Source organism: Amphiura filiformis, chromosome 10, assembly GCF_039555335.1.
Source record: "Amphiura filiformis chromosome 10, Afil_fr2py, whole genome shotgun sequence".
NCBI classification, from domain to species: Eukaryota; Metazoa; Echinodermata; class Ophiuroidea; order Amphilepidida; family Amphiuridae; genus Amphiura; species Amphiura filiformis.
The window spans coordinates 8,943,939-9,016,027 of record NC_092637.1 but is presented as its reverse complement, the minus strand read 5'-3'; the positions used below and the strand labels follow the sequence as shown (position 1 = coordinate 9,016,027).

The 72,089-nt window shown below is 37.6% G+C and overlaps 4 protein-coding genes and 1 pseudogene across 4 annotated transcripts; 1 reads left to right on the top strand and 4 right to left on the bottom strand.

Annotated features, from left to right (window-relative positions):
• Positions 1-6,218: 6,218 nt before the first annotated feature.
• Positions 6,219-12,793, bottom strand: LOC140162469 (histamine N-methyltransferase A-like). Its single transcript, XM_072185708.1, has 3 exons — positions 12,493-12,793; positions 8,618-8,932; positions 6,219-7,393 (listed from the first exon to the last, which is right to left on the bottom strand). Exons 1-3 carry the CDS (start codon positions 12,719-12,721, stop codon positions 7,005-7,007), a joined length of 933 nt encoding a protein of 310 aa, XP_072041809.1. The 5' UTR covers positions 12,722-12,793; the 3' UTR covers positions 6,219-7,004.
• Positions 12,794-20,091: 7,298 nt separating this feature from the next.
• LOC140162468 (histamine N-methyltransferase A-like) lies at positions 20,092-26,918 on the bottom strand. The gene is made up of 3 exons (XM_072185707.1): positions 26,551-26,918; positions 22,956-23,279; positions 20,092-21,603 (listed from the first exon to the last, which is right to left on the bottom strand). Exons 1-3 carry the CDS (start codon positions 26,777-26,779, stop codon positions 21,221-21,223), a joined length of 936 nt encoding a protein of 311 aa, XP_072041808.1. The 5' UTR covers positions 26,780-26,918; the 3' UTR covers positions 20,092-21,220.
• Positions 26,919-28,069: 1,151 nt separating this feature from the next.
• LOC140163345 (small nucleolar RNA U3) lies at positions 28,070-28,167 on the top strand (annotated as a pseudogene).
• Positions 28,168-30,932: 2,765 nt separating this feature from the next.
• Positions 30,933-36,705, bottom strand: LOC140162103 (histamine N-methyltransferase A-like). The gene is made up of 3 exons (XM_072185384.1): positions 36,477-36,705; positions 32,772-33,080; positions 30,933-31,733 (listed from the first exon to the last, which is right to left on the bottom strand). The coding sequence occupies exons 1-3, from the start codon at positions 36,700-36,702 to the stop codon at positions 31,345-31,347; spliced, it is 924 nt and encodes a 307-aa protein (XP_072041485.1). The 5' UTR covers positions 36,703-36,705; the 3' UTR covers positions 30,933-31,344.
• A 3,417-nt stretch (positions 36,706-40,122) lies between these two features.
• Positions 40,123-42,026, bottom strand: LOC140161634 (histamine N-methyltransferase-like). The gene is made up of 2 exons (XM_072184934.1): positions 41,804-42,026; positions 40,123-40,496 (listed from the first exon to the last, which is right to left on the bottom strand). The coding sequence occupies exons 1-2, from the start codon at positions 42,024-42,026 to the stop codon at positions 40,123-40,125; spliced, it is 597 nt and encodes a 198-aa protein (XP_072041035.1).
• Positions 42,027-72,089: the final 30,063 nt, after the last annotated feature.

Here is a 72,089-nt window from a genome sequence, read left to right as displayed (position 1 = left end):
TGGGTCTATATGTTATAGTTTTGTCAGAATTTCCGTTTTTGTTTTACCCTATTTCCATTGATGCTCCGAAAATGTCAAACTAAGTAAAAGTAGGCAATGGTGAGTACTTTTATCTCGAGAGCAACCAGCAGAAATAGTCGATATTTCCTTTGTTGTTATCCAGGTCAATTTTTCATTGAAAGCAAATTGCCCGACCAGCGATTAAATCCCCAATTGGGTGTTCTGGTTAAACATGATCAGTAGGAGCGCTATAGGTCTGGGAATTTCTTTGCTATATTGAAGTTCTGGCAACACTATAGCCATGCCGGTATTCCTATTAAACCCAGGGATATCGATCCACAATGCTAGTACTAGCCTTTAGATTTCACGTGTTGATTTAGAAATTTTTTCAGCCGACAGTGAAAGATGGTGAAATCAAAACGGAAATTCTGACAAAACTATGATATATAGCTCACGGTGATGTGCTTTAGAAAGTTGGGGAAAATCCTTCATTAGCGAACTATATTACTTTGAAAAGCTAAAAGGTTGATCCAAGAAAAAGCTCGCGGGCCGAGCTGAAGCCTATAAAAATCGAATATCTTACACTAAATGACTGAATTTCAGGCCTAAGTTTAACACCAGGATTTAAAAAAATCAGTATCAAGCATTATAGTTTTTCCAGCCATTTACTGAAAAAATGAAAATTATTGCTTTTCATTTGGCAGAAAAAAAAAATTTTACACTGAAAAGGTGTAACTCAAAATTTTGCTCATTTCAACACCAATTTCGATCGTTTGTATTGCCTCATTAAATGACTGAGTGAGCCTTGCAGAACAAAAAAGAATCGGTTGTGCAGGTAGCTGACTGCTTGTGTGAAAAAACGAAGTAATTAGCACTTGCCGTTCTGTTTTTATGACACATTTTACAGCGATACCCAATTTTAATGCTTGTCCACGAGATATCTAAACTTTGAATGTCAGCGCACTATACTATTATACTATTAGGAACAACTGCCATTTTCTTAACCTCATTGGGCACTGAAGTAAAATGGAGCACCCAAAGTTTTATTGTCCCTGGTCTTGTATAAGTAGAGGAAACATTGCTTTTATTTGTTGTTATTTTCCTATTTACCCTTACATTAAAAATGTTCATTCTCTATAAAAGAAACATAAAAATATATGGGCGGGTTTTTCAAATGTCGAAAGGAATGTGTGCAAATTGAAGTGGTGTGAAAAATTGGAGTTGGAGTTAGGTGAGGTATGAAGGACTTAAGCAATATTAAAAAGTTAGTTTGAACCGAAAAAGGGAATTGAAAGAACACAAAAAACAACCTTGTTTTAAGTTAAGCCAGTTTAAGATCTGGTGTCCTTATTTCGCAATGTGTGCTCTCATTCAAATTATGGTGCCTCGTGGACAAAGAGTTAAAATGGGTATCGCCGTAAAATGACTCATAAAAGTTCAAGGGTTCTCTTGCTTTTTATTACAAGTGGTGTATACTGAGTGTGGCATTTTCAATAATGGGAAAGTTCAACATGAATGGAATATTGATTCGTTGACCCTTTTTACTCACCCTGTATATACGTTTAATACCAAAATGATTTGATGTGTTCATCATTAAGTGTCTAGTTTAGCGTTGAAAGTGTTCAATTTAGTATTTACATCTATACGTTTACCTTGTAAGCACATAGAAGAGTTTAAACCGGCTGATATCACATGCATTTGAAAAACAATCAATTTTTAAATAATTATCATATGGTTAAGCAGTGCTTTTTCACTGATCTGGACTCCTCTCTACTAATATATCGCAAACAGGCCCATAACCAGGATTTATTTGGGGGGGGGGGGGAGCTGGACTGATTTTGAAAAGTGGACCTTTTTTCAAAATGTGCACCTTTTGGACTAGGACGGATTTTGAAAAAGTGGACTTTTTCCCAAAATTTGGACCTTTTTGACCAAGAAGGCTTAAAGATTTTCGCTCGCTACGCTCGCAAACGGGAATTTTTAGGTTAAAAACGAGGATTTTGGGGAAGTTTTGGGATGGGGCGCCGCCCCACCCCACCCCGCCCCTGCGTTACGGGCCTGATTGCAAATAAATAAATTATATGGTCTTTAAAGGTTTCCTTGGCCATAAGTATTGTAAATTTTGATTAGAAAAACTCCCGATATTGAGTTAGAGGGATTGATCAAGCTACCCCCGATACGAGGTCTGCTTGCCGTATAGGCTGCGCACTTGCTTTTTTTTTATTGGTGTCCCCGGTGGCATATCAGCGGTGAGCGGCGATGAAAATGTTCCTGATGGTCATAATTTTTGGTCTGTTTTATTGGGACAATTGCGCACGAAGCGCGCAAAACCTTTCCATTTTACACTATTTTAGCACAAACAAAGGTGATATGTTGTGGTAATTTGCAACATTACACTATTTTGCCCCAAATTAAGGTGTTTACCGGTTTAAAAAAGAAGATGCACAGGGCAATTCTGGACAATTTCTGTCCGGTATATGGAGCTACCCCCACGCCTGTTGCGGATTTTCTCGTCCAGTGGCTTTGCACCACGGTGACCAAAAATTGGGAGGAGAGGGCGTTACCAGAGGCGTTGTTCTTGATTTCCCCTGCCAATTGAATCACTGATCGCCACAAACTATACAATATAGGATTTCCCGACTAGATCAGACTTACTTTGTGGAGGAACTTCTTTAATTTCTTAGTAATTTTTCGGGCTGAAACTAGTATAGAACTATTTTAAGCACGGATTTTTTATTCTCACTGCACGGATTTCTATTCTCACTGCACGAACGTGCCAGGAGGCACGTTAAAATAGCCCCTGGGTAAGTAAGATATGTATATTATAGAGGCCAGGACTACAACTACTGTACTGAAAATTCAGCAACTCAAGGCAAGTAGTTATTGATTTATTGATCAAATATTGGTTTTCCTCATTTTGACTGTAACTCCACAACTGTTGTCTGTGCTGAAATAAAATTTCAAGTGCAGTAGTTGTAGTCCTTGCCCCTATAATATACATATGTTACTTGTCACCAATGCGCTATTATTTTTGAGAAAAATGCAAAAATAGGCACAAAATTGGGCAGGGGTGTACCCTTAATAGATTTATTTGTAGGCCTACAAGGACAGATTTGTAGTAGGATTGAAGTAAAAAACGATTAGATTTTTATGATTGACAAATCCAGTTTCTACTCTACTTCTTCTAGACTTTAACCATCTTGGCAGTTCATGCTTTACGAGGGAAAAAGTGGTCAATCGGGATACGGGCTACCGGGGTACCGTACTACACGCTACCCTGATAGGCCTACGATCCACTTAAAAGAACCAAACATCATGGAAGGTTTTGTGATCAGCCTAATTAGAGGGGCCCTACCCTACCCTCCCAGACAGAACAACAAAATAACTAAGCCCTTGTCTTTTTTTCAGACATAAATTATTGTAGGCCTATACGCTAAAACAGCCCTAAGTTTATTTGTATTTGCACCAATTTTGCGATCATTTATAAGAAATTAAAAAAAGCAACTCTTCCTTTTTTGTTTGTTTTTAAAGACCCGGACTAGAGCCGAGGACGAGAGACATGTTTTTGGTGTGTTTTTTAAATATTAGACCTAGTGGGCTATAGCAGGCAGCGTATAGGTGCATAATATAATAATATTATTTAGACTAATACTAATACTAAATACGACACCTTCGAAATATCTTTTAAGCTATTATGCTAAAACAGTTAGCAGCCTGGACAACCGATTCTTTAGAAATGCTTAGTCGCGCTGAAAGTCGATCGATACATGTTAAAATCAGCACAACTTGGTGCTTGGATATACATTTTTTTTACAAATCCTGGTGTTAAAATTAAGCATCAAATTGTGTCTTTTAGTGTGATATTTTTGATTTTTATAGGCCTTCAGTTCGCCCGCGAGCTTTTTACGGAATTCATTTTTTAGCGTCTCAAACTAATATAGTTTGCTAAAGAAAGATATTTCCCACCTCTGTAAAGCACATCGTGTGGGTCTATTATTATAGTTTTGTTAGAATTTCCGTTTTTATTTTACCCTTTTTCCCATCATACTCAGAAAATGTCTAACTCAGTACTTTTATCTCGAGAGCAACCAGCAGAAATAGTCGATATTTCCTTTGTTGTTTATCCAGGTCAATTTTCCATTGAAAGCAAATTGCCCGACCAGCGATTTGGTAGCCCAAATCCCCAATTGAGTGTTCTGGTTAAACATGATCAGTAGGAGCGCTATAGGCCTGGGAATTTCTTTGCTATATTGAAGTTCTAGCAACACTGTAGCCATGCCGGTATTCCTATTAAACCCAGGGATATCGATCCACAATGCTAGTATTAGCCTTAGATTTCACTCGTTGATTTTGAAAAATGGTCAGCCGGCAATTAAAATGGTGAAATGAAAACGCAAATTCTGACAAAACTATGATATATCGCTCACGGTGATGTGCGTTAGAAAGTTGGGAAAAATCCTTCATTAGCGAACTATCTTACTTTGAAAAGCTAAAAGGTTGATCCAAAAAAAGGCTCGCGGACAGAGTTTAAGCCTATCAAAATCGAAAATCTTACACTAAATGACTAAATTTCACGCCTAAGTTTAACACTAGAATTTGAAAAAAATACAGTATCAAGCACTACAATTTTTCCTGACATTTACTGAAAAAATGAAAATGATTGCTTTTCATTTGGCCGAGAAAATTAATTTTACATCGAAAAGGTGTAACTAAAAATTTAGCTCATTTCAACACCAAATTCGATCGTTTGTATTGCCTCATTAAATGACTGAGTGAGCCTTGCCAAACATAAGAATCGGTTGTCCAGGCTGCTAACTGAAAATTCCCAATTAATAATCCGCAAATCTAAGCTAATCTATTGGCAAAACAAACGTAAACAGTCCGCGGTCAATGAATGGCAAAATATATGCAATCAATGCTGCGAACCGTGTGTCAGCGGAAGGATAATAAATAAAATGTGAGTCAGCGCGGTAAACGGTGTATGCGCACTATACGCAAAGTTTGTCGCTCATGTGTCAGCGCGTAATGCCGTCGCGATAGCCGCGTGCGACCACGCTTCGCAATTGTATTTTGATTTACGTCTTCGGAATTAAACTTGCCCAAAGTTAGAATAAGTGCAACTTTCAAGGGGTTATAAAAAAATTTGCCCAAGGTAGATTTTAGCCGATTTTTGTTATACAATACTACAATATACTCTGCATCCATTGATACAAAAATCGTCGATTGAGGAATTAATTCTACCTAAACTGCCTTCACTCCCTGACTATACCCTCTGGAATAGCTTTCCCCTAATCAAATTGAATATATGAATACAAAACCCACCCAAGTCCATACTTTAGCCAAATTGAGTTAAGGGCTGGGGTATGAACGTTTGGACAGTATTTATTTTGGGACATTAGAGCACATCAGACATATCGAATTGCATTCTGAATACGAAGAATGTCATTCTGATATCAAATAATTTTGAATTTTGAAATTCGCAATTTAATACACATTTTATGGCAAATCATTAGAAATTGATATTTTTGATATTTAACAGTACTTGAAGTGAATTTTATAAATCTGATGATTTATACTTAAAGTGTATGTAGGTGGGTTGAAAAGCCGACGATCAATTGAAAATTTTGACCTTTCGTATTGAAGATATGGATTTTTTTCCCAAAACACCCAAAAAAAATTAGGTCTTTTGGGAAAAAAATCCATATCTTCAATATGAAAGGTCAAAATTTTCAATTGATCGTCGGCTTTTCCTCCCTGCTGCATACACTTTAAGAATATATCATTAGATTTATATAATTTACTTCGAGGACTGTTATATATCAAAAATTTGAAAAATATCAAATTTTTATAATTTGTCATAAAATTTGTATTATATTGTAATTTTCAAAAATGAAAATTATTTGATATCAGAAAGACATGCTTCGTATTCAGAATGCAATTCGATAGGTCTGAGGTGCTCTCATGTCCCACAAAAATACTGTCGAAACGCAATAAACGCTCATTTTAGATCCCTTAAGCATGGGAAATTGTTGCTATACATAGGCCTGTCATATGTATGAAAGAACAACTCAAATTCATCCTCTGTGTCTATTGAGCATGTGAGAAATAGCATGTATGAAAGAACCACCCAAGTTCAGGATTTGAGTCTTGTAACACATTGATTGAAATCCAGTATGTATAAAAGTCCACTTGTAACACATTCATTGCTGGAGAGTGACTTTTGAATACAAAATTGGTTTAATCAAGGAAAGTGTGTGGTTTATATATCATGGCAGTATGCTTATCAACATTATACAGACCTGTGTGCTTTATTTTGTATTATCTTACTAGTGGTAATCTCATTCCAACATTGTTCAGCATTTAAAATGAACCCCCACGAAGTCCCTGAAATAATAATTGTCATACCTAATACAGTTTAACACACTCATTTGCACGTAAAACTTACCGTAAATCTAACTGAAGGAATTAAAATGATACACCGGTTTTTCTGCTCAAAATCATTCCCATGGACTTGGGTGGGTTTTGAATTCATGTATTCAATTGCATTGTAATTTCAATCTATCAAATTGCATAGCTTCACTGTGAATAAGAGAGATACAGGTTTGACGATCATGTGACAAATCGAATCTGTGACGTCAATATTGATATTGATATCAATTAGGCTGTTCCAGTTTAAATTGTTTTTTTACTTGGGAGCAAAATTTGGGCGCCTAAATTGATAAAGTGCCGTACAGCACTGATTGGCTGTTCCATTTAATTTACATACTCCCTCTGAAATAATGGCCCCAAAATAGCTGTTCCATTTAATTTACATAACAGTGAAAAAATATTGTAGCAATTTAGTGGTGGGTAATTTGTTTAGATTGACTTGATTAGTATTAGCCCTTTTACCTTTAAAAAAAGATGAAAAAAAAGAGTGCAATCGCTTGCCCTTTTCCCCTGAGATAAGAATACCAATATTTTGGTATTCTTGTCTCAGCTTTTGCCAGAGACAAACGCTTGACTTATTTGGCCCTATCTCTCCTTGTTACAAACAATATGGCAACATCAGAGGTGTGTTTATAAGATATTTTTTCATCACCATCATCAGTCTTTTCAATATGTGAGCCTTGTTGAAAATGGCGCATCACGCGAGCACGCACATCATATGGCGCCGATTTCCTAAAATTAATCGTACTAGTCAAAAAATCCAAGAGTAACTCGCCCTCTTCAGAATCGTCATTGGTCATGAAATCTGTGATATCGGTAGTTTCTTTGTATATAGATTGGGTGTATTCAATCTGCAGCTTCTCCAATGTGGCTTTCACTTGAGAGGAATTTACATAATTATTGGTTGTCTTGTCATCCTTCAGCTCTGACTGATGTAGTGGGATGCTTCCACTTCCTGTGTGATCTAAACACATACAATTCGAGTTGTTAGTGTAAGATCACCTTTTCTGCAATGGCTACCCTATTATAGACATTTGACAATTTCTGCATTCTATATTGTACACTTGGCAGCTGTTGCAGATAGTTGACTTCTTGAGAATTTCATTGTAATTAGTTTGGTCACTCTGTTTCAATTATTAAAATAATTAGAATTTTGAGGGAAAAAAATCACTTTCATGAAAATGTCATTTCTGATCATTTTCTTTTTGGATGTTACGAACTTGGTTGTACAGAATGATAACAGAAACATCTGCCTGGACTTTACTCACCAAGATTGAAAAAGATGAGGTGAATATGCAGCGTAACTCGGTGAATGATTAGGTTTGCAAAAGTGAAATTTGCAGTTGCATCACCACCGTTTGAGTTTTTATCACGAAAAGTTTTGCAACTCTGTAATTTATTATAGATTAGTAAATTGTGATATTACAATTCATATGTATATCAATATCATGAGAAATATTAGGCCTAAAAATTAAATACATAATTTGAGCTTAGAATTTCATCAGAGACTAGCATATAAACCGTGTTTTAACACTTAAAAGTCCACAAACTCATGTATCTGATTTCCCTGTATATTGCAATAGTGTCCTCAGGTAAGACACAATTTTTGCATGCAGTGTATAGTTATTATAGTTTCAGTTGGATGAAATATTACAAAGCAAACGCATAGTAACAATACTGTGTGTGCTTTGTTGTCGAAATGAGAACAATAGTCTGCATATTGTTATGCAGCATTGTTATGGTAAATGTTAGTACAACTCATTGTTGCTAATGTCAAACTTGTCAAAGTGATTGTGATTGTATGATGAGAGCATGATATAGTGTCCGCTTCATTTACCTACTACGTCATCAGCCAAACGGGGGGAGAACACGTACGCTTCAAACGGGGGAAGAGCACGTACGAAGCTGAACTTTACCCACACAAGTTCTCCTTTTCAGGAGAAATACGCATTACAAAATTGCAACAAGTGTCAACTTGTAATGTAATAATTATTCTCTTCGAATAGAGATAAACTTGTTTTTGCAATAGACCTGCCCTTTATTGTCCAATATTTTAAAACTCATAGTTCGACCAATAAATATGGGCTCAATCGATCCAATTTTATATCAAAACGGTGTTGACAAAATTTAGGGGATATGTCCCCACCGCCCCCCCTCCACCGCTTCCGCCGCCTATGTCTTTCCATACCTGTCAGCAATATAACAAGAAGTATGCCACCTGGTTCCAGCAGCTTATACATCTTCTTAATGAATACATCAGGATCACCAAGGAAATAAACAGCATGTACAACAGAAATAAAATGATACTTCTTTTCACTTCCATGACATGCTAGGTACTCGTCAAAGGTCTGCTTGTACCACTCGAAGGTGATGTTGTCAGCCACGGGATTCCTACCAACTGTGTCTTTGTATTTCGTTATGAGTTCGCTGGGCTCTACTACACTCGCAGATATTTTGGGGAATTTTGCCGCCAGTTTCCGAAGTTGATGCATCTCTAATATACCTATAAGAACAGAATCAAAAAATGACTTTTCGTACATTTATTGTACTTATATTGTTTTTATTTAAATCTCAAGACAAGGAAGTAAAGAAATCGTGGTGTGTAGAAATTTGAAATATAAATTTTAAGGAAATAACCCAAAAGTTTGATGAAGTCATAAACGAAAGTCCTTTTGTTAGTGGGAGTGGGTCAAAAAGGCCGATTACGTTAGTAAAAAGTAGTTAAAAGCTATTTAAAAGCCATACTGTACGATCTTTTAAAATGAGTTTTTCCAAAACTGATTTTTATTTGCCATATTTGTAATGTTTAGGCCTACACATGCCAGTCCCAACTTACACTTAATTGGATTCAAGCAAATTCGTTGTGTTTTTAGGACAAAAGCACACCACAGTTAAGCGGATGAGATAATGAGGGAGTTTTCTGTCACTTAAGTTACCTCATTAGTTAGGATTAAAATGACCAGAAAACTTTCCTTGTAATATTGCATAATTTTTTTGGCAAAACTAATCAAATTAAAATTTGACTGAAATCATAGAAATTAACTCTACTAGGCCTACTACTAGGCCTATTATTAAAATGCAAAATCCACGGTAAAAAGAGCCCTGTGCGTACGGAGTGTACGTGGGATGTAGTCGCATTGTTTCCTTATTTCAATGTCAATTTTTTTTTTCGCCAGCCCATCGGGCTGGTACCTATTTCTGGGATGGTAATTGTATGCTCAAGAGATTAATTTTTATTGGTATTGGAATGACTTTTGTTTAAAACTTTTTGTGGTTGAATTTTTTTTTAAATATTTTAATTCGATTTGTAAGGAAAAGTAAGTATGTTTTGCCGTTTCAACGAACGAAAACGAGTGAGTATTACCAAAGTTATGTTTGAACTAATTATGACTTTAAAAGTTCTAGGTATAGGCCTAAATGTAACAATAATAGTTAATATATAGCATCATATGGTCAGCAGAAGAAAATCTGACATCACCTGTCATATCAGTGTCCTTGACCGGGGGTCCTTACTCCTTGACCACTGAACAGCGTGATATCATGTTGATAACAGATCTATAGAATCAAAATCTTCATCATATCCCCGGATCATATCACAGATTCTCAACAGTCTGTGATCATATGGACCATATTGATGTGAAAGTAGTTATCTATCATATCCTGTGTCGTTTTATGGATAAAATGACTCAAAATGTTATTGATGAAATGGTTGCTATCATAAACATCAGTTTTGTCTTTTCAACGGGAAAAATCCGATGCAAAATAAAGTTTTTAGGGCCTAGCTATAATATGGGCATAATTTATGCATGTAGGCCTATAGTATTGAACAATGTACCCCATTTGACATGCACTTATAGATAAATAAATTGTCTTACTTTATTAATTTAATAACTTCTTTATTATAAATAAAATGACACATAACTAGTTGATTCATAAAATTACATTCAACAAAATGATTGAAGAGAAAACCCACAAGGCACTAGGCAGACTACATGTATTATAGAATGGAGTAGGTAAGATGCCGTCCATAGCTTCGCAGGAGTTTCCGACTAGCAATCAACATGATCAGCACATTCAGAAAAACACAGTTTAAGAGTGAAGATTGTAGTGAGTAACCAGTCCTTTATAAATGTGCTGGCCACTATCTATTATAATATAGTAGGCTTAAACTATACATTGCGAATTAATTAAGTTATTTTAAAATAAAATGTACATGTAAGTTAACTCAAACCGGCAGTGTATTTATGAAGTGGTATATCGAAAGCAGTGAAATCGGACATTCCTAAGCGAAGATATTGAGTTCGTAAGTTCTGGTATTACAAAATTGGAAATTGAGATATCGTGGGTAAAAAGCTGAAAAGACAAAAAAAAACAAAGATTCAGTGTGCATGTTCTCATCGTTGATGGTTTGGTGGACTGTCATGTAGATGTAAGCGTGATCCTAAAAATGCCTTTCACATTGACCAAAACTAATTACAAGACCTCTTCTACATTGAGGCTGGCTTTCCTTTTAAAGGGAATTTTTATTTATAACTGGAATTTATTTTTCAAAGGTTTCCATGACTACTTGATTCATGACCAGAGATTCATGACGATACACATGAATAATTTTCATAATGATCAAATGACCCGTGAATTCTGTATAGCTAAGAATAAAGTCCATTACACATGTTACAGGTAGACATACATTTTTGTAGGACTATTGAATATATATAGATGATAAAAATAATGATAACCCATTTTTTTGCAGTCAGTAAAGTTTCAAAATTAATATCCGTACATTTTTGGTCAGGGATTATAGACTTTTGCAGCTTTTTGCAAACATGGAAATATATGAATGAATTTACATAGTTTACAAAATTAATTCAGACAAAATATAGGCAGCAAATTAAATTATTGTAAATGATTTTAATAGTGCACTTTGAAAATAAAAATGTGCAGCCCATGCAGTTTTTCCATTGTTTATTTCTAGCCCGGCGTATTAAAAAGGTGGCCTACCCCTGCTTTAGGGACCGTTCACAAACACTTGTAGGGGGGGCTGATGCAAACAAATTTCATCGCGAAAATTTTTCGGCCCCCCCCCCCTTTACAGACCTCGAAAATTTCAGGGCCCCCTTTTTGACATGAAGAGTCAACGCCATAGAAAAGCATATTTATAAACTCAATTTTCCCAGGAAAATGTGTGGTCATTTTTTCAGCCCCCCCCCCTTAGGGAGGGTCAAAAATATTCAGGCCCCCTTTTTTGCATCAGGCCCCCTAACAAGTGTTTGTGAACGGTCCCTTAGATGGATGAGGATGACACTAAATGACAGATGAATAAATACGTTATAACATCATCCCCAGTCATAGGCCTAGATACCAACAACAAAGATTCAAAATGTTTGTCTCTTGTTTCCTGTGTAAATTACTTTTTAAAATGTATATGAAAATATTAATCTATTTAACAGCGGTCTTAAAATTCATTCATATTAAAGATTAATATATAGAAAAGTGAGTCGCATATTACCATTTGCCAATTTATGGCTAATTAAACCATATAATTTTAGGCTACTTAGTTTTCTTATTTACCTAGAAACAGTGGCGTAGCATCATAGTGTCACGTGCCCCCCCAATCGATCTGAAAATTTTTAAAATCCCATAGGGAAATTGCCGAAAAACGGGTTGTGCCCCCCCCACATCAGCCTGGTGCCCTCCCAATCATGGTCGGTGCCCCCCCAATGTGATGACCCACGCTACGCTACGCCACTGCCTAGAAATACTGGAATTTTTGATATTTCACATTAGAGGGAGGGGAGGGGTTTAGCCTCCTAACGAAAGGACTTTCGTTTATAGGACTTCACCAAACTTTCGGGTTGTTCCCTTAGGGATAAGGCCAATGAAGGATGTTAAAAGGGCCCCGTATTGATCCTTGTCCATGGGCCCCCGAGGAGCTACGTCCCTGGTAACACCCCCCTCCCCCTGTCAAGAAGTCCTGTCAGTAGGGCCTGAAGGCCATGATAGCAAGGGGGGTCCTGTCAGCAAGCCATCAGATCCGCCACTGAGCTGTCATATATAGTAACTTACCGTCCCCGCTTCCAATACCAAGGACACGTATCGGCTGGTCCATATTTCCTGAAAAATTTTTCGACAAGTTGGCCACAACATTTGATTCAAATTCGGCACTCTCGGTCCATTTTTGCCATTCTTGCCATTTGTTCGTCTTGCTACAGTAGGCAGCATAGGTTTTGTGGTAGTGCTTCATATCAGACAGTAAATTGAACAGTTTGTTTTCTGACATATTTGATGCCATCATTTTCTAGACGCGACTATTATATCTATGGTTTGACAAAGCTGGATGGAACAGGAATGGTACTGGTAGTGTTGACCTTTTTGGATTGGACGACATCGACATGAACTTATAGGCACAATGTACGATCTTACGGAAGCTTAAAAGTGCCACCGTAATCTGTAAAAAAGTCGAGATAATTATCCCGGTAAGCCGACTTCCTAGTGATGAAAAGATGAGATAACAAGATCCTGGTTCTGGTCAAGTCGACTTCCTAGTGACCAGAAGATGAGATAACAAGATCCTGGATATGGTCAAGTCGATTTTCTAAGTGACCAGAAGATGATATAACAAGATCCTGGATCTGGTCAACTCGACTTCCTTGTGACCAGAAGATGAGATAACAAGATTCTGCATCTGGTCAAATCGACTTCATAGTGACCAGAAGATGAGATAACAAGATCCTGGATCTTGTCAACTCGACTTCCTAGTGACCAGAAGATGAGATAACAAGATCCTGGATCTGGTCAACTCGACTTCCTAGTGACCAGAAGATGAGATAACAAGATCCTGGATCTGGTCAAATCGACTTCCTAGTGACCAGAAGATGATATAACAAGATCCCGGATCTGGTCAACTCGACTTCCTTGTGACCAGAAGATGAGATAACAAGATTCTGCATCTGGTCAAATCGACTTCATATATAGTGACCAGAAGATGAGATAACAAGATCCTGGATCTGGTCAAGTCGACTTCCTTGTGACCAGAAGATGAGATAACAAGATCCTGGATCTGGTCAAGTCGACTTCCTAAGTGACCAGAAGATGAGATAACAAGATCCTTGATCTGGTCAAGACAGCTTGATGCAGTCGTCTTCCCGGCCTGGGTGGGGTTTGTTTGTTTGTTGGTTTTGTTGTTTAAACGGTCGCGGTCGTGTGGAGACACACTTGGGTCCTGATGGGACCAGCCAGGTTCAAACAAAGTGCTCAAGCCAGGCTAATCGAGCATAATCATGCTGGCCTAGTAGGCCTACCTCGAAAGAAAGGAGAAAAATATTCGCAGATAAAAGAAAAGAAGGCTACTCCCAACAATCAAGTGAACAATTTTACCGTCAGCCGTCAAGAGAAATGGGTTAAAAGCAAGCCTACCTCCTATAGGCCTTTTTTGTAGGCCTGCTCATTTTTATTGTCAAAGTTTGCTCCCCTTAGGGACCGTTCACAAACCCTTGTAAGAGGGGAGGGTGATGCAAAAAAAAAATGGGGCCACCCTTAACAGACCTCAAAATTTCAGCCCCCCTTTTGACATGAAAATTATGAGTCAACCCCATAGAAAAGATATAAACTCAATTTTCCCAGGAAAATTGGTGGTCATTTTTTCAGCCCCCCTTGGGAGGGTCCAAATTTTTCAGCCCTCCCCCCCTTTTTTTGCATCAGGCCCCTCTAACATGTGTTTGTGAACGGTCCCTAAAACATCGCATTCCCCTTGCTCCCTCCTCTGTCCTGGCTACTACGCCACTGTTGTCCTTGCACTTATCACAGATCATGCTATGTATACAGCTTGTGGTAGAAAAAGATCTCGGGATAATTTTATTGTCCCGGGATAATTTTATTATCTCGAGATCTTATCCCGGGATAATTTTATTATCTCGAGATAATTTTATTAGCTCGGGTATCTATTTGCTTAATATGTTCATACAAACAGGGCAAGAAAGTTGTTCTAGATAATATCTCGAGATAATAAAATTATCTCGAGATAATAAAACTATCCCGAGATAATATCTCGAGATAATAAAATTATTCACTTGATTGTTGGGAGTAGCCTTCTTTTCTTTTATCTGCGAATATTTTTTCTCCTTTCTTTCGAGGTAGGCCTACTAGGCCAGCATGATTATGCTCGATTAGCCTGGCTTGAGCACTTTGTTTGAACCTGGCTGGTCCCATCAGGACCCAAGTGTGTCTCCACACGACCGCGAACAAACAAACAAACAAACAAACAAACCCCACCCAGGCCGGGAAGACGACTGCATCAAGCTGTCTTGACCAGATCCAGGATCTTGTTATCTCATCTTCTGGTCACAAGGAAGTCGACTTGACCAGATCCAGGATCTTGTTATCTCATCTTCTGGTCACTATGAAGTCGATTTGACCAGATCCAGAATCTTGTTATCTCATCTTCTGGTCACAAGGAAGTCGAGTTGACCAGATCCAGGATCTTGTTATATCATCTTCTGGTCACAAGTCGATTTGACCAGATCCAGGATCTTGTTATCTCATCTTCTGGTCACTAGGAAGTCGACTTGACCAGAACCAGGATCCTGTTATCTCATCTTTTCGTCACTAGGAAGTCGATTTGACCAGATCCAGGATCTTGTTATCTCATCTGGTCACTAGGAAGTAGACTTGACCAGAACCAGGATCTTGTTATCTCATCTTTTCATCACTAGGAAGTCGGCTTACCGGGATAATTATCTCGACTTTTTTACAGATTACGGTGGCACTTTTAAGCTTCCGTACGATCTTGTAATGGTTTATACGCACGTTGCAGCTATATAAATGGAATCAGCCATAATTCATGAATTTAAGGGGGTACTACACCCCTGCCCAATTTTGTGCCTATTTTTGCATTTTTCTCAAAAATTATAAAGCATTGGTGACAAGTAAGATATGTATATTATAGGGGCAAGGACTACAACTACTGCACTGGAAATTTTATTTCAGCACAGACAGCAGTTGTGGAGTTACAGTCAAAAAATGAGGGAAAACCAACAGTAGATCCCGGGGGATGGGGGGATAAATCCCCCAATATTTTGCCTGAGAGGATGGTCCATACATTCATCCCCCACCAAATGTTGACGCCTGTATCTGGGTTTCTGACCAAATTAACCTCATATTTGGCTATTTTATCCCCATAAGTGCCAATTTTTCGCGCTACGCAAGAAATCATTCCACTTTTGCACCATATTTCATCAGGTTAGCTTCAATATGGCAACATTTTTCGCATTTGTAATATAAACTTATTTTGTCGCCAAAAGGTGCTGGATTCACTATACTTCCAAGAATTTTTGTTTCCAAAAAAAGGACCCCCATGTCAAAAAGAAATCTACGCCATGGGGTCTATACCTTGTTATTTCAGCTCAAAATGGACAGACACCTTTCCCGACAATGATTACAGTTATTACTATTAGTATTCAGCATTTGGAGTAGGCTCTACAGAATAAAAATTAAAAATTTGAAGGAAATCGTGCATTATTTATCATGTTTATGGCATTAATCTTTCACACATGGAGTATAAGCTATAGTATTACCCAAATGAGTGACTCTAATTGAAATCTACACCCCCTGTGTGGAATATTATGGACGTGTTTTCCATAGGGGGTGTATGGGTTTCAACAGGAATGACACATTTTTAAAGACATCCCCAAACAACGCATCAAATAAGGAGAAAAGGAAGTTTGGGAAAAATTGCAAATTTGCATTATAAAAATAACAAAAATGACCGCTTGTGTGGTGTCAAATAGAAAAAGAAAAAGGAGAATATTAAAAGGGGCAAGGGAAAAAGAATCAATCGTCCGAAAATTGCCCAAAGCATCTTTTCACTGTGGCCAAATTCCCCTTGATTTGGTTTATGGGCCAAAAATCCGCCGGAAATTTACACATGCACATTGTCGTATCTCTTTTTTGAAGCATTTGGAAACTTTACAGTCGCTCATACATGTGTTTAGGGTTTCTGTAACACTTTTTAAACACTGCAAGGTGTTTAATTTTTCATTTACACAGTAAAGGTATAGGACACCTAAACACATAAACACCAAAGTAAACACAAAGAGTAAACACATGAGAGTATTCAGATTCTAAACATTCAACATGTTTACTTTCATATTGTTCGGAAAGTAAATGCACATGTGTTTACTTTGTAAACATTTGCAGAGGCGGATATAAGGAAAAGGGCCCTGTCAGCAACAAATCCTGGGGGCCCAAAGAGTTGAAATCAGGAGCGTGCCTGAATTTTTGTCGGGAGGATGGCAAGAACAATATTTGTATAGTGATCATAGTTTGGCCCAATGTTACCAGATACGTGCACGTATAGCGCGCGAACATTCATTCCATTTCATACTATTTAAAAGTAAAAGTTCATGAAGGCCTATAGTCGGTAAATTTCGCGCGAAGCGCGCGAAAATTTGCAATTTCACACTATTTATCAAATTTGTGAGTGTTTAAACTCAGGGCCGGATTTTCCTTTTTGGGGGCCCCGGGCCAGGCCAAAATGTGGAGGCCCCAAACGCACCGTAAGCGCATGTGCACTGAAGTGGCCAAGTTTTAGATTTCACTAGGACATTTGTGCGCGAAGCGCGCGAAAAAATTAAATTTTAGATTATTTTAGCTCAATTTGAAGCTGAAAAATTTTTGTACCATATTTTGGTCCAAAACTTGGGTGATTTTTGGCTAAAATGGAAGATGCACACTGCACTGCACAAGGCACTGGCCCTATGGTAAATCCGGCCCTGTTTAAACGGTACTAAAGAACAAGGAATATTTCCTTTTCTGTTTTTGCTTGATAGTCAAGAAGCAAACAAAATCCCAGATTAAAGGGGCATTTCGTGATCCACAGCCTCATCCCCCACTTTTCTCAAAAAAGTTGAGATTTTTATATCACTGGAATACTCTGGCTACATAATGTTTATGTACAAAATATTTCTTGCAGATTAATTCGTTTAGCAAAGATATCATGAAATTTGAATTTCGTTCTGGTGCACCAGAACGAAATTACAACGTATTGTCTATGGAGCAGTGTAATACACATAATCATGCATAACTCGCAAACGCAAAATCGGAATCAACTGAAATTTTGGGAATATGCTTTTTTCGTGGATATGTACGGAATAATGTCATAAAAAGAGGATGCTAGGATCACGAAATACTCCTTTAAGGTCCAGAATCAGTTTTAATATCATAATCTGACCTCAAGGAATAGGAAGCCAATACGTTGACACGCGTGAATTTTGACATTAGGGGGGGGTTCTTAAATCCAGAACCTTATGGCGACAAAATAAGTTTAAGGAACAAATGCGCGCGAATGTTGCCATTTGAAACTAAACCGTTAAAACATGGCATACTGCAGTTACTGTCCGTTTTCCTATACACAATACACAGTGCTCTTTCCCATTGACGCGTGACCTTTACAAATAGCCCTACGTTAACAGTATGACTAGTTAACGTCGCTGTGGGAAAAATAACCGGCCAATATTAAAAGTACTCTTCTAAAGTTCTAGAAAATATAGTTTTTAACATGTCCTAAATTTTTAGCTAATTTAGATGTTTGGAAATATTCGTACTTTGGTGTTTTAGTTAATGTTATAGGTAATAGTATATACATTGCCTAGTTAACGTCGCTGTGTGAAAAATAACCGGCCAATATTAAAAGTACTCTTCTAACTGAATTCTAGACAATATAGTTTTGTAACATGTCCTAAATTTTTAGCTAATTTAGGTGTTTGAAGAGGGTCGTACTTTTGTGTTTTAGGAAGGACATGTAAACGACAGATAACACCAAAAATATGAAGAAATTATTTCCAAACCGTGTTAAGTCAAAAATCATTATGTTGCTCATTTTCAAGAATGCTGGTTTACAAAAAGCACGCCATTGTCTGATTTCGTGAACAAAGCCACACATAACATTGTTTCCTTTCGTTTCCTTTATAATCGGTTACCCAACTGAAGCTATGAATACCAGCTTTATTGCGATATCGCACATGAAAACAGTCACTTGTGCACAACCAGAGAAGATCCGATTTAATCAGTTGAGCTGTTTCAATGAGTGTTATCTTGGTTTAATAGCTTTTAATGGGGTTAAGTCCTGCAAAGGTCGAGATGAATTCTACTGTAGACATGACTGCATCATGGTGCAAAAGGGGAGATTTATCCCCCATCCCCTATACGCCCCCGGATCTGCGCCTATGCACCTTAGGGCCGGATTTGCCTTTTTGGGGGCCCTGGACCCGGGCAAAATTTGGAGGCCCCAAAATCACTGTGAGGAAGGCATATATGCACTTAAGTGGCTTAGTTTAATTTGATTTACGTATACGATTGCGGCAGAAGCATAACCATTTAGAGAGAGCCGAGCATATTTTGTTTTCGATTTTACTATGACATTTGCGGGTGAAGCACGGAAAAAATGAAGGTGAATTTTGCTATATATGCAATTTTATCCTATTTTGGCCCAGAACATGGTGTTTTAGGTCTAAAAAGGAAGATGCACAGGGACATTTTGGTGGCCCTGTAGCCCATAATATGTGACATTATGAGGCTCAATTTTAGGCCCTGGTTATAACTTACAAAAAGTGCCAAATGGGCCTATAATATTTGACCTCGGGAACTCATGAATAGTTATTGAGAAACGACTGGCCTTTTGTATTGACATTTGGCCCCGGGAACTCTTGGATATCTGGGCCAAAATTGGCAAAATTCATATCTAAGGGGAAAGACCTTTAGGCTTAAGTGCATCACGGTCCACATACGTAGTTTTACTTTTAGAGCCAGCTTTGATGATATACGCTTTATACATATATAACAGTGGGGGCCCTGGACCCATACTAGATGACCTACTTGTATTTTACACTTCCTATGTGTAATGCCCTAGATACCAATTCGTAGTCCTGATTCTATAGAAATTGTATTCCCAAATATTAAATTTCGGCCCCTAGGGCCCTTGACCTTTGACCTCTTGCTGTGGCCAAAACGGGCACAATTGAATGAAACTTATCAAGAATCATAAATGCGGGCATAAATAGAACCCATCGCACCTTCGAACCTTGCAGAAAACAATTAAAGCAAAAAAAAAAAAAGCAGGGGGGCCCTTTGGCCAAAATAACAGGGGGCCTTGTTAGCAACTGCTGACTTGCTGACAGCTTAAATCCGCCACTGCATTTGGTGTGTTTGCTTTGTAAACAATGGTCTATTCGAGAAAATAAGTGCACATCTATAGAGTTTTCAATAAAGGAAATGTCTGGATTTCCAAATTTGCTTTCTGAAAACGGCTGGAATTCCAGTTGCCCATGTAACTGGAAAAATGCAATTAAATGAAAAAAAAACCCACGGAATTGTCCCAAATGAGCTCTCAAATTGAGGATTTCCGATTTTGAACTATTTTTTCGGCTGGATTTTTTCGCCTTTTGACATTTTAAAAGTTTGGATTTCCAACAATCACGACTGGACAAAAAGTCCAGAAATTCGAACTCCTCTATAGGGGGGTGTGCGTCTATTTTCTGGAAAAGTCCAATGTGAACATGTTTCATCTTCCCTCTCCGCTTGTAAAACCGGGACGAAAATTGTATATTGCCCCACTGACCAAGAAAGCTGGCTTTTATACACTCTTAGAAAAAAATGTTCTCTGAGGAAATTGCAAGAACCACAAATAAAAATGGTTCTTTCTTATTTATTTATTCTTTCTTTCTGTCCCCTTTCTTGTCCAAAATGGTTCTTTCTGGCCTTTGAAGAACCCTAAAGTACAGATCCAAATAGTCTGGTACTCACTCAGAAATATTTCAATTCCTAATATCTGGAACCTTGATCACTCTATTGTGGTTTGATGAAACGGCAACACTGTTTGGTTTGGTTGATGTTTCCAAACTTCCCGGTTGCCGTTTATTGATGAATTGATTTAGATCTTGTCTAGTTCGTAAGCCCCCTCGTCTTTGCTCATGGTGCTACGCACACTACTTCTAATCCGGACTGCTCAGTCAATGAGTTGTTTTGTCTGCTTCTTGTCTGTCTTTCCATGTCTAATGGGTCTTTCTGGTCGGCATTGGAAGAACATTTCAACTCATGTAGAACTACATGTATTTAAATTTGATAGTATGCCCAAAAAAGTCTGTCTCAGACACATTTGGTAAAAAACCTAAGTGCTATGTTATAAATGATTTCATTTGAACAAAACCAAAAATATGTTAAATTATAATTATAGTTAACATAAAAAAAAATAGGACATGGTCAATATAGTTCAATGGTGATTGACCTTTTTGACCCTGCTACCTGGGTAACGACACATCCAAGATATGGCAAACTATTCTTAATTTCGAGGTTTTTTCAAGGACGAACAATTTTGAGACCATTTTAAGGAGATCAGAGCATGTTTCAAAGTTGACCCACCTGTAGCCCAAAATATGACCTTCGATCTTATTGCTTATAACTTGAGAACGGTATATCACAGATATGACAAATCCTTACGATTCGAGGAATACTTTGGTAGTTTTAAAAATATTGAAGCAATTTTAAGATTTGACCTCTGTGTAACCTTTTCCGCGAAAAACTACCTTTCTACCAAGTATAATTTAGTATACTTTTGGTATGATGTTAGTGGGCATCTCTAAAATCTCTATAACAGTGAAAAAAACTCTGTAGCAATTTAGTGGTGGGTAATTTGTTTAGATTGACTGGATTAGTATAGCCCTTATACTAAAAAATATGAAAAAAACACCCAAATTACAAATAATGCAATCGCTTGCCCTTTTGCCAGAGACAAACGCTTGATTTATTTGGCCTTATCTCCCCTTGTTACAAACAATATATCAGAGGTGATGTTATAAGATATTTTTGCATCACCATCATCAGTCTTTTCAATTCGTGAACCTTGTTGAAAATGACACATCACACGATCCCGCACGTCGTCTGGCGCCGATTTCCTAAAATTAATCGTACACGTCAAAAAATCCAGGAGAAAGTTCCCTTCTTCAGAATCGTCATTGGTCATGAAATCTGTGATATCGACTATCTCTGTGTGCGTGGATTGGGTGTATTCAATATGCAGCTTCTCCAATGTGGCTTTCACTTGAGAGGAATTGATAAGATTATTGGTTATCTTGTCATCCTTCAACCCTGACTGATGTAATGGAATGCTTCCAGTTCCTGTGTGATCTGAACACATACAATTCGAGTTGTTAGTGTAAAGAAGGTCCTTTCTGCCAAAGCTGCCCTATTTCAGACATTTGACAATTGGCCTTTTCGGGAAATCCCATAAGCCTTTGGGAGTAGACCTGAGATGTTGTCATTTGAAGTCACACCGATCTGCGCCCGATGCACACATCGTTTAATGAATATCGTTACTGCGCATTGCAAGTCGGAGTGATGTCAAATGATAACATCTCGGGTCTACTCGCAAAGGCTTATGGGATTTACCAAAAAGGTCAATTTCTGCATTCTATATTGCACACTTGGCAGCTACTGCAGATAGTTAACTTCTTGTACTAAACTCTCGAGAATTAAATTGTAATTATTTTGGTCGCTCCGTAATTTAATTATTAGAAAAAAATATTTTCTTATTGGATGGTACGAACTTGGTATAGAATGATAACAGCCCGGGGGGGGGGCACTTCAATATGAAATGGATATAAGTGTAGGGCTGGCACTTTCGCACTAAGGGGCATTCGGTGAGAGCAAAATGTAAAAAATATGGGGTCATTGGGTGAGAGCATGATTTTTGGCATTCGGTGAGAGCAAAATGTAAAAAATATGGGGTCATTGGGTGAGAACATGACTTTTTTTAAATGGAATATTTGGGTGAGAGCCGAAACAGCGCCACAGAAACCTCAAAAATCAAATTTTTAGTTCTAAATGGCTTCAAATTTCTTTGTTTTTTCAAAATAAGTAACAAAATCAATGATAAATAAAAGTTGCTGTTCAAAACGGAACTTGTAAGGGTCTTTGGGTGACAGATGAAATGGACAAATATGGGTCTTCGGGTGACAGAGCATGTGTTCGTAAAAAAATATGGGGTCTTTAGGTGACAGCGACGCTGAAAAAGGGGGTCTTAACAGCCCCACATACGCGTCACCTCCAAAGTTGGAGTGCCCCCCCCCCCCGGGATAACAGACCCATCTCCCTACAATACAACAGTAGACACAAAATGGATCTGAGATGTTTTAACACTTTTAGCACTTTTGGAGTAACTAATCCCTCTGGAATGCCATAGTGCCGTAGAATTGGCAGCATAACCTTCCTATTGAGCTGATCGATTGAGTCAAAGGCCTTCTTAATAAATAGGATGGTCACAACAGCAAAAATAAACTGCGCTTTATACTATATCTTATTTTATTAAGTGAAACTAATTATTAAATTTTAGCACCTCAAATAATCTTTATGTTGTGAGTTTTCAAATACATTTTCCAGTTTTCGTCAATTCAATTGAGTGAGTCATGTTAATAGACCTACGTGAACTACTGTACTTTGAAAATGAAAACAAAAATGAAAAAAATGAGTCCTTTCCATACCTGTCACGACTATAAGAAGAATTATGCCACCTGGTTCCAGGAGCTTGTACAACTTCTTAATGGATACATCAGGATCACCAAGGAAATAAACAGCATGTACGACAGAAATAAAATGATACTTCTTGTCACTTCCATGACATGCTACTGATGCTAGGTACTCGTCGAAAGTCTGCTTGTGCCACTCGAAGGTGATGTTGTCAGCCACGGGATTCCTACCAACTGTGTCTTTGTATTTCGTTATGAGTTCGCTTGGCTCCACTACACTTGCAGATATTTTGGGGAATTTAGTCGCCAATTTCCGAAGTTGATAGATCTCCAATATACCTAGGAAAATAATCAATATAGTGTTAAAGGGCAGATCTATTGCAAAAACAAGTTTTTACAGTCCCTTTTCTCAAAGCAGGCACATCTCATTTCATGACATCAACTGGCAAATGAACTAAGTAGAGTAAAGCAAGAAAAAATAAACGACCCAACAAAGAGAAGTATATACAACTTTTTAAGTCGTGAAATAAAAGGAAAGCCACCAAAGGCAAAAGAAGTATACTTAACCATCAAGAACACAACAAGAAAAGCCTCTACCAAAATGCAAACATAAGTAAAGATGGACAGATTCTTACTGAATGAGAGGAAGTAAAGGATAGGTGGAAAGAAAGCTTTCAGGAATATACAATAAAAAGAACCCAACAGATGAAGAGCTAACAAAAAGTGTCCCTCAGATCATGAAATTGTGCCGTTATAAAGATGTCAGATGACAAAGCCCCGGGATATGACAATATCACGGCTGAGGAACTAAAAAGCATCAAGTAGCGCAGGAATTGAAACCTATTATAGTGCTATATGCACCAAAATATGGGACAGCGGACTGGGGGAGCTAGGGCTATCATCACACCAATTCACAAGAAGAAAGACAAGCTTGATTGCGGCAACTACCGAGGGATCAGCTTGCTTAGCCATGCATGCAAAGTATATACCCTTATACTTCAACGCCGAATTATGAAAAGAACAGAAGGAATCCTTTCAGAGTTCCAAGCAGGATTCAGGTTAGACCAGGATGTTAAACTATAGACCAACTCTTCACTCTCAGGCAAATAATAGAGAAGCATCTTGAAAGGAGAATGCTGCTACATCCACGTTGAAAAAGCCTTCGACTCAGTGTGGCAGGAAGGACATTAGAAGGCACTTTACTTCTTTGGTTTCCCAAACAAAATCACCTGTCTCCTGAACATGCTACAAGAAATCTGCAAGCACTGTAAGAGTAAATGGGGAATTAACCTCAGCTTTTTAACATCCTACTGGAGATGACTATGTTGTACGATCGGCACGATCGCAACATAGTGACAAACATCTAATGACAAGTATGACACGTGGTGAATAACTTCTCATCCATTAAAGCAGCTCTGCTTTTGGACTCAAAATATATATCGCAAAACAAAGACCATGCAGTGCATAAGCAAAGAGGACACCCATCTGATTATCACAATTGACAATACAAAGCTTCTACAGGTGAAGGAGTTTACATACCTTGGAGCAAAGATCACCCAATAAGGATCCTGTTCAGAAAATATTAAACTTCGAATAGGCAAAGCACTAGGAGCTGTGCAGAAACTATAGAGTATTTGGAGCGCTAACATGAAGGACATCCAAACCGACACCAAGATTGAACTATACATGTACTAACAGGGTCCTTGTTTTATCAATATTACTCTATCGGAGCAGAAACCTGGGTATTGAAAAGACAGGATGAAAATCGACTGCTCACTTTCGAGATGACGTATCTTAGAACATGTAGAAGGATAAGGGGTGGTGCAATAATTATGTGTATTTGGGGGTGAATTCTCAAAATGGTCTGCCAAAATCGCTTGCCCCCCTTTGGCCGTGCCAAAAACCTTTGCCCCCCTTTGGCCGTGCCAAAAACCTTTGCCCCCCTTTGACGTGCCAAAAATCTTTGCCCCCCTTACACATGCAAGATTTTGGGGAACCCGAATTTAAAACCTTAAATTGTCTTAACATATAATGCGAGCCTGGCGCAGCGAGCAGGAAATTTTGCATATTTGAACGTGTTCGTAACGTTTACCTACGCCTTTTAGGGCGTAATATAGAAACGGTGCCCAAAATATCTGTGCCAAAAATTGCTTGCCCCCCCTTTCGACCTGCCAAAAATCGCTTGACCCCCCCCTTTCGACCTGCCAAAAATGCTTGCCCCCCTTTGGCCTGCCAAAAATCTTTGCCCCCCTATATAATTCACCCCGGGGTACACATAATTATTGCACCACCCCTAATGGGAGTAACACGGAGAGAGAGAGAATCCGAAACACCACCATCCGCAAAACCCTGGGTGTTGAGTTTTCCGTCTTGGACAGAATAGCCCGGAACAGACTGCATTATTTTGGCCACATCTAGAGAATGCCTCCCTCGTGGCCTTCGAATGACACATTCAGACCTATAGAGGAAGACCACCAAAGAGGTGGAGAGACTGCCTATACTAGCTGACTGCAAAAGAACCAACCTAAACTCCATAGTAAATGCCAGCAGGGCCGGATTTATCATTGGGCCAGATGGGGCCCGTCCCCACCCCCCGAATTGCCCTGTGCATCTTCCTTTTTTGCCCGAAAGTACTATGTTTTTGGCTGCATAAATGGTACTGCATAGGATGCTATAGAGGATTGGTTTCAAATAAAATCATATGCATATACATGTATCAAGGCAAAGGGGGGAGTTGTTGGAGCAGAATCTATTCAATAGAGCTTTGCATATTTAATTCTTATGGATTGTTTTCCAAACAGGAGTATTTATTTCCGCAAGCAGCTTTCATTTAAATCAGGACATGCAAACTTCATGAAGAACATGGTCTAATGTCACGACCGCATTGTATCCAGTAGTCATATTGTTAACCCGAAGGACGCCTATAAATACACTGACTCAGGAACACGTGTTTTACAGGAAAAAGGTTATTGCTACCAACCCGGCACGTTTTTCTGGCATCCGGCCCGGGTAGGCCTAGGCCTACGTGTTTTGCCAAAAACGTTTGTGCTATCATGCTATCCGAGTCAAATGTTTATGACCTTGTTACTCAATAAATTGTTTGAATGTATCTTTGTAGTAGCTTGTACTGCAGAATAGCGTGATAGCGTCCCGGATAGCGTCACCTTTCTCAGGTTAGCTACAACAGCAACGTTCGGGATTACCCCGTGTTCGGGATTACCCGCCGTTCCCCTAACGAATAAATTTATAGAACGATATTAATGTAGGCTTATATATTTTGTGGTTGGTGTTAGAGACCCGAAAGCCAGGGTAGCAAGCAGGCCCGTAGCCAGCGGGAGGGGGGGGGGGTGCGGGGTGCGACGCAACCCCCCATGCCAAAAAGCCCAAACAGACCCATTTGCGAGCGTATCGAGCGAAAAAATAGAGGTTTTTATGCCTTTTTGGTCCAAAAATGACCAAATCCGCCCAGTCCAAATTTTGAAAAAAAAGGTCCACTTTTTCAAAATGAGCACCCCCCCAAAAAAAAAATCCTGGCTCCGGTAGCTTCCTGTCAGCAAGCCATCAGTTGATCTGCTACTGATCGAGTAACTGAAATGCTGGCATAACTTACCCTCGCCGCTTCCTATACCAAGAACACGTATCTGCTGGTCCATATTTGCTGACAAATTCTTCGACAAGTTGCCCACAACATTTGAATCAAATTCGGCACTCTCGGTCCATTTTTGCATTTCTTGCCATTTGGTCGTCTTGCTACAGTAGGCAGCATAACCCTTGTGGCAATGCTTCATGTCAGGCAATATATTTAACAGTTTGTTTTCTGACATATTCGATGCCATCATTTAGACGCGACAATCTCATGGTTTGAATTGACACACTAAACTGGAACGGCAGTGATGTTGAGCTATTCAGGTGAAGTCCATACACCCCTTCAAAAGACATAAACTTAAAGCCACAATGTACGATCTTTATAATATGAAATTGTTCAATTTTCTTTCAAACCAGATTTTTTGGCATGGTTACAAAATAAGGCGAGCCATCATTGAGGCCCAAGTAATGGTATAACGCATGTCTCAACTTGCACCTAAATGGAATCGGCCAAATTTGTTGTGTTCTATGGAGCAAAGTTCGACATAACAGCTCATAACGTCATGCTTCATGGATTAAAACTTTATGCCCTCCTATGTAGGCCTACTGCATGTTAAACGGTCAAAATAACCAGTGGGGTTTCTTCACAGAATTCTATATCTTTGGGTTTCTTTCACTTTACCTTGTTATTTCAGCTCAAAATGGACAGACACATCCCAGACAACATACACACATTGCCCAATATTGGAAAGCCATTGGCAATCTTGGCATTGGTATTTTCTTGGGAAGCAATATTGGGTCAATATTGGTTTCTCATTGGCAGTTATTGGCATTGGCGTTACATTGGCAACGATAATGGATCAATATTGGTTTTCCATTGGCAACTTGGCATTGGTAAAATCTTGGCAAGAAATATTGGACTAATATTGGTTTTCCATTGGCATTATTAGCATTGGCCTTGCATTGGCAAAATATATTGGATCAATATTGGTTTTCCATTGGCAACTTGGCATTGGTGTAATCTTGGCGAGAAATATTGGGTTAATATTGGTTTTCCATTGGCATTATTAGCATTGGCCTTGCATTGGCAAAATATATTGGATCAATATTGGTTTTCCATTGGCAACTTGGCATTGGTGTAATCTTGCCGAGAAATATTGGGTTAATATTGGTTTTCCATTGGCATTATTAGCATTGGCCTTGCATTGGCAAAATATATTAGATCAATATTGGTTTCCCATAGGCAACTTGGCATTGGTGTAATCTTGCCGAGAAATATTGGGTTAATATTGGTTTTCAATTGGCAATTTTTACATCATGTTGGCAGCCAATATAGGTTATCACACCAATTTTGGTAACAAATTGGGTAACAAATAATACTTGTGATGAGTACTTTGGAGGACCTTCTTTAAATCTTAAATATTATACTAAGTTGAAATAATAGGAAACAAAACCACAGATGATAAAATGCAGGGCAAACGCTATTTACCACCACGGATTATATATTTTAAAGAAAATACACAATTTTCGGCACTTTCACTTCTAAGACCATACTTTTAAAGATAATTTCTAAAGTACGTGTCACCATGCTATCAAATACTCTTGATGGCTATTCAACCACACGGTGATGAGTCGTAGTGTTCCTCTCTTACCGCGAAGATATTGGGCCAATCCAGGGCCCATGAGCAAATAATCTTGGTACAATATTGGCATACAAATGGATGCCAAAGAATTACCAACAGACATTGGTTAGACATTGGCCCGGTATTGATCTCGATATTGAGCCGTGAGTGGCCCAATATTGGCCAATTTAAATATTGCCAATATTGGGCCAATCCAGGGCCCATGGGCAAAACATCTTGGTACAATATTGTATCTAATAATGGGCCAATATAATTTTAATATTGGACCAATCCCGGCCCAAGATTGTAATGCTGTCTGGGATTTCCCGACAATTATTACTAGTAGTTCAGCATCTTGAGTATAGAATAACAAATTTGATAAAACATTTGTAGAAAATTGTACATTATGGCTTTAATCTTTCACACATGGAGTATATGAGTTTCAAATGGGTTAAGGCCTACTTGAATGAGTGTGTAAGCCTCCTCGTCTTTGTTCATGGTGCTACGTCCACTACTTCTAATCCGGACTGTTCAGCCAGTGAGTTGTTGTTTTGTCTGCTTCTTGTCTATGATCTGTGCATCCTCCCACCCAATTATTTGGATCTGAAAAATAACCTTTTCAATGAACGATCCTGTCACATGAATTTGTTTCAACTATTTAAACTCTTCGTAAAACTCTTGCATTTACAGGAGCCTTTCCATGTCTAATGGGTCTTTCTGGCCGGCATTGGAAGAACATTTCAACTAATGTAGAACTATTTAAAGTGCTACGTGATTGTGAACACCAATTAGCGCTTTGATATTATGCCCAAAAAAGTCTGTCTGAAACACATTTGGTAAAAACCTAAGTGCTATATTCATTTGAACAAAACCAAAAATATGACTCACTTTTGACGGTTTCGCCTATCATGGTCGGTAGGCATCATCAGAATGATGGTTGTTGATCCTTACTTCCGGTTGGACGTATCCTGACTGAAGGGGGTGTATTATCAGCCAGGAGAGGATCATACACATGACTAAGTGGGCCCCTTCGTCTCTGTTCATGACATTGGATGAATGTATACCCAGAATTTATGGCACCCCGAAAATTCATAAGCCGGTTAATAAGGTCCGACCGATAGTAGATTATACCGGCACAATCGGTTACCAGACATCGCGTGTCTTAGCCGACATTCTAGGTCCCCTTGTAAGAGGAACCGAACACCATGTTAGTAATTCAAAACACCTCGCAGAAAGTATGGCCGAAGTGTTCATAGAAGAGGGGGGGGTTCAACTCCCAGGATGTTGTTTCGTTATTTACGAACACTCCTATAAACAAATCGCTGGAAGTTACAAAATCTCGGCTAGAGGATGATAAGACCCTGAGAAATAGAACACTGCTTAAGGACAGGGACAGGATCCACCCAGATGAAGCCCCTGAATTGGACACACTGAAAACGATCCATAAGAAATGATGAAATCCAATGCCACAAAGAACCACAAATGCCATAATGATGCAGCTTTTTAAAAATAATTTGATGACTCACTTTATCAAAAGCTTTGCTCCAATCAAGGAAAATGACATCGACATCTGGAGGTGATCTTTCATCAAGAATCTGAGCCCAATGATAGCAAACAGAACTGAGAAGAGTGGTACATGACCGACCAGAAACAAAACCATGTTGCTGATGAGAAATCAGGCCAACATTACGCATGTACTTGACCATACGGCCAGTAACCACCCTCTCCAGCAGTTTGCCAACCACAGAACACAATGAGATAGGCCTATAGTTTTTAATACTTGAAATATCACCAGCTTTGTGAATTGGCACTACGTTGGCTCTCCTGCAGTCATCGGGACTTTTACATTCGCTATTAAGAGATAAATTGAAAAGCGCAATATTTTTTTTGTAGTTAACATTTGAATAGGCAATCTTCTATACAACTACGGAAAAAAAGTTCGCCCCCGGGGCCTTACCTAGCGATTAATAAGCTGAAATAACTCATTAGCGTCAGTACCGATGGCCACTAGAGGTGAGCCAACGTGTCCATAACATTATCAGAGTCCACATCTGTAAAATTGGAAGCAAAATCACCCGAATTATTTCAGATTATTCCCTTTCATTTGTATCATTATCATTTGTTCTTGTGCAAAGATTTGTGGATAAATATGTTTAAATGCATGTTTGAACCATTTTTTGTACTTTGCTCTTAAAATTACAAAAAATGACTTAGGCAAAAAGCGTAGCAGGCTGACGATTTTGTTCTGGGGAGGATTAGGCTCATGTTCAGTGGAGGGACATAACAACTAGCACTACAGCCCTGTTATATTGATTTTTCAAAGTAAAATACTAATGCCCATTACAAAACATCTAAAAGTCCAGGGAAATTAATGAGGTGTCACTGGAGCGGGAAGCAAGATAATAATCTTATTATTGTTCGAGAAGGAATAGTTTGCACCACCTAAAGTACATCGGTACCTAGGCAATAATAATAACAAAGTAGGTCATGGTCTATAGAGTTGTAGAGGGGATTGACTTATTTTACTGTATATCCTAAGTAATGAAGTATCATTGTAGGCCTAGACAGTGCGAACTAATGTTTTTCGACTAATCTTTACATGACATACAATTTCAGACCAATTGTGCTGAAATTGGGGCATTTCTCAGTTACAATATTTATCCAATTTAATTTTGTTCAGGAAAAAACATTGTACCCTATTTTTTTATTAATATCAAGTGTACTATTATGTTAATTTATGAAATATTACGCCATTGCGTTTTATTGATGCTTTATAATATAATTTGGTTTTTAGTCTAAGGGCAAATCTAATGCTAGTAGTTAGGCTCATATGTGATTGCTTTGGCCTTTGTTCATACTAAAAAAAACGAAGTATTTAACTATAATATGCCATTTAAATAGAAATGACAAATTGACAATACTTATGCAAAAAAGAAGATATTCTTCTCATGAGATCGCGCGCATTCACATTAGATTTTTATATGTTTTGACGGTTTTTTCCTTTATTGATTTACAGATCGAAAAAGTATTAAAAAGAAAAAAGCACAAAACTACAGCAACAAAATGAAAGGGTATAGTCCAATCAGGAAAGTTCAACTTTCCTGGTCCAATCAAAGTGAGTTTTGCGCCCTTAGACTAAAAAAATATGAAAAAAAGAATGCAATCACTTGCCCTTTTGCCAGAGACAAACGCATGACTTATTTGGCCTTATCTCCCCTTGTTACAAACAATATGTCAATATCAGAGGTGTGCTTATAAGACATTTTTTCATCACCGTCATCAGTCTTTTCAATACGTGAGACTTGTTGAAAATGACGCATCACGCGATCACGCACATCATCAGGCGCCGATTTCTTAAAATTAATCACACCCGTCAAAAAATCCAGGAGTAACTCGCCTTCTTCAGAATCGTCGTTGGTCATGAAATCTGTGATATCGGTAGTTTCTTTGTATATAGATTGGGTGTATTCAATCTGCAGCTTCTCCAATGTGGCTTTCACTTGAGAGGAATTTACATAATTATTGGTTGTCTTGTCATCCTTCAGCTCTGACTGATGTAGTGGGATGCTTCCAACTCCTGTATGATCTAAACACATCAGTACAATTCGAGTCGTTAGTGTAAGAACACCTATATCTGCATGCAATAGCTGCCCTATGCCAATGTCTGCATTCTAAACGGGCCTCAAAAAGAAACTTATAATTTTTCACAAGGTCATATCTTGAAATCCTGTCTATCAAATTCTACCAAAATTACACACAGGTTTACTTCAATGCTCTACTCTTAACACATGTCAGTATTAACCAAACAGTTATCCAACTGACACAACAGCAAAATGCACTGACAAGGAACAGCTTCCTGGACCACATTCACAGCCCAGCCCTGTTTCATGAAAAAAGTGTATGAAAAGCAGAAAGCAGCACCGTTTTATCATCAGAGCAAGGATCTTGTGTGCATTCTCACAGATTTTTTGTGCTGGGTGCCAAATGTTGGGCTGTGAAAGTGGAGGAAGTTCAGGAAGCTGTCCCATGACAGTGCATTTTGCTGTTGTGTCAGTTGGACAACTGATTGGTTACTGACATGTGTTTTGAGTAGAGTATTAAAGTAATCCTTTGTGTAATTTTGGTTCATTTTGATTGACAGTATTTTAAGATATGACCTTGTGATTCACAAGTTGTAAAAAATTATAAGTTTCTTTTTGAGCTCAGTTTATATTACACACATCTGACACAGGGCAGCTTTTGCAGATAGTGACTTGCACTAAATTACGTTATCTAATTAGAATGGTTAGAATTTTTTTTAATGTGTTCACTAGTTTCACAAAAATGTCTTAATGTACACTATAAGCCCAATAATTGGCACCCAGCACAAGAAATCTGTAAAAATTGAAACAACTGAAAAGTATGTGCAATCACAGATATGTGATTTCACAGACTGGGTCTCTGAATTCAGGGGAGTCTGTGAATTTACAGCGCCCCCGATATCTTATTTATTAACTGAATTTGATTATTAAAGTTTAGCACCTCAAATAAATTAAGAGTTTTCAAATATATTTTCTAAATTCACCAATTCAATAGGCCTACATGTACTTGAAAAATGAAGAAAACAGATAAATCCTTTGCATACCTGTCACCAGAGTAAGAAGAAGTATGCCACCTGGTTCCAGCAGCATATACATCTTCTTAATGAATACATCAGGATCGCCAAGGGAATGGACAGCATGTACGACAGAAATAAAATGATACTTCTTGTCATTACATGCTAGGTACTCGTCAAAAGTCTGCTTGTGCCACTCAAAGGTAATGTTGTCGGCCACAGGATTCCTACCAACTGTGTCTTTGTATTTCGTTATGAGTTCGCTTGGCTCCACTACACTTGCCGATATTTTGGGGAATTTTGTCGCCAGTTTCTGAAGTTGATAAATCTCCAATATACCTAGAAAAATAATCAAAAAGTGATTTCGTACATTTGAAAATGTAATATTATTTTTACTTAACTAAAAGTAAAAAAATATGAATAATTATCATGATTGTTATAAACCTAGCAGATACATGGCACATTCTCCGATAAAGTGTTCAAAATGCCAAATATGTGTCGCCCATAGTTTCAAGTCGTATTCAGACTTGTTTCTTCAGAAAGAAATAACTTTTATTAATATAACTTATACTTAGGAGTTGCTTTTTAAAATGTGTGAGGCTAGAGGTTGTGACATGCCTAGAAAGTATAAAATAATAAAGCTGATTATGCATGTTCATTGTTTTCCTCCATGTCGCCAGCCAAGGTGTGTTCAGTATAACGTGTCCCTGCTCTCTAAACATGCGCGCACATAATGGATTATAGGTACTTTTCATTAGCTGGTATCATGCCCTAATTATAAAGTATAAATCATCACAACACAGATTATTAAATTTTTCCAACAGGTCTTTCAGACTATGTCGCCAATATTGTTCACAGATACGTTACCATATTTCTAATGGATAACAATCTGTGAAAAAAATTGGCTAGATGAATGTTCTCATATGTGATGGATCAAGCAGGCTCCATAGTTATATTATACTAGTTCACCCGTTGCTGTGAGAGTTACTGATAGCGATGCTATTTGACCCCTGATGACTTCTTTTGACTTTTTGACATGTTCCCGTCATTCTTTTTACTACTTTTAAGCCCAATTGGGCATAGGCCTACTGACCCCATTTGACCTTCGCCCTCGAGTGACCTCGGTTTGATTTTGTTCATGCTCCCGTGATATTAAAATGTAGCCCCTGGATGACCTTTGACCTCGGATGACCTCGATTATATTTTTTACGTGTTCCCCTCATATCGAGGATTCAACCCACCAAGTTTGAGCCCGATCGGACAAAAATTGAAATTTGAACCCTACGTGATGACCTTTGACCTCCGTTGACCGCGATTTTATTTCGTGCATATATTCCCCTCATATCAAGGATGCCACCCACCAAGTTTGAGCCCGATCGGACAAAGTTTGAAATTTGAACCCTCCGTAATGACCTTTGACCTTGGTTGACCTCGATTTTATTTCGGGCATATATTCCCCTCGTATCAAGGATTCCACCCACCAAGTTTGAGCCCGATCGGGCAAAGTTTGAAATTTGACCCCTCCGTAGTGACCTTTGACCTCGGCTGACCGCGATTTTATTTCAGGCATACATTCCCCTCGTATCAAGGATTCCACCCACCAAGTTTGGGCCCGATTGGACAAAGTTTGAAATTTTGACCTTTGACCTTGACCTCCGATGACCTTCAAAACCACCCGGTCAACATGCTTTTCTCGCCACCTATCCATAACCGGAATATCGGATCGATGCGTCCCAGCACGGCGAAACGCATAGCCGGACACACAGACACACAGACAACCACACACACAGACTTCGCTGGTTATTTTAGTATAGTAGATATATGGAACAAAACACAATGGTTTCAAAGTAAAAAAAATCAGGTCTATTAATGGCAAAAAGTCCTTCACAGATACGTTACCTAAATTCTACTCTCCTCGGAAAAAACGATGTGATAAATTAAGCCAAATACTAGACTTTAGTACATTGGGTGATGACTGATCAAGTATGGGTATGAAGTCGGTCAGTTTTTACACTTGCACGATTAAGACAAAGATGGGAAAGGGTTTCACAGATACGTTACCACTGATACGTTACCCCCAATACGTACAAGTAATATTGCTCAAAAATGAAATATTGTTGAAAAATCACCCATGCATTTTTTTGGGTTCTTAAACTATTAAAGTTTACGATTCTGAATGAATTTTATGAGTTCTTTGTGGTTGGCATTTTGTCATTCCTGAGACCAAACTTGGACGCTTTAACGGAGAATGGGCCACATACGGATTTAGGGGATTCGGAAGTTTTAGGTTTTTTTTACTCTATAAGATATTGTTTGATCACTCAAAAACTTTTAACTGATTCAATTGGGTTATCATAAAGCTTTTAATCAATTATTTGTTAATCATGCTAGAATTTTAAAGGAAATCAAGAAAATTCAAATCTGACCAGGCTGTTTAGAAACTTGCTTCGCTCGCGTCCACAAAGCTCCCGTCTGCGCAAAATCCTGTAAAACTATTCAAAATGGTTCAGACCATTATGGTAGTAAATAAGGGTACTTTTCCCCACGTTTATCAAGAAGCAGTAATAAAACTTAGTACTGGCTCGCTCATTTTTTCACCTCAAAACCCAGAAAATATCTTGCCCTCCCCAGAATCCTTTTCAACATAATACATCCCCTCATTTCAACAATGACGCTCCCATTACTTATGTACAAGTTTCCTTTGTTTTCATATTGAGAATAGACTTTCTGAACATGGGTCGCTAGCTTGAAAAAATAAATATATTTTGCAGATCTGGATGTGCTCTGTTCACTGAGGTATATTTCTAGCGGCCCGCCAGGATTGATTCACCATCGACCCATGTGGCACAACATACCAAACCAGTACAGACAATTGAAATGGAAGAAATGCATTATGGGAAGTGTAAGATACGCAATACACGTCTTTAACTAGGACAAAAGTTACATTTCCCACGTGACATCTCATAAGTTCATGATTGCTTGCTTTATTTTATTAGCCTATAATAGGTCTACATGATATTTTTACTGGTTATTATATACTTTCTTCTAAAGATACAATGCTCAACCCGGCACGTTTTTCTGGCATATTTTCCGTGGCCCGAGTACGTGTCATGCCAAAATGTCCAATTTAGTTCGCTATGATGACGGCGGTAACCATGGTAACAACATTTTTAAACATTGTAGATTAGTTTTTTTAGAAACTTTGTGTTTAAGGAAGCGTTTATATCGATATCGTTAGTGTTTACACTTTGGTGTGTTTATATTAAAAATATATTGCCCTTCATTTAAGGGGGTACTACACCCCTGGGGTAAATTTGTGACTATTTTTGCATTTTCTCAAAAAATAATAACACACTGGTAAAAAAGAGTTATGTATATTATTGGGGCAAGGAATCCAGTTACTACACTGGAATTTCAGTGACTCAAGACAAGCGGTTCGTTATTTATGATAAGAAAAGAGGTACATCCGAACGGTACCTTATTTCTTATCATAAATAACGAACCGCTTGTCTTGGGTCACTGAAATTCCAGTGTAGTAACTGGATTCCTTGCCCCTATAACATACATAACTTTTGTTACCAGTGTGTTATTAGTTTTTGAGAAAAATGCAAAAATAGACACACATTAATTGAGGGGTGTAGTACCCCCTTAACTCCTTGAAAGAGTTGAAATTCACTCTTTTAGAGTGCTTTTCACTCTTTTTTGAGTGGTTTTAAAGTTTTTAAAAAAACTTACCCTCGCCGCTTCCTATACCAAGAACACGTATCTGCTGGTCCATTGCTGACAAATTCTTCGACAAGTTGGCCACAACAATTGATTCAAATTCGGCACTCTCGGTCCATTTTTGCAATTCTTGCCATTTGGTCGTCTTGCTACAGTAGGCAGCATAAGCCTTGTGGTAGTGATTCATGTCAGTCAATAAATTTAACAGTTTGTTTTCTGACATATTCGATGCCATCATTTCTAGACGCGACAATCTATGATTTAACTTGACAGACCAAACTGGAACAAAATGGCAGTATTTGGCTATTCCAGTTGAAATCCATACACAGACATTATCTTGCACAGTTTGCACACAGGGAGTATAAAATTGAGTTACCTGAATGAGTGACTCCATGTTTTCCACAGGGGGTGTATGGATTTCAACAGGAATAGCACATTTTTAACCCCAAACAACGCATCAAATAAGGAGAAAGGGAAGTTTGGGAAAAATTGCAAATTTGCATTATAAAAATAACAAATATGGCCACTTATGCGGTGTCAAATAGAAAAAGAAAAGAGGAAAGGAGAATATTAAAAGGGGAAAAGAAGTAATTGTCCGAAAATTGCCCAAAGCCTCTTTTTACGGTGTGGCCAGATTCCCCTTGATTTGGTTATGGGCCAAAATAATGTTAAATCCGAAAATGTACACGATTGTCGTATTAAAACTCTTTTTTGAAGCATTTGGAAACTTTACAGTCGCTCTAAAAATACCTGTTAAATATATACGCCATCGATAATACCAGGCCAAAATGATGCACAATGTGAACAAACATGTTTCATCTTCCCCCTTCCCTACCAAAAAGCTCTAAAACGGGAAGAAAATTGTATTTTGCCCCACTGAACAAGAAAGCTGGCTATACGCCACGACTTTTAATACGCTCTATGAAAAAAAAGGAAATGGCAAGAATCACAAATAAAAATGGTTCTTTCTGTCCCTTTTCTTGTCTAAAATGGTTCTTTCTGGTCTCTGAAGAACCCTTAAAGTAGAAATAGTTCTTTTTCAGATCAAAATCTGGTACTCACTCAGAAATATTTCAATTTCTATCAGGAACCTTGATCACTCTATTGTGGTTTGATGAAACGGCAACACTGTTTTGTTTTGTTGATGTTTCCAAACTTCCCGGTTGCCGTTTATTGATGAATTGATTTAGATCTTGTCTAGTTTGTAAGCCCCCTCGTCTTTGTTCATGGTGTTACGTCCACTAATCCAGATTACATCTTCCAGCCAGCGAGTTATCATTGTCTGCTTCTTGTCTATGATCTGGCATATCCTTCCACCCAATTATTTGCATCTGAAAAATAACCTTTTTTATGACCTATGACTGATGAATGTTTCAAGATTGAAGAACTATTTTAGCTCTTTGTAGAACTCTGGACATTCATTTTAATTGGAATATAGGCATATCTGTTAATATATTTTAATATTAATTTCAATATTAATTTTATAAATGACCAAAAGTTGGGACATGTGTAAAACCAGTATGCCAAAAAATTTTGTGAATATTAACCAAATTCAGATTTTGAAATATTAACCAAATTCAGATTTTGAAAATATTAACCAAATTCATTTTAAAAGATCGTACACTATGGCTTTAAAGATGTGTCTTGAATGAGAAATGATAATGTAGCCAGCGTAAATAAAGTCTGCACAAAAAGTAACGCAGCTGTTATAGATACGCCTATAGGCCCATTCTCCGTTAAAGCGTCCAAGTTTGGTCTCAGGAATGACAAAATGCCAACCACAAAGAATTCATAAAATTCATTCAGAATCGTAAACTTTAATAGTTTAAGAACACAAAACAATGCATGGGTGATTTTTCAACAATATTTCATTTTTGAGCAATATTACTTGTACGTATTGGGGGTAACGTATCAGTGGTAACGTATCTGTGAAACCCTTTCCCATCTTTGTCTTAATCGTGCAAGTGTAAAAACTGACCGACTTAATACCCATACTTGATCAGTCATCACCCAATGTACTAAAGTCTGGTATGGTATTTGGCTTCATTTATCACAGCGTTTTTTCCGAGGAGAGTAGAATTTAGGTAACGTATCTGTGAAGGCATGAACGTAACGTCAGGACTTTTTTCCATTAATAGACCTGATTTTTTTACTTTGAAACCATTGTGTTTTGTTCCATATATATAATATAACTATGGAGCCTGCTTGATCCATCACATATGAGAACATTCATCTAGTTAATTATTTTCACAGATTGTTATCCATTAGAAATATGGTAACGTATCTGTGAACAATATTGGCGACATAGTCTGAAAGACCTGTTGGAAAAATTTAATAATCTGTGTTGTGATGATTTATACTTTATAATTAGGGCATGATACCAGCTAATGAAAAGTACCTGTAATCCATTATGTGCGCGCATGTTTAGAGAGCAGGGACACGTTATACTGAACACACCTTGGCTGGCGACATGGAGGAAAACAATGGACATGCATAATCAGCTTTATTGTTTTATACTTTCTAGGCATGTTACAACCTCTAGCCTCACACATTTTAAAAAGCAATTCCTAAGTATAAGTTATATTAATAAAAGTTATTTCTTTCTGAAGAAACAAGTCTGAATACGACTTGACACTATGGGCGACACATATTTGGCATTTTGAACACTTTATCGGAGAATGTGCCTATAGCTTCAAACTATTAATTATTTTCACAATGTTTTGGCATAGAAGGATGGTGTATTTATGCGCATTTTGATACCCCATTTGTCCACAACACAGTAGTGCCGTTAAAGTAAAAACCCGATTTTTTAAAATGGCAGTTTACAGCGGTTAATAGTTATTATACAAGCATTGTAGCAGATCGCGCTGACTACAAATCAATATAAATAGCTGCAACTTTTAATTTGGATATTTTTCTTAATATTGAACAAAATTGGACAAATGGGGTATCAAAATGCGTGTAAATACACCGTCCTTCTTTCTATGTCAAAACATTGTGAATAACCCAGGATCTATAACAGCTGCGTTACTTTTTGTGCATACTTTTAGTAAGTCCAGATGAGCAGTTTAAATATTTATTGTACTAGTAAATGGTTTATACATATTAGAACGTCACTTGTAGGGACTAAAGTGCAAAAATCCTCAAATTTGTGATAGTGAACAAAGATCAAACTTGAAAACAATATATTACTATGGTTACTATTAAACGTTTTGTTAATGTAGGAAATATTAGGCTATTGCATTGATGTAATTTGGTATTTTTACAGTCTTAGTGTAGCATACAGATAGGGCAAATCTAATAGTAAGCCCAGGTCTCATCATGCAAAAAAAGACAGAAGTATTTAACTATTATATGACATTCCAATAAAAATGACAAAGAATATTTACTAAGGCAAACAAATATATTTGTCTCAGGAAGCCGTGCACATTTTAGTAAATTTGATTTTGATTTTATTTTGTTTCGATATTTTTGTCTTTATTTCTTTATTGATATAGGCCTACATTCAGAAATGTTTTAGAATAAACAGTGGCCCAAAAATCCAACCACCACCAAATGAGGGGGTATAATAGTCCTTTTACAACAAAAAAAAGGGGGGGGGGAAACGCAATCAATTTGCCTTTTTCATTATTTTGTACCTGAGACAAACTCTTAATAATTATATAGCTCCATCCCTCCTTGTTACAAACAATATATCACAGATGAGTTTATAATATATTTTTTCATCACCGTCATCAGTCTTTTCAAGACGTGAACCTTGTTGAAAATGACGCATCACGCGATCACGCACATCATCTGGCGCCGATTTCCTAAAATTAATCGTATACGTCAAACTATCCAGGAGTAAGTCGCCGCCTTCAGAATAGTCATTGGTCATGAAATCTGTGATATCAACAATCTCCGTGTACGTAGATTGGGTGTATTCAATCTGCAGCTTCTCCAATGTGGCTTTCACTTGAGAAGAATTGACATGATTATTGGTAGTCTTGTCATCCTTCAGTCCTGACTGATGTAATGGGATGTTTCCACTTCCTGTGTGATCTAAACACATACAATTCGAGTTGTTAGTGACCTTATCTGCAATTATTTCACAATTTCTGCATTCTATATTGTACACTTGGCAGCTAATGCAGATAGTTGACTTCTTGCACTCAACTCTCGAGAATTTCATTGTAATTATTTTGGTCACTCCGCGTTATTTAATTCTTAAAATAATTAGAATTTTGACAAAAAATCACTTTCTTGAAAATGTCATATCTAATTCTTTTCTTATTGGATGTTACGATTAACTTGGTGGTACAGAATGATAACAGAAACATCAATACTCCAGTAGACTCATGAAATGGATCCGAGATGTTAACTCTACCATATTTACGCGTTTGGAATAAATACCCAGCAAACACAAAACGTTTTCGACATCATTCGCAAAAGGTTATAAAAGGTTAACAGAAAACGTTTAAATGTCGGGTTATATAAAGGGTATATTAAGAGTATAAAACGTTTTCATAACCTTAAAAAACATTTTATGATAATCTACTGCTCAGCAAACAAAAATGTTTTACAGAAAACGTTTAAATGTCGGGTTATATAAAGGGTATAAAAAACGTTTTAATAACATTCCAAAAACATTCTTGAAAACTTGATACAATACTAAATAGAATGTTATTTTGGGGTTGAAAAAATATTTTGCGAAAAATGTTTGCCCAAAATATTTTCAATAACGTTTTAAAAACGTTTTCATGACCTTTGTATAACCCGACATTTAAATGTTATTAAAAGGTTTTGAAAAAACATTTTAAGAACATTTGTGTGTTTGCTGGGTTCAAACATTTTAACATAATGTTATTTAAGTATTGACACAATATTTGGCAAAAATGTTTGTAAAAATAGTTTACAATAACATTTTGTGAAAACATTTAAAAATATTGTTGTAGTGTGTTTTCATACAAAACGTTTTAAAACGTTATCATTACCTTTATATAACCCGACATTTTAATGTTATTAAAACGTTTTTACCTAAACCAAAACCCAAAATATAACTTATTTAAAACGTTTTAAAAATGTTTTTGTTTTGCTGGGTAACCCCTCTAGAATGCCATAGAATCGACAACATACTGAACCTTCCTGTTGAGCTGTTGATCTATCGAGTCAAAAGCCTTCTTGACGTCAAGTGATGGTCAAGTGAAACTAATTATTAAATTTGAGCACCTCAAATAATCTTTAAATTGTGAGTTTCCAAATACATTTTCTAAATTCACTAATTCAATTAGGTGTCATGTATGCCTACATATACTTTGAAAATTAAAATAAAAATGAAAAAATTGAGTCCATTCCATTACCTGTCACTACTATAAGAAGAAGTATTCCACCCGGTTCCAGGAGCTTATACAACTTCTGAATGAATACATCAGGATCACCAAGGAAATACACAGCATGTACGACAGAAATAAAATGATACTTCTTGTCACTTCCATGACATGCTACTGATGCTAGGTACTCGTCCAAGGTCTGCTTATGCCACCCAAAGGTGATGTTGTCAGCCACGGGATTCCTACCAACCATGTCTTTGTATTTCGTTATGAGTTCGCTGGGCTCTACTACGCTTGCCGATATTTTGGGCAATTTTGCCGCCAATTTTTGAAGTTGATACATCTCTAATATACCTAGAAAAATAATCAGAAAGTGATTTCGTACATTTGAAAATGTCATATTTTGTTAAATTTAACTTAACTATAAAGTAAAAAAGATGAATAATTATCACGATTGTTATAAACCTAGTACTAGATACAGAGGCGGATTTCTACACGCTCGCTATATGAAAGATCAATGCAGTTTTTGCCAAAGCTCACTACCATTCGCAAGATGCTGTGAACTACCAAATCGCAACAGTTTAAAATAGTTGCTAACCTTAAAGCCATATTATAACATTTTCAAACAAAATAGATTAGCATTTCTTTGCCATAAAATGTTAGCTTTTACTGTGTGGTGAAAGAGATGACGTTGCTACCTCAAAGCCGTACGGCAGGGTACCAATTGATGGTGGTGGAAGCGAAGGGAAAACAAGCTTATCAAGCTTTCTGAAATGCAAGAGAGCTGTGAACATTGCTACTATGAATACTAGGACACTACGAAGCCCACATAAACAAATCGAATTATGTGCACTGGCCCAGGACTACAAAATAGATGTTATTGGCATCCAAGAGCACAGAACAGTCCATGATGACCAACTTCAATACGAAAATCTCATTGAAGGATTCCTGCTTATAACTAGCTCTGCATGGAGAAACAGCATGGGCGCAGCAGTAGGTGGAGTTGGAGTTCTACTGAGTAATTTTGCCAGAAAAGTTTTAGTATCTGTATGCTACATATCACCAAGAATACTTAAAGTCACACTTAATGGCAACCCACAGACTACAATCATAGTGACATACTCTCCAACAAATGTCGCTGATGAAGATGATGTTACAGACTTCTACAATCAGCTGACTACAGCAACAAGAGAAGTACCTGCACACAACTTTCTTATAGTAATTGGAGATTTCAATGCAAGAGTTGGACAGGACATAGCAAAGTTTTCTTATCACGAAACTACAAACAGAAATGGTGAACTTATGCTAGATTATACTCTAGAAAACAACCTTGTTGTTACCAATACCACATTTCAGAAGAGGGCAACAAAATTATGGACATGTGAGCTGCCAAGTGGGTATAGAGCACAGCTTGACTATGTACTAGTCAGGAAGAAATGGAGGAATAGCGTGATCAATTCTGAGGCCTATAACTCATTTGCCAGCATAGGATCAGATCACAGAATCGTAACAGCCAATATAAGGCTTAGTCTCAGAGCAAATGGCAAATCACCTCCAAAGAGAGTAAAATATAACTGGAACAAACTTGCTTCTGATCCAGATATGCAGGAAAACTATACAATTGAAGTGCGAAATAGATTTACTGCACTAACAGAGGAAGACGATGGTACTGACCAATCCACAAGATATAGCTATCTCATACAAGCTAACAAGGAAACTGCTGCAAAGTTGTTACCACGTGTCCAAAAGAAGAAATATCAAAATGCGCTTTGCTATGACGTGAGAGTCGAGAAAGCAAGACATCATCTGAAGGAGGCACATGACAAACATGTCATAGAGAATGACAAGTCAAGCTGTTATGCATTTGAGCAGAGCAAAAGAGCCCTTGATGATGCATATGAAGAGGCAAATTCTGATTATCTAGAGAAGAAGCTCAATGACTTTGAAGAGGCCAACCTCAGTCATAAGCACCGGATGGCGTGGGACCTTGTAAACGAGATCAGTGGTAGAAAAAAGTCAAGAAATAGAAGGTTAAAGGGGGATACTAAAGAAGACAGGATCCAAAGCTGGTTCAATCACTTTCAGCAACTTCTTGGAGATCCTCCAGTTGTGACTGATGAAGATGAAGATATACCCACAATCTTCGAAGAACTACCAATCAGAACTGATCCCTTTGACAAAGTAGAATATCAAAAGGCAAAGGAGGCCATTAAGGAAGGGAACAGTTTTGGTGAAGACGGAATTCCTCCAGAAGTCATAAAAAAATGCAACCTGGATGAAATTATCCTTGACTTCTGCAACAAAGCATTTCTTAGCAACGAAAAACCTGATCAGTGGTCTATAATGAACCTTATCCCTGTACCAAAAAGTGGGGATCTCAGCAACACTGCAAACTACAGAGGTATAAGCCTTAGCTCTATTGTAGCGAAAACCTACAATCGCATGCTGCTTGAAAGGATAAGACCACATATGGACACCAAACTCAGACCAAACCAATGCGGATTTAGAGAAAACAGATCTACTGTATGCCAGATTCTTGCACTTAGAAGAATAATAGAAGGAATTCAGGACAAAAATCTCACTGCAGTAATGACATTTATTGATTTTAAGAAAGCATTCGATACAATACATACAGGGAAAATGGTCAAAAACCTGATCAGTGGTCTATAATGAACCTTATCCCTGTACCAAAAAGTGGGGATCTCAGCAACACTGCAAACTACAGAGGTATAAGCCTTAGCTCTATTGTAGCAAAAACCTACAATCGCATGCTGCTTGAAAGGATAAGACCACATATGGACACCAAACTCAGACCAAACCAATGCGGATTTAGAGAAAACAGATCTACTGTATGCCAGATTCTTGCACTTAAAAGAATAATAGAAGGACTGAATTCAGGACAAAAATCTCACTGCAGTAATGACATTTATTGAAATTTAAGAAAGCATTCGATACAATACATAGAGGGAAAATGGTCAAAATACTCAAGGCATATGGACTACCCACCATAATTGTGAAAGCCATAGAAGACACTTACCAGAACACAAGAGCAAAAGTTGTGACTCCTGATGGAGAAACAGAGGAATTCAACATCCTTGCAGGAGTTCTTCAAGGGGACACTCTTGTTCCTTATCTTTTTATAACTGTGTTAGACTATTGCATGAGATCTGCTATAGATGGTAGAGAAGAGAATCTAGGCTTTACAGCAAATCCCAGACGCAGTAGAAGGGTTGGACCGCTATGTGTTACTGACTTGGACTTTGCTGACGATATAGCATTAATATCTGATACTGCCAGTCAAGCTCAGGAGCTACTGGAAAGGATAGAGAAAGCTGCTTTACGAGTAGGTCTACACATGAATACCAAAAAGACAAAATGCATGGTGTTCAATCAACAGACTGAAGTGGATGTAAGAACTGCAGATGGAACCAGATTGGAAGTTGTAAAAGACTTCAAATATCTTGGAGCTTGGATCAAAAGCAGAGACAACTACGGCAAAGCAAAGAAAATTGGAATTTACTACCAGCGCACATGTCGCGCCCATACGTACCACTCCTTCGGTCATGTTGTGGTACGACCCTTTGTTGTGTATATCACCGTCCTGCACGCCGTGTACGTACTGTGTGTTATGAACATCGTGTATGCGTTCGACGAATAATTCCATCGTAATAATAAAGCGCTGAATCCGGCGTTTTATTCAAAATCTCGGATTTTGACAAAACTACAGTACCTAGAGTCTTGATTTTTTAAAATTCAGTGAGGGCGTCTTCCTCAGCAAATGTTATAATATGGCTTTAAATGTTTCGTTATCAATTTGTAACCTGATCAGTGGTCTATAATGACCTGTACCAAAAAGTGGGGATCTCAGCAACACTGCAAACTACAGAGGTATAAGCCTTAGCTCTATTGTAGCGAAAACCTACAATCGCATGCTGCTTAAAAGGATAAGACCACATATGGACACCAAACTCAGACCAAACCAATGCGGATTTAGAGAAAACAGATCTACTGTATGCCAGATTCTTGCACTTAGAAGAATAATAGAAGGAATTCAGGACAAAAATCTCACTGCAGTAATGACATTTATTGATTTTAAGAAAGCATTCGATACAATACATACAGGGAAAATGGTCAAAAACCTGATCAGTGGTCTATAATGAACCTTATCCCTGTACCAAAAAGTGGGGATCTCAGCAACACTGCAAACTACAGAGGTATAAGCCTTAGCTCTATTGTAGCAAAAACCTACAATCGCATGCTGCTTGAAAGGATAAGACCACATATGGACACCAAACTCAGACCAAACCAATGCGGATTTAGAGAAAACAGATCTACTGTATGCCAGATTCTTGCACTTAAAAGAATAATAGAAGGACTGAATTCAGGACAAAAATCTCACTGCAGTAATGACATTTATTGAAATTTAAGAAAGCATTCGATACAATACATAGAGGGAAAATGGTCAAAATACTCAAGGCATATGGACTACCCACCATAATTGTGAAAGCCATAGAAGACACTTACCAGAACACAAGAGCAAAAGTTGTGACTCCTGATGGAGAAACAGAGGAATTCAACATCCTTGCAGGAGTTCTTCAAGGGGACACTCTTGTTCCTTATCTTTTTATAACTGTGTTAGACTATTGCATGAGATCTGCTATAGATGGTAGAGAAGAGAATCTAGGCTTTACAGCAAATCCCAGACGCAGTAGAAGGGTTGGACCGCTATGTGTTACTGACTTGGACTTTGCTGACGATATAGCATTAATATCTGATACTGCCAGTCAAGCTCAGGAGCTACTGGAAAGGATAGAGAAAGCTGCTTTACGAGTAGGTCTGCACATGAATACCAAAAAGACAAAATGCATGGTGTTCAATCAACAGACTGAAGTGGATGTAAGAACTGCAGATGGAACCAGATTGGAAGTTGTAAAAGACTTCAAATATCTTGGAGCTTGGATCAAAAGCAGAGACAACTACGGCAAAGCAAAGAAAATTGGAATTTACTACCAGCGCACATGTCGCGCCCATACGTACCACTCCTTCGGTCATGTTGTGGTACGACCCTTTGTTGTGTATATCACCGTCCTGCACGCCGTGTACGTACTGTGTGTTATGAACATCGTGTATGCGTTCGACGAATAATTCCATCGTAATAATAAAGCGCTGAATCCGGCGTTTTATTCAAAATCTCGGATTTTGACAAAACTACAGTACCTAGAGTCTTGATTTTTTTAAATTCAGTGAGGGCGTCTTCCTCAGCAAATGTTATAATATGGCTTTAAATGTTTCGTTATCAATTTGTAAACAGGCCTACTTTTATATTTGTATAGATACCTTGATATTTAACTTTTCAATATTACAAGCATTCAATAATTATAAAATTAGAAAGCCAACAATTGCAGACCCACATTAAAATATGTTACCAACTGTTTTGCCCGAATTAAACCATTCCGGAAGTATAGTTTATATAAATATTATTAAAAAAAAGTATTTATAGTACTTTTGCTCAAAGTTAAGCCTTCCAGAGTCCTGGGCTTTAAAAAAAAAAAAAAACCTCGCTATTATTGATTTCGAGAACCGCGATGTTTGAAAAAAAAATTTATGGGAGATTTTATAAGTATGCTATACCATGTATACGAGGATGTTTGTAATGAAAAACAAGAACTGTCTTTAAATTATTTTCCTCAGATTAAATCCTCCGGGGTGTATATTTCATCTAGACCTATTTTAGAAAAATTACCAATTCTTGGTAGGCATAGTAGGATTAATTCTATAAACATTTAAAATCGTGGACCATCGTTTGAAAATCGTAACCCATCGCAGACCACCGTTGCAATGCCGCAGGTACTCGCAAACGACCCGCCATCAACAGTCAACATCCGTCACCCTCCGGACAAAATTTGCAAGCCATTGTCGCACCAAGATCGTTACAATTTGCCACAATGTGTCGTCAGGATTCGAGATGAGACGTCACATGCTGTTGTTTTTTCGTCAATGGTCGTTGACAACGACTACCAACGAAATTGTGCAAAACGACTAAAGACGGCCTCGCACGGTATGGAAACGTCAAAGAAATGAGGGTTGCGGTCTCCAACGAAATCTCAGAACGGAATCACAACTACTTATTTTGCCGTCACAAAATTTTCAACATATTGAAAATTTGCCGACGGACGCGACGAATAATTTCGGCCGTCTGCGGTCGCTGGAGGATTCGTCAGCGACAAATAACGGCAACACACGATGATTGGCGGTAAATTCAAAACTGCAATTTGCAGGCTTAACGTGACTGGCCGTTAGCCAGTACGCTTAAAGCCATTAAGAACACAGCTTGGAACAATGTGTACATCACGCCTGACCGGACATTTAGAGAGAGGGAACAAAGCAGGAAACTTAGGACAGAGCTTACATCTAGGAAGAATAAAGGCGAGGAAGATCTTAGCGATTGGCGGATGGTTGAGTTTTTAATTTTGTCTAAACGAGATACTCCCAGGATTTTTCTCAGACACATCATCTCGAAGACAAGCAGACGGTTCTCATCTTCCTTTTTCAAGGCCCAGGTTTCTGCACCATATAGCAGGATGGAAAGAACAAGTACTCTGTACAGTTCAACTTTGGTTGAGCGGCGAATATCCTTCGCACTCCAGATTGGTTGTAATCTTTGAACTGCACCTAGCGCTTTGCCTATTCTGTGTTTGACATCCTCCTTGCATGTTCCTCTGCCAGATATTTTTCCCCCGAGGTAGATGAATTCGTTTACTTGATTTAGATTATGTCCATTAATATTGATGTTGAGCTGGATTTCTTGTCGACTGATGACTTGAACTTCTGTTTTGGAAATGTTGATTTTGAGCCCTAGGTTGGAGCTATTTTTGAATACTTTGTCCACAAAAGTTTGGAGGTCCCTGGGTGTTTCTGCTATAAGAACAATGTCGTCGGCGAAGCGGAGGTTTGAAATAAGCTGGCCTTGGATATGTGCTCCTATGGTGATGTTATCAGTTGCATAAAGCATAACCAGTTCGAGGAGGATATTGAAGAGTTGGGGCGAAATTACGCATCCTTGGCGTACACCCACTGTTGTATGGAACCATTCTGTAAGGTCACTATTTACTCTCACTGCATTGTTGGATTTGCTGTAGAGGGCCTTAAGCATATTTATTATCTTAAGCGGAAATCCAAAGAAGCTGAATGCTTTCCATACACCCTCTTGCCATACCGAGTCGAAAGCCTTCTCAAAGTCTATATAACAACAGAATAACTCCTTTCCCTGTTCAAGATATTTTTCTGTAATTTGTCGCAGTGTGAACAGTTGATCCACAGCCCTTCCTGGGCGGAATCCCGCTTGAGATTCGGAGATCACTTCTTCAGCTTTCTTTAGTATTCTTCTTTGGATAATTGTGGTCATGATTTTACCTGCATGGCTTAGTAAGCTAATGCCCCTATAGTTACCACAGTCCAGTTTATCCTTCTTCTTGTAGATATGGGTAATGATGGCTCTGCCCCAGTCGTCAGGAAATGTTTCATTTTTCCATATCATATTGCAAAGTTTGAAGGTATCAAGTGTTATTATACAAATGCTGAAAGTATAACGAACAAGAGACAGGAGATGGAAGTTATAATTGATCTTTACCAACCCAAGATCATTGGGGTATTTTAGACAGTGAGATAGCCTTCAACGGATACAACTTGTTTAGTGGACAAGGAAGGGAGCAACGGAGCAGACCAAGTCAATCGGCGGCAAAGAAGCCCAGTAAAAGTAACCTTCAGGATGAGAAGGACAGCACCTGCACCTTGCACATCACTTCACAACAAAAGAAGAATAAGATTAAGGAAAGTGGGAAACAGATAGATAAAGAGGGAATTCAAGAGATTGAAGGTATCAAGTGTTATTATACAAATGCTGAAAGTATAACAAACAAGAGACAGGAGATGGAAGTTATAATTGATCTTTACCAACCCAAGATCATTGGGGTTGTAGAGTCATGGTGTAACAAAGGTATTTTAGACAGTGAGATAGCCTTCAACGGATACAACTTGTTTAGTGGACAAGGAAGGGAGCAACGGAGTAGGAGGAGGAGTAGTGCTTTACATACACCAAACCTTGGATGCAGTACATAGCTACAAGTTTGATGAATTTAAGATGGAATCATCAGTATGGTGTGAAATTAACCTGAATAAGGAGGACACAATGTTAGTGGGGCTTATATACAGAATCCCAAATAGCTCCAGTCAGAACAACGAAGCTCTAAGAAGAATACTTCTGGAAACTGCTACTCTCAGCCACATCAATCATACACTAGTGTTTGGAGACTTTAACTTCCGTGAAATCAGGGATCAACTCGGAGCCCCAGGCTTTTATGGATGTTACTCAAAATCTTCTGCTAAAGATGTCACCAGGGAATTACAGACCTGTGAGCCTTACATCAGTACCATGAAAACTTTTGGAGTCCATCATCATAGAGAGGATTTTGGAGCATGTTGAAGCCAACTAATTTTCTGGAAACACTTGAAGATGTGACGAGGATGCTTGATGTTGGAGGGGGGAGTTGATATGATCTACCTGGACTACTCAAAAGCATTTGATTCAGTTCCACACACAAGAGGCTGCTGGCAAAGTTACAGGTGAAACGGTATTGGTAAATCAAGCCAAAACATAATATTATATTTGGGTAATCGCCTTTTCATTTTCCTACCCCCAAATCGCGTAGTATCCCTTTAAATTTGATTTCTGGTACGGAGAAGTGAAACCCATTATTTATGGTCGCTCTGCGCATATTCGGTTCAATTAATTATCACCGTCATCCAATCAGAGCGCACGACGGCTGGGCCTAGCCAGGCCTCCCTCGTGGAATCTTTCTTTCACTCATCGGATTCGATTGATAGGCAAGTTTTTGAGATTCGCTGTTAAAAATTCAGATATTTCACACAAATCGCGGTTTGGATGAATTTAAGTGATATTAGACTGTCGGGAATATGTTATAGATCCTTCATATGAGTTATTTTGGATGTGGTCTAGTTGCAAAATTTTGATGAATATCTTTGTTTTTGATTTTGTCAGAATTGCTCTGTGAAGTTCGCACATGGTTCCTATGTGTAGTTCGTGGTTTTCTCAAAATTCTAAATATTTCGTCTTCCATTTTTCTCTTTAAAGTCATCCCGTGCACGTAATGTTGTCAAACCTTTGGGCTCATACGGATCAGCAATGTTCCTGACTAGTTTTATATCATTGTTTGCATTCGGGGCGCAAGACTGGCCAAAGGGGAAGGTATTTAAAATATTTTGGCGATATGAAAATTTATGAAAATTAGTCACCATGTTTTGAGTTCAAAATCACAACGCTCTGAGTGCATGAGTGCGCGTATGCATGTACCATCTAATTAACCTGGGGATGTTTATGTTTATATTATTGGAGCGTGATGGCACCAATGTTTATATTGACATTTAATTGCTGGGATTGATTTCGTCAGGTGATCCTTCCCTTTCGCCATCTTTCTAATTGCAATGCGCTGTATTTATTTATGTCGTGTCGCCTTGCCCGGGTTTTCCTCGGGTATTTATGTAAACTTTATGAGATTATAAATAGGCAGTTTTGGTCATGTTTTTACGCCCTGCATCATGAATCTTAAATAATTTCATGCATGTCGTGATGTAAATAAAGATAATTGACGTTCTCTAAAACATGTAAAAACAATATAAATTTAGGATTATTATATCGGTCACACCCATACCAGATATTCTAATTGTCATGTGATTTTATTTATGCATTGGTAAAGTATACTTAGATTGTCATGTACAGGGCCTATGATCTTATTTAGGCCTATGCATTGTGTGTAAATGTTTATTTAAATATTCAATACATATTTACGCGAATTAAGCGTTCACGGAAGGTTGTGGTGAGTTATATGGTATATTGGTGTTTTTTTATTATTATTATTATTATTTATTCTATTTTTGATTCCAACGGACATGTGTTATGGTCCCGTGCACGTGATGTTTGTTTTTCAGTGCATCAGGAGGGCTTCTATGTATATATGAAAATAGTGGACCGGAGTTATGCCTAAGGAAATATCAACAAAGAGAAGTAAAGGGGTAACACTGGTTCTTAGTTGACCGGAGTTATGCCTAAGGAAATATCAACAAAGAGAAGTAAAGGAGTAACACTGGTTCTTAGTGGACCGGAGTTATGCCTAAGGAAATATCAACAAAGAGAAGTAAAGGGGTAACACTGGTTCTTAGTGGACCGGAGTTATGCCTAAGGAAATATCATCAAAGAGAAGTAAAGGGGTAACACTGGTTCTTAGTGGACCGGAGTTATGCCTAAGGAAATATCAACAAAGAGAAGTAAAGGGGTAACACTGGTTCTTAGTGGACCGGAGTTATGCCTAAGGAAATATCAACAAAGAGAAGTAAAGGGGTAACACTGGTTCTTAGTGGACCGGAGTTATGCCTAAGGAGATATCAACAAAGAGAAGTAGAGGGGTAACACTAAGAGGGACGGTGTTATGCCTAAGAGACATATATCAAGCGATGTGGAGAGAGGAGGTCTGGGGGCCTATTCACTGAGTGGAGTACATTCTGAAGTCATAAGGGTTTTGTTTTTTTATAATTATGAGAGGATATTATTATTTGGCGAGTTATAGAGGCTATTTTGGTGAGTTATATATATTTTACGATTGAGGGAGGAGGCTATTTTGGTGAGTTATATATATATTACGATTGAGGGAGGAGGCTATTTGGTGAGTTATGTATTTTTTTTACGATTAAGGGAGGAGACAAATTGGTGAGCCAAATTATTTACAGTAGAGGAGACGAGTTTTATTTTATAGTAGAGGGAGGTGAGGATATTTTATTAAACTATGTTTCGGGGTAGAGTTATTTTTGTAAGTGAAGTGAGATGGGAACTTATTTATTTCTTTTCATACTAAATGTGTATATATTTTATTATGCTATGTGATGGTAGTGCACAGTCTGTTGGAATCATATTGTTTTATTATGTTGTAATTTTAAAATGGTGATGATACATAAAGATACATACCTCAGGTGTGACATTTTTTATGTATTATTTAAAATCTGGTCAGCACCTAGAGGGGAGCCATGCTGCCCAAATTTTCATTGGCCAAAAGGTAGTTGTGTTTTATAGGATTTCTGATAGATGTTATGATGATACCTTACCAATACATGCTTGCATGTGTTTCGTAAGTGTCGTTACTATTAGCATGCGCTGAGCGGAGCCATGCTGCCCAAATTTTCATTTTGTGCTAAATAACTTGGGCCTTTTTTGTATGTCTGAAATGTGTAATCACATATCATGTATATTAACCCTTTTTAACGTGCTTGTTTTTTTTTTCACTCATCGGATTCGATTGATAGGTGAGGGAGGGTGCTAGCTGAGTAGTATTGCAGAAGCCATTGTAGGAGTGGGGTGCATTGAATAGGGGTGTGACTGAATCCTGTATGTTGTAGTCTGGAGTTACGTAAATAAAATATTGTTGAAGATAATGAAGACAAATACTACGTGATGATTATTTAGATGCACTTCTGCTTGTAAAAGATACTCTGAAGGTGGGGTTCTGCCCCACGACTTGCCCACGTCTCATACACAAATTGTCGTGTTCCCATTTTGGGAACTGGTGTCAACCCGGCCACCTGACTTTCATATACCAACTTACAGCTAACCAGGTATCTATTTAAAAGCACATTGAGACATTTCGCGCTCTTGGCAATCGGCCGTCTCGCCACACAGGCATATGGAATTCAGGGGAAGGTTCATGCTTGGATAAGCGACTTCCTGACTGGTAGAAAACAGAAGGTGGTAGTAGGAGAGGCAGAGTCAGACTGAACAGATGTTATCAGTGGTGTACCGCAGGGGTCTGTCCTGGGTCCAATCTTGTTCGTGATCTACATCAACGACCTGCCGGAGAATGTTGAATCAGAAGTCAAGATGTTTGCTGATGACACCAAGGTGTACAGGCATATAGTTGGTGAAAAGGACAGTAACAACATGCAGAAAGACCTAGATGCTCTTCAAACATGGTCTGATACATGGTTGCTCAGATTCAATGCAAGAAAGTGCAAAAGAATGCACATGTGAAGTGCAAACCAAGGCACTGAATATAAGCTTGGTGATGATGTAATCCCACATGGCACAGAAGAGAAAGATCTTGGAGTGAATAATTACAGAAGATGGAAAGGTGAGTAAGCAGTGTGCAGCAGCGGCGAATAAGGCGATGAACAGCGTACGAGTAATAATGCGCACCTTCAAGCACTTCGACAAGAAAAGCTTCGCAATGTTATACAAAACCTACATTCGCGGTATCCGTCCTCACCAGGAGTACTACGATCAAATAGGTTGATGACAACATTTGATTGAATGGACTGCACTGCCCAATGATAACGGTGAAGAACATCGGTTCAAATCCTTTGTTTGTAGCCAATCAATAATTTCAAGCACAACCTCTACAAAAATAGTAACGAACCGTGGTTAACCAGGATAATATTAAATGTAGTGATGACAAAAAGGAACTGATTGTGTGCTACCTACAGGTCAGTGAACTGAGGGTAAAACCGAGTATTATAATAGCATTAACACATATGCAACTGAAGAGGACTAATAATCAATTTTGTTACGCAATACTGGTGTCAATCCCAAGCTAGAAGCTAGTGTTCTGGTAGCAGTAGAAGCCACACCTACTGACAGCTATTGATGATATTCAGTCGATCGGATTGGCTGAATATCATTAGTAGCTGTCAGTAGGCGTGGTTAATCAGTTTGACATTTCCCCCGACTTTCTGGGAAGGATTTGTCGAATGTAGAAGGACCCACGCCTGACGGCGTGGACTATCATACTAAATGGAGCGTGGTCCTCCTTGCCTGACGGCGTGGACTATCATACTAAATGGAGCGTGGTCCTCCTTGAAGGACTACTGGCGGCTCGTGTCCCCCTAAATCGCGAGTAGACTTTGACAAAGACTACGCAGGGGAGTCTGCCTCAGAAGTGCATGGAAGATTACGATTGATTCCAAATCAAATGTTTCGTACCGGGGTTTCGTATTCTTTCATCGGACGATCAGTGGCGTAGCGTCATACGTGCCCCCCACCGACATCGACTGGCTAATAATTACTTGGTCAGCAGAGATACTTAAATATATACCCGGGATCGATACACGTGAATTTGCTATGCACGAGTTTGATATGAGAAGAAAATCTTTGGATATACCGGTGTAGAAAATGATGAATATCTCCCGTAAATGATTTCGTATAAAGAAACCAGATGTGGTTCCTTGCACATGAATATATATTTTGAACAGATATGATAGTCGTTAGCTTGCGCTTTGAGATAGCAGCTTGCGTCTTGAGTCAAAAACTGACAATAATTCCGCAATAATTGTATTATGAATCTTTTAATTGGGGAATTAGTCATGGGAAGGAAGAGCGAGGTACCAGATTTGGAGTCCCAAATGATGAGGGAATGAACGGAAACGGGAATGACTATCTCGAAATAATCAAATGAAACAGAAATTAAGTATCATAGAATTTATTAGGAAATTACATTATCAGATAAACTGATCAAAATACAAGGTGTATGAATTAATATAAAATCTTACCAGAGTTACATCACATAAGTAGTATAATTTAATATGAATCACGTGCAAGACATGATGACATTAAAATCGTCATCATGTTACCAGTCTAACCAACGTACTGAATGATCTATTGTTCTATTGTGTCCGATTTGAGCGCTGACATATTGGAAAATGTTGCCAATCAATATTCATGAGAGTGTACATTCAACGTCCAATTTTCGAAATTGGGTGACTTGTGCTTGGCAGGTGTAAAATACATCTGACTGGGCGTTTTAAATACGTAACGCATAAAGGCATTGGCATCATCGAATGGCTGCCTATAGTGCTGTTAGTGTTAGGCCGGGGTGTATGTGTGTGTGGGGTGTGTGGGCGGGGGGGCTGTGTTTAGTTTCTATAATAATTGTTATAATTTATTTGTCATTCATTTCTTTTCCTTTCTCTGTACTTGCTAAAGTATCACTCCCTCTTCTTATCTCCCTCCCTTCTCCATCCCCTCTTACGTTTTGTCCCCTCTCATTCCTATCTTTTCCTCACCTTTCTATTTCTTTACGTCTATTTATTTATTTCTCTTTATTTCTTCCTCTTTCTCTCTTCCTCCAGTCCCCTCTCATTCTTCATCCCCAACAAATACTTATAACATCCCAAGACCTCTCACAGAACGCCACTGATTATGACATTCTCCTTCTTAAAATAAAATAAAATAAAATCTCAATTTGTAAAACAACTTTTATATAGGCCTATACCGGTATACTTATTGTTACATGTATACGTAGCTCCCGGGACGTAGCTATTTAATACCATTATAGACATGGCAGCCATGATGTGTAATCATTCAGCAGGCGCATTCAATTTATTTAAATGAAGCACCTAATGTCAGTGGGGTGACAACGAACTATGCATTAGCGGCTAATGTGTGCCTTTTGTGCTTACGGCTACTCAATCACACCCTTGGGTTTATGTATAACAATAGGTACTTTTCATTCCATTAAGCGCTTTCACGCGACTTGCATTTGATCACTTATTGACAGTAGCCTGCTAGGTAAAGCGTTAATACACTGTCGGGCCAGCTTACCGATTTAATGGTGGAAGCCCTTTGTCCCAAACAAAAGGTACCTTTCGATGAATAGCTTGTCAGATTTCAAATCGGCACAAGGTTTCAATGCGTTACGTAATCTATTTCCTCTCCATCTTATAATAGCTCCATGAGTCTAACTATCCATCATGAATCAAAGTTGAGTAGACCTGCATCAGTCGCAAGGTTAGCAAGGAGTGATTGAAGAATTTATTAACGGAGAAAGAAATCCTTGCCAGGGGGTGACACTAAATTCACGGCTTTTGTTTAGCCACGCAAACTTATGGCAAATTTTGTTGGCTTGCTCTCAACAAAGTGAGGCAAGGTATCGATCGGTTATGAATAATTCACATCAACTCTTACTCAGCCCATATGATTGAGGTCACCACATAAAGATGTCGTAAGTTTAGCGAACCGAACCTGTTGAAGATAGTAAAAAGCGCCCCCAAGCAAGGTTAGACCGGGCGGAAGTGGGTACTATGATCCCATCAGGCCACAGTGATTTGTTTCTGCAAGAAAGTCTTTTAATTTGATAAGGGAATGTCTTGTTGATATAGTAATGTCGATATTAATACTAACTATCGATAATACAAAGGAATGATACGACAAGCATAAGATATGAAATACAGTGAGTATTTGAAGTCAAAAAATCATTTGACACTTCACGTGACCTTCCAAAATGGCGCCCGCGGCAATAGTATTTGCCATGTGCTTCCTCCCTGTGGAAAAGTATCCCGAAAAATATCAATCTGCACTAATACACTTATTGGTGTAGCCTGCCAGTATGAATTATTGTTGAAAAGTAGAATATCACCGTAATTTTGACATTTAATTGTATACCGCCACTAATAATCCAAAAATCCGATCTTTATTAGCTTTTATTCATCACGTCTATTGGCTCATTTTCTTACATTGAACTATTATAGGCACTTCAACATCGATGATAACCAGCGTACACCACAAGACCCCAGAAAAAAAATCATAGGCTCACGTCAAGCCGTCTGTACACCTGTCTTCAATCATATAATAGATTGAATACAATACCGTTCATACCGCTCTTTTCAAAGAGGCTAATCTTACAGGTGCAAGTGATTAGCATTTCTTTGACATCTATGGTTCAATGCATCGGTAGGTCCTACCGCATGAACGTGAGTGCGGGCGATATATAGTCAAAATTGTATTCATCTATTGTTATGGTAGTTAATCCGATTTGAGTAGGCCTACGTCACTTCGCCAGCGTGCGTATAAACGTATTCTGTTAGGGAGTAGCCTACATTAAACAATTACAATTTCAAACTTTGTGATTGGCAATTATGCCCCTATACCGATTAGACCCTCCCTCGGGTCCATGGAGAACGACTGGCAATTACATAGCATTAAAAATCAACCCTCGGCGTGGGGAGCGGTCACTGAATTTTAGCGTTCAATGTAGGAGGTGTGATTAGTGTAGTGGCATCAATTTTGTAGAAAGAGGAATTGGTTTTGGGCGCTGGGAAGTGGTTTTGGTCGCTGTGTATTTAGAATCGGGGTGGGGTGGGGGGGTGAAGGACTATGGCATATTTTGATTTAGGGATTCAATCATGTTTCACCGTTGTTCATCACCGTTTAACAACGATGCGGCCGCGTCGTCTGCGTGGTTTACTTCGCGAGGGCAGCTTTAGCTGCCCGAGCGAAGTAAACCACGCAGACGCGCCGGACGCGAGTTGTTAAACGGTGATGAACAACGGTGAAACATGATTGAATCCCTACAGATCGTATAATTCACATGATTATTTCATGAGGAATGTAAGTTAATCATTGCCACTCAGCCTTACAAAAACTTCGATGATTTTTCTGTTAAAATCAGCAATAAAACTGGAATAAAACTACAGAATAAAACTGCAATGTTAAGCCGCTGAAAAATACTGAATTTAATTTGTAAAGCTTGCATACGCACACAGGTTCCAAACATGACGAATTTTACGCGCTCTCGCGTAACGCGTAGTCTCGATCGCGTTCGCGTATACGCTATAGTAAAAGTGTGTATTCATCACGGATTAACAACGGTTGGCTCCTGTACAAAGGTATAGGAGGAGTTGTTGAAAGGCTATTATGTAATTATGTATCGGTCCATTATCCAGGCCGGACCGAACCGAGACTGTGGGACAGTCTATATACCGATAGGCATATGCATGAGTGACACCCAGGAGCGATTAGAGTATTTGTTTCCTAGCTACATCATATTTTGATTGTTTCCGTTTGCCATAATTTAACACGGAATAAAAGCAAAACTCACTGAAAAATAACATTTGTTGAAAAATCAAGTTTAGGGAGTGTTCAGAAATACTTTGGTGGGGGGGCAATATATTTTTTCGTGTTACAAATTTTTAACCCCCCATCCCCTCTTCGTGAACCTAAAACTTTTTTGACCTCCGAAATGGACAAAACTGTTATAACCCCCACCCTCATATTAAGTACAAAACTATTTTGCCCCCCCCCCCCCGACCTGTACCATTGTACATCAAACGATAGAGGAATATTATTAAATAATACTAAAACTTGTATTCATGTCAGTGTTGTGAGTCGGTAAATTACCGGTTAATTTACATGGTAATTTACCGCCATCTTAATTGACCGTAGTAAAATAGGGTAATTTTTTTAAAATAAACTTCAAATAATATTGTTTTTGTTTGTTTGTTTTAGACGACAATTACAGTTTCATGCAAAAGAGTTATGCAAATACTTTAAAATGTACGTTCGGCACATAGGCCTACTCGTCATGGCCTACCCTGCCTGGCAAAGCTAGTCTGGTCGGAATGAGCATAATAATTATGTTTCGTTCGGCAGCCGATACAAACGGAAACTACTCTGTCCCTTGATCAAACGTCTATTATATTAACGCCCTCTGGCCAGGTCAGACCATCATTTTAATAACAATATGCTATTAACATATGAATTGGACACATGCAAATTACGAAGTGTCACATCCTGATTTAATTAATCCTTGTCCTTGCTTCACTCAGTGCAATTGATTCACAGAATCTGATATAAAAACGTTCACTTGATGAATGGTTATCATGGCTAGGCCCCGGGGGGGGCACTCACATGTTAAGGTGGTATGGGTATGTGCGGCGGTCAAGGGTCCCTTTTTCAGGCTCTCCGGCAGTTCCTTAAGCCCCACATTTGAATCTAATCCAGTTCTTTGAGCCTCAAACTCTGAAAATTGCAGCTCTTTAAGCTCAAATTTGGAAAAAATTTGGAAATTTTTAGCTCAACAGCCTATAATTTGGCCCAAATTTCAGTTCTTGAAGCCCCTATTTTGCCCGAAAATCAGTTCTCAGTTCCCAAAGTTCGGCGCTCCGCGCCGCACACCCCTACCAAAATTTAAGTTGAGTGCCCCCCCCGGGGGCTAGGCTATGATCAATACAGTCTAAACGCAGGACAACCGATCTTTTGTTCTGCTTAGTCGCGCTAAAAGTCGATCGATACATGTTAAAATCAACACAATTCCGAGATACACCTTTTTGCTATGAAATTTATTTTCTCGGTCAAATATAAAGCAAATTTTTTTTTTCTTCAGTAATGTCAAATAAAAACATAGTGCTTGGATGAACATTTTTTTTAAATCCTGGTGTTAAAATTAAGCATCAAAGTGTGTCTTTTAGTGTGATATTTTTGATTTTTATAGGCCTTCAGTTCGCCCGCGAGCTTTTTACAGAATTCATTTTTTAGCGTCTCAAACTAATATAGTTTGCTAAAGAAAGATATTTCCCACCTCTGTAAAGCACATCGTGTGGGTCTATATATTATAGTTTTGTCCGTTTTGATTCCATAATTTTTGACTACCAGCTGAGAAAATTTCAAATCCACGCGTGAAATACTAGCATTGTGGATCGATATCTCTGGGTGCCCGGCCTGGATACAGTTTTGCCAGAACTTCAATATAGCAAAGAAATTACCTATAGTGTTTCGGTATAGTGCCTTTTGTTTGTGTTTGTTTGAAATTGCTTAAACCCACCGAAAGTCATAATGAAGCAGCCAAAACAATACAAGGTTAAACACGGAAGTTTATAACAACCTATTATAATGACCTAAAGGAAAAATCATTTATGGTAACAATGAGCCTTGCATTGTAAGTCATGGTTAAAATGTGTTGAGTACCCACCCCACCCCCATAGGCCTACATAATATTACATACCGGTACCTTATAATATTTATATAGCACGGCTATAATAGCTATACATTTAGAAAGTAGGTCCTATAGCGCTAAATTATGACAAATAGGCCTACACAAACCCGAACACAAGTCTGAAGGGTGTAATGAAAATGCCAACCCGCGATGGGGGGGGGGGGGTCATTCAAAATTCACCTGGAGATAGGAGGGACAGAAAATTAAAATCCCCTCTAATAACACGCGAATTTTTCTAGGTTTGGACAGTGGATTTTCCCATGGACCTCATCCTAGGTAAATAAATAAACAAACAAACAAACAGACAAAATTGTTTTCATAATCATGGAATCCATAGCCCCTATAAATTGAAATTGCAGGCTATCACGGGAGCAAATTTCCAAAATCCACCTAAATTTACCAGAATTGGGGATTTGGGCTACCAAATCGCTGGTCAGGCAATCCTGGTTTTCAATGGAAAAGGGACCTGGGTTGACAACAATTGAAATATCGATTATTTATGCTGGTTGCTCTCGAGGTAAAGTACTAAGTTTGACATTTTCGGAGCAGGAAGGGAAAAGGGTAAAATAAAAACGGAAATTCTGACAAAACTATAATATATAGACCCACACGATGTGCTTTACAGAGGTGGGAAATATCTTTCTTTAGCAAACTATATTAGTTTGAGACGCTAAAAATGAATTCTGTAAAATGCTCACGGGCGAACTAAAGGCCTATAAAAAATATCACACTAAAAGACACAATTTGATGCTTAATTTTAACACCAGGATTTAAAAAAAAAATGTTCATCCAAGCACTGTTTTTATTTGACATTACTGAAGAAAAAAAAATTTTGCTTTATATTTGACCGAGAAAATAAATTTCATAGCAAAAGGTGTATCTCGGAATTGTGTTGATTTTAACATGTATCGATCGACTTTTAGCGCGACTAAGCAGAACAAAAGATCGGTTGTCCTGCGTTTAGATTGAATAATCAATTATTGAATTATCGTCACAACAATTCTGATTTATATGTGCCGAATTTATAGCGCAGTATATCGGCCAATCGTGAAGGTAGTCTAAGGCTAGCTTCAGACTCCGTATTGTACGTACAGTATTGTATGTACAATACTTTTCGTGACGTCAAAAAGTATTACACGTGCAATAAATATACGTGCCACGACGAGTTGAATCAGATTAAATAACGCGCTATAACCCTAACGGTTCATTGTTTGCTAAATCCAAGCGAGGTCACCAGAAAATCTATGCAAGAGAAATTTCTACTGCTGCTGATGAAAAATCCTAGAGTGCGTTTGGAGGTTCTTTCTGCACTTTACCAGTACATGTAGCCTAATAAATTCATAAAACAATAAAAATCAAATAAAGATTTAGGGCAAAAGTTTTTACTCACTGCTCATCTGATCCACTTTCCCACGAAACTAAATACCGATACTCCTTAGTTTTTCCCTGACTTTCCAGACATAATTATGAGTAAACATCAAATTCAATGTTTACAAAACAATCAAATATATATACATTCTTTTGCATTTTGTACATAAATATTGATATCAATAATGTAGGCCTACAAACATTAAAAAAGGGGGCCTAAGAGTATGTCTATTTTTAATCATATACTAATTCCGTCATGCCCAAACATATCTTATTATGAAATCGTGTAATGGAACCCAAATTCCAATCAAAAATAAAAACAAATTTGTTATCAAATACACTAGGCCTATACATTGTATTATAGGAATTTAATAGATGGTTCATTTAATCATTTTAATAAATAAATAGATTAACACGGGTAATGGACAAGAAATATTTGGCAATACCGGATTTACCAGAGAGCCAGTGGATAAAGAAATTAATTAAAATTAAAACAAATTAAATGAGAAAATGAAAGCAAGGACATTTGGCGAAGTATATTGTTTTAGAATTCGAAGGAGTCCTAAATCTTATCCTGGCCCCAGGACACTGATTAATGTAAATTCGACCCATAGTTATTTTATCTACTTTTGCCAGCATTCAACCTGTTCAATGTGATTTATGCCTATTTTTTAATAAAATTCCGAAATCTGACGTATCAACGTTGTATCGTGCACAAATTATGATTCGAGACTATTTCATTTGACACGGTTGTATGGATTTCAGAAGATCGGTCCTATAATAGATATCGATTAGAGAATTACAGCAAGAGGCTTTGAGGATGCCGCAGTCCTCTTGACCATCAACTAACCCTTAGGGTCGGTTCATAGTGAATATTCGAAGTCGAATATTCGGCTTCGAATACTTTTTGTGACGTCAAAATATATACGGCAACGAATAAATTATGAGTTGAATCGGATTAAATATCGCGCAACTGATAGCGAGATACTATTGATTTATATGAAATGCTCGAGGTCACCTGAATATCGTTCGACGAACGATGATTTCAAAAATCCCCAATGAAAATTAAGGGATCTGGAATGAGCGTTTTGAGCGTTTCGACAGTATTTTTGTGGGACATGAGAGCACATCCGACATATCGAATTACATTATAAATACGAAGAATGTCTTTTGATATCAAATAATTTTCATTTTTGAAATTCACGATATAATACAAATTTTATGACAAATTATTAAAATTTGATATTTTTCACATATTGATATATAACAGTCCTCGAAGTAAATATTATAAATCTAATGATATTTTCTTAAAGTGTATGTAGCTGGGAGGAAAAGCCGACGATCAATTGAAAATGTTGCCCTTTCATATTGAAGATATGGATTTTTTCCCAAAAAGACCTAATTTTTGTTGGTGTTTTGGGAAAAAAATCCATATCTTCAATACGAATTGTCAAAATTGTCAATTGATTGTCGGCTTTTCATCCCACCTACATACACTATAAGTATAAATCATCAGATTTATAAAGTTTAATTTGAGTACTGTTAAATATCAAAAATATCAATTTTTAATCATTTGCCATAAAATGTGTATTTCATTGCGAATTTCAAAAAATCAAAATTATTTGATATCAGAAGGACATTCTTCGTATTCAGAATCCTATTCGAGTGCTCTAATGTCCCACAATAAATAGGCCTACTGTCCAAACGTTCATACCCAATCCCTTAACCTGCCCAGTTGTCAAATACGACTGGATAGTTCCAAAATGGCTGATAACGAACTGAAAGAAAATGCTATGGACGCACACCACTAAATAATCTTCCCATTGAAATACTTGTAAAAACACCGGTTTTCTTTGCTCATTTTGAGGCCTTTTGGGCTCGTTTAAAAAAATTTTATGATGACCAGTAGATTGTAAATCGATGAAAGTTTAACATATGTTTCCTTATTGTCCTTCCACCTCGTTTTCCCGCTACGAGCGAGGCCGCGAACAGCGCCCTCACTGTTTTTGACATGCTCTCAAGACTGCAAACCTGATTCTGCCATTTTTTTAATTCGCGGACCTATTTTCTCAATAATTATAAAAATACGACTTTTTTGGTGACTTATGTATAGGCTTTCCACTTTTATTTAAGCTATAATTCGCCACTCTTTCTGATTAATAAGTCTAAAGACCAGCCCAAAATACCTCAAATAGTTTCTGTATTTTACCGGAACTCATTAGGGTTACACAAATGGCGCATTGATTTAGTGGTGTCCCCCCTTTTTAGTGCGGTACAAGCGTACCCATTTTTATATGATATGAAAGTAAAGGAAAATGCCTGGCATGCAATAGCATTCCAATGCTGTAGTGATGGTAAGTAATGTTTTATGCAAATAATATGATATTTAGGCTTACAAACATAACCTAAATGTACAAGTGAATGTTTCCATATTAACGTAGCTCCATTTAAATCGACTGATGTAGAAAAAAAGTCTTCACTCCAAATTCAGATTTATGCCTCCACCCCGGTTTTACATAAATAATGTTTGGCCCCAGTTCTATGTCCCCATGTGCATCTGCCCCTGGCAGAGGATGTGTGAGGGTCTGGGAGTGGTAAATCATTGGTTATTGATACAAAAATGCGTTTGCCATGGAGGTTCACCCATTTTTGTCATCTTTTCCGCACTAGCGGGATTCTTGACGTTTTTGGCACATATAGGCCTAAACGATGTTATTTTGGGCGGAATAAAGATGTAATGCGTTGTTATCAGTCAAATTCATAATTATAATTAATAATTAAGAGGGCAAAATAAGTAATATGTAGGAATGGATATATAGCGCTTTGCAATGAATATCTTCATAAACTGCAGAACAACCAAAACCACGAGCGTTGGTACTCTATCATTGCGTGCTCTTTTAAAATAAATTCTTGTTTATTTCTATAATTTGTGAATCAGGCTTTAAAACACACTTAGGCCCTAGCAATGTAGGCCTACACAAGTTTGGAACGAGACTTTTTATCTTTTGACGCGTATTTCGGTCAAATGCCAAAATTGATTGCTCAATGAATCATGAAATGAGAGCAATACTGCTTTGATGATACCGATCTCAAGTGGATATCAGCCAATGAAAAAAGTATTCACCAGAAATATATTTGTGGGAGTTGAATTTTGTTGAACTCGACAGATATATATTTGGTGGGTCACCGTGGGTGGTCTCATATATAACACTTGTGAGGGCTGTCATATTTGTCGTCGCTTCAATCATATCTTATGATATTTATATATTTATTTATTTATTTATTTATTTATTTATTTATTTATTTATATTTATTTATTTATTTATTTATTTATTTATTTATTTATTTATATTTATTTATTTATTTATTTATTTATTTATTTATTTATTTATTTATTTATTTATTTATTAATTATTTATGTATTTATTGACTTATTTATTTTTTATTTATTAATTTATTTATCTATTGACTCATTCATTTCTTGATTTGCTTTGCAGTTGAAACCTACAAGAAGGTATGGGTCAACCTCCCGGGGTCAACCTCCGCTCCTGGTTTTTGGCATATTAGAAAATATCAGTGTTTCAGAGTACAAATTTCACAATGAAAGTAGTAGGCCTATAGATCTTCTTCTCTCTTTCTTTCCCTTTTCTCTTCTCCCTTGAGTCCCTTCCCCTTTCTCTTCTCCCTTCCCCCCTTTTCTTCCCTCTTTTTCTTTTCTTCTTTTCCCTTTCTCTTCCCTCTTTCTTTCCCTTTTTCTCTTCTCCTGACCCTTTTTACTTCCCTCTTTTTTCCCCTTTCTCTTCCCTCTTTTTCTTCCCTCTTTTTCTCTCTTTCCCCTTCCCAATTTTTGACTCTTCTTCCATGTTTTTGTGTCCGGGGGGCAGCTTGCACCCCGGCCCCCACTGGTTACGCCACTGCTCCTATTTAGACCCATTTATACAGACATTAAATCATGACAATATAGTTCAATGGAGTTTACCTATATTATGATTTTATTAACTTCGTTAAAGAAATTCTCTAAATTTTGCTTACCTTGGTCAACGGGCAATACTTGTTAACAGTCGGGCAACGCTGTGAATTGTAGAAATATATCTTTCTCCGGTTCATAGTCTTATATTCGAAGCCGCATATATTTTGACGCCCAAAACGTATTCGAAGCCGAATATTCACCTTCGAATATTCACTTTGAACCAGCCTTAATCAGAGAGACATATTTCAGAAATATATTCGTAGGGATGAAACTCTTTCAACTCTGAAATATATATTTCAAGTAATCTCGTTTCACACTTTGGCTTGCAATAAAGCCACGCAGGGGCGGTAATGTTAATATACGATTTCAGTCAAATATTGGTGCAAATATACGATTTCGGTCAACTATTTGGCTATCCTTTGCCCAAAATTATGAAATGTTTATTAGTAACAACAACTCTTAGGAGGGTTTTCGAGTAATTTTAGCGAAATAATGAGGTTAAATAAAAGAAAACCCACTTACAATTTTGGACGCTTAACTGTGGTGTTCTAGGGAATTAAAATATCACAATTAACATGTTTAATTCAAAATCGTTGTCCTACAAGCACATGTTCAGATTGTGTGAACATTACAAATACAAACAATAAGGTTGAAAAATAAATAAAAAATATTTTAAAATGATTTTAAAAGATCGTCTATTTTGTAGCTTTAAAACACTGAATAGGCCAAATATCTGCCTCAAAAAAAAAAAAATGTTTTCCATGCTGATTTGTTTTTGTAACAAGTACCGTGTCATTTCAAAAAGAAAGAAAAAAGGCGGATATTACTTTTTAAAACTCAACGCATTACTATTAATACGCCTATAATTAATGAATGAAAAAGTATAGAAGGCGTTGCATCCGGTTCTGATGAGGGAGAGGGGCACAAGCTGTTTTCGGCAGTTTACCTATGTGATTTTCTAATATTTCAGATCAATGGGGGGGGGGGACTTCCGTGCCCCTAACGCTACGGTTACTGCATTAACACGTTTATGGATGTATTGTGATGATCATAAGTAGGCCTATCATAACATGCCTCAACGATATCAATATGTAAAAAGGTGTTGCAAATTCATAACACAGCGTTTTATAATGTAACGAATGCTATGCCAAAACTTAAAAAATTAACAAAAATATCAGTATCAATAAAATCAGAACCAGAATAAATACAAAGGCCTACAAATAATACTTTTAAACTTTCTAAATCAATATATGACTAAATATCAGTATAAATGAATCTCTAAATCAATCAATAAATAAATAAATAAATAAATAAATAAATACAAATTGATATGGTTTGCACACCGAGTGCCACAACACTGTGTTTCATGTGTAAACCATATCAATTTGTATTACAGCTCTACCCATCTGGGTATCGAGCACTCTAAAACTGTTAGTGATACTTTTTACATATGTTTATAAATAAATAAATAAATAGGCCTAAATAGATAAATCTATAAATAAATAAATAAGATCTGAATGTGCCATTTATATTATTATTACAATTTTAATATTATTAATATTAGTATTAATACGACGTATTATTAACTTTAAAAAGGTGACCATTGATTATATAATAATTCAAGTACAGTTGAATCATGGTAGGTATTATGATACCTACCATGGTTGAATACAAGAAGACATTAAAAGATGATCATTCCGTGCACTCACTAAATTTAGAACTCTTAGAAATTTGGCAACTCCGTATCAATTAAGCAACCTATGATTGTAGCAAAATATATATTTTCCCGGTACATACTATTTATTGCACGTGTAATACTTTTTGACGTCACGAAAAGTATTGTACATACAATATTGTACGTACAATACGGAGTCTGAAGCGCGCTTAAGGGGTATAATCCACGCGTCTAGTACGCACTCGTTTCTAACTGAAATTTCTGTGAAATCTTGTCTGCGCAGTTCTTGCCGCCACGCACGCGTCAAACTAAAAATTGCGTGGAGTGTGCGCCAGGCACTGGTAAGAAGTTCAGCTACGCGAGAGTACCGTGTTTTCATCGCCATTTACCAATGATTTTTGTAGAAGAAAGAAAGATAAACAAAGAATAAAAGAAAGAAAGAAATAACTAAAGAAATAAAGAAAGAAAAAGTTCAGGAGTGAAAGAAAGAAAAGAGAAGGAATAAAAGGAAGATAAGCAAAGAAAGACAGAGTGAAATAACATAAGAATAAAGGAAACTGAAAAAAATAATGTAATCAATCAAATAAATAACAACAACAGAAAGAAGTGAGAAAGAATAAAAAGAAGAAAGGAAACGAAAACAAAACAAAACAAAACAAAGACAGAATTAAATAATGAGGGAAAAGAAAGATAAAATAATAACCAAGATAACAAAATATATAGACCTAGGCCTATAGACCTAGGCCTAATTAGACTAGGGCGAGCCCATTTCAGGTTATCCAAAAAATGTATTATTTCATGGAAAAGAAAATTATGATGTAATTAAATGGTATTAGCGTTACACATCTCTCATTTGGTTACATATATAAAGTGTAACTTCGTAATGTAATGTAACACAATTTAACTCAATTTTGGTAAAGGTTGGGCAAGAGGAAATCAATAATACGTAAAAATAATATAGGCTATAGGATTATATATTATATAAATAAAACTAGGTCTATATTTTGTTTCTTAGGCATACTGTCCATTAAACAGGCACAGTAGGCCCTAGGCCTACGAAAAAATATATAAAAGGGATATCAAACGGCCTTTTTATTTGTCTTATTAACTAGTATTATATAACTTATTTATTATAAAGCAGTTTCTTATTTTACTATACTGATTATTAATATAATGAAATTATTTCAATAGTATTTTAAGGTAAAATTCTGTAATTTGAAATATATATTCACATAAAGTCAATTTTATTTTTTTAATAAAATGTCTATTTTCACATCTGAGTTACTTCGCGTGCAGCTGACTTTATAACTTAAATTTATGATAAAACAAGAATGATACGTAGATCATGAGATCGAACCAAGTTTTCCCAGCAAACACAAAAAACGTTAAAACTTTTTAAACATTTGGGTTTTGATTTGAGTAAATTAAATGTCGGGTTATATAAAGGTTATGAAAACGTTTTAATACGTTTGTATGAAAACACACTACAATAATATTTCTAAAATGTTTTCAAAGTGTTATTGTAAAAAATATGTTTTGCAAATAGATTTTGCCAAATATTTTGTCAACACTGAAACAACATTATGTTAGAATGTTTGCAGTATAACGTTTTTGAGTGTTTTGAAAACGTTTTATACCCTTTATAACCCTTTAAATAACCCGACATTTAAACGTTTGCAACCTTTTCTAACCTTTGCGAATGATGTCGAAAATGTTTTGTGTTTGCTGGGTACCTGCCTAAAATGAGATGATATTTGAGTAATATTAATATGACTCTAAACATGATAAATAACGGGATCCGCTAATATTTAAGTTAATAATTAAAGGCCTATTCAGTGATAGCCTGCAAAAAAGTATCATTGTTTATAGGATTGCATAGGAGTGAAGGATAAGTCATTAAAGTTGTCATAGGTAGGCCTATTACAAGTCCCGGATACAAGTATTTTTGCTATATGCAAAGCAACGAGAAAAAACGGCAGTATTGACAAAGTTCAAATTCAATTCAATTTGAAATTACAGATTCATGTAAAATATCTCATTTTGTTTGTTGGCTTAACCACTTTTGGTTTTCGATTTTTGAAGAACTTCATATTGAGTGAAACTATATTACCTAATGGATACTTTGGAATCAAGAGGGTTAATAAAACCGAAGAAAATCACCCCACTGTCTTGTTGCAGGTGTTTGCGATATCACCTGCATACGCGGACAATTTAGCGCGTATAAGCTGCGACAAGTTTTTGCGAGTGACGCGCTATGATATCGCACTGGTATTTTGAACCAAAAAATATGCAATTTCCGCTCAAATTGTGAAAAAAGTAACTCGGTGACCCCCATTTTTTATTAGCTTTAATGAAACATCCTATCAGTGCGCATATTATATCAAAAAATCAGCAAAATTGTTGGGGTAGATTTTTGTTATAATCGAAAATATGTCTAAATTTTCCATTTTTCCATAGACGCCTGTACTAATTTTCCCCAAAACAGCCTTTTTAAAATGGTTATTTCTCAAAAACTAGCTCGGTGACCCCTCTTTTTATTTTAGATATTCGAAGTATATCGATGAAAGGTAATTGGTACGAAGTTTAAGAAAAATTGTTGGACGGGATCTTGTATGGATTATACCCCTTAAAAGAATATGACCTATGGCTTCCATGCTCGACTTGACACACAGCGAGGTCAGTCACCGAGGTAATCGGGACTATTGTCAGTAGCATTTACGGCAGGGGGGAATGGGTATTTTGGCAAATATATCGACAAAAATTTCGCGTTCCCCCCTCGCGTCCGCTCAAAATTTTCGCGTTCCCGTTGTTTGCCAAATTTTCTCCATTTGAAATTTAACAATGCCCCCTCCTGGTTCAACTAAAATTTCAGGTTCCCCCTCAAGACCACAAAAAATTTCGTGTTCCCCCTAAATGTACCCATTCCCCCCTGCCATAAATAACGATCGCTCCCTTAGTCAGATGTCCTTCGGCCTATTATGCCACTCAAAACTATTAAACAGGTCGAAATGGCCATGCGTGGCTGTGGATTCAATCTACCATGGCGATTTCTGCCATGAAGATATCGGGGAGATGACACTGTGCCCCCCCCATCGATTGCAAAATTTAAAAATCCCATAGGAAAATTGCCAAAAACGGCTTGTGCCCCCCGGCCCCATCAGACCCGGTGCCATCCCCCGCGTTATGGTCGGTGCCCCCCCCCCCCCTTCGGATGACGGTGAACCACGCTACGCCACTGCAGATGATAACAACTTGTGGAAAGCATGACGTGAGGGTGGGGGTACACAAATGACCATACCGGTAAGTTCTCCGGAACTTGCTTATCTGGTGATTCAACCAGAAAGATCCTTGATTTTATCACAGCTCCAAAAGACCTATAGGCCTACGGTTTATATTGATAAATGTCAGTTCAGGATTCTGACGTTCCCTCCCCCGGCATGACTTCCCAGATATAATTTGCCTTTTCGGAAAAATATCATCCATCCTTTCTGTTCATACGAATGATGACATCGTTATTCGTAGACTAGTGTTTTACATATGGTAGCCCTATCAATCAGTGAACGCAATAGGCCTACACTCTCGATACGTTAAGCCAGGAAAAGTAGTGACATATCATATAAGTTCACCGACTGGTGATTAGGCTACTTGTTTTATAAGCCTATAGGTCTATATGATTTTTTTTACTGGTTATTGCTTTCTTCTAAAGATATTTTCAATGCTCAACCCGGCACGTTTTTCTGGCATATTTTCCGTGGCCCGGGTAGGCCTACGTGTCATGCCAAAAATGTCCCATTTTGTTCTCTACTAGCGGGATACCCGCGCTTCGCGCGGGTCCCCGCTAGATGAGTAAATGGGAGCGTTCACTATCACAGGAAGAATTACTGAACAGGAAGAAGCATCTAAAAGATACATTTTCTTTATATAAATCTGTCTCTTCTTACATTTCCTTTCTTTTCAGTTTCTTCTACATGGGGTTATTTTTTTCCCAAAAAATATTTGCTGCTTAGCTTGTGATTTTCCGTTTTCATGTTATTTATTTATTTAAACCCGTTCCCATTTTTTTTTTCTAAATCTGTTATTTGTTACATTTCCCTTTTAGCTTCATTTTTTATTTGCTACTTGCGATTTCCCGTTTCCATATTTTTTTTATTTAATTCTGTTATCATTATTATAGCTGCTTTTTTTTCTTACATTTCCCGATTAGTTTCTTTCCTTCTTTGTTTCGTTCCCGTTTCATCTAGTTACTTTAACCCGTTGGCCTATTACTCGTACCTCTTTTGTCATTTTAATTTCATTTTTCTTTATAGTAGGTCTACCGCTTCATTTTGTTTATACAACACACATATTTTTCCCGTATACGTCCTCTCATAGCGTGTATGCGGACGTGTTCATCGTTATCATAATCCCGTGATGACCCGTCCATGTACCTTTTTACCCTTTAATTTTTATTTATTTTTCCTTCTTTCTGTATTATCATGT

Coding starts and splice junctions, on each gene's coding strand:
- LOC140162468 (XM_072185707.1), bottom strand. CDS start 26,779: ATGATGGCATCGAATATGTCAGAAAACAAACTGTTAAATATATTGCCT. Junction 23,280..26,550: donor TGGTATAGGAAGCGGCGAGG/GTAAGTTATGCC, acceptor TTATTTTCCTAG/GTATATTGGAGATCTATCAA. Junction 21,604..22,955: donor TCTTCTTATAGTCGTGACAG/GTATGGAAAGGA, acceptor GTATGTGTTCAG/ATCACACAGGAACTGGAAGC.
- LOC140162103 (XM_072185384.1), bottom strand. CDS start 36,702: ATGATGGCATCGAATATGTCAGAAAACAAACTGTTAAATTTATTGACT. Junction 33,081..36,476: donor TGGTATAGGAAGCGGCGAGG/GTAAGTTTTTTT, acceptor TTATTTTTCTAG/GTATATTGGAGATTTATCAA. Junction 31,734..32,771: donor TCTTCTTACTCTGGTGACAG/GTATGCAAAGGA, acceptor TGATGTGTTTAG/ATCATACAGGAGTTGGAAGC.
- LOC140161634 (XM_072184934.1), bottom strand. CDS start 42,026: ATGGTTGGTAGGAATCCCGTGGCTGACAACATCACCTTTGGGTGGCAT. Junction 40,497..41,803: donor TCTTCTTATAGTAGTGACAG/GTAATGGAATGG, acceptor TAGATCACACAG/GAAGTGGAAACATCCCATTA.
- LOC140162469 (XM_072185708.1), bottom strand. CDS start 12,721: ATGATGGCATCAAATATGTCAGAAAACAAACTGTTCAATTTACTGTCT. Junction 8,933..12,492: donor TGGTATTGGAAGCGGGGACG/GTAAGTTACTAT, acceptor CTGTTCTTATAG/GTATATTAGAGATGCATCAA. Junction 7,394..8,617: donor TCTTGTTATATTGCTGACAG/GTATGGAAAGAC, acceptor GTATGTGTTTAG/ATCACACAGGAAGTGGAAGC.